This window comes from Vanessa atalanta, chromosome 16 (assembly GCF_905147765.1).
Source record: "Vanessa atalanta chromosome 16, ilVanAtal1.2, whole genome shotgun sequence".
NCBI classification, from domain to species: domain Eukaryota; kingdom Metazoa; phylum Arthropoda; class Insecta; order Lepidoptera; family Nymphalidae; genus Vanessa; species Vanessa atalanta.
The window spans coordinates 8,019,611-8,080,558 of NC_061886.1; the positions used below are offsets into that span (position 1 = coordinate 8,019,611).

The 60,948-nt window shown below is 31.6% G+C and overlaps 2 protein-coding genes across 3 annotated transcripts; both read left to right on the forward strand.

Annotated features, from left to right (window-relative positions):
* Positions 1-958: 958 nt before the first annotated feature.
* On the forward strand, positions 959-45,615 carry LOC125069754 (protein lozenge-like). Of its 2 annotated transcripts, none has more exons than XM_047679321.1 (6): positions 959-1,987; positions 11,882-12,121; positions 19,736-19,849; positions 24,670-24,849; positions 44,078-44,209; positions 44,837-45,615. In XM_047679321.1, the coding sequence occupies exons 1-6, from the start codon at positions 1,876-1,878 to the stop codon at positions 45,358-45,360; spliced, it is 1,302 nt and encodes a 433-aa protein (XP_047535277.1). In that variant the 5' UTR covers positions 959-1,875; the 3' UTR covers positions 45,361-45,615. The 2 variants fall into 2 exon arrangements, with proteins under 2 accessions (XP_047535277.1, XP_047535278.1); XM_047679322.1 differs by having other exon boundaries at positions 24,679-24,849.
* Positions 45,616-51,349: 5,734 nt separating this feature from the next.
* Positions 51,350-58,024, forward strand: LOC125069995 (pre-mRNA-splicing regulator female-lethal(2)D). Its single transcript, XM_047679654.1, has 5 exons — positions 51,350-51,506; positions 51,630-51,857; positions 55,652-55,776; positions 56,021-56,348; positions 56,959-58,024. Exons 2-5 carry the CDS (start codon positions 51,665-51,667, stop codon positions 57,216-57,218), a joined length of 906 nt encoding a protein of 301 aa, XP_047535610.1. The 5' UTR covers positions 51,350-51,506; positions 51,630-51,664; the 3' UTR covers positions 57,219-58,024.
* Positions 58,025-60,948: the final 2,924 nt, after the last annotated feature.

A 60,948-nucleotide genomic window follows, 5' to 3' on the forward strand; every position in this document is an offset into this window, starting at 1 on the left:
TAAAAAAATAAGCCTTAAAAAGATAAATACTCCAACACAATACGTATAACTAACTATTTTTATAATGATAAGGTTGCTGATTATCTTGTATCCTGTTCAATAATCATTGTCACCCATCCTGAGATGTGACTGTATGTTTCACGTTCAAGATATTTATGCTCCCATGCAACAAGTGCTTGTGCAATTTTTCCCGCGACGCGTCTTGCGGGCGCGGGTGGGGCGGGCCGCCACGCCCAGCCGAACGCCCACCCGTCTTGAGTACTCCCCACGGAAAATCTCAAATCGAATACAGCTCATCTTAACGACATTCAACTAATTTTACTCCTTTTGAATACAACTACAATTACAAAATGCTTATAATGACCAAATAACAAACACAACATTCCTACAGACAGCTAAGTTGCTGTGTAACATAATCATTAGGTACTTACTACTTTGTTGTCAGTAATGAAGTTTCATTAAACAGGACTTTGTTAACGTTAATTTAATGATGCATTTTGCGCTAATGCGGTTAATGCTTGATGAAGCAATTAATGATTCAAAATGCATGACTTACGCAATTCAGTCGGCTGCCTCTTCACCTCGACTCTTTAATAAACTGAACTTGTATTCATCTCGCTGAAACTTTATTCAATTAGAAGACTAGAGCTAATCTATATAGACGTCTCTCTCAGCATTGACCGCAGTTAACGCTCAACGAGAGCGAGATATGAAGCACTGCTTCAGAATGAAAAACATCATTATATTTCCCTTTCAACAATGGAACTAAACAAAAATATTTGATAGCATAAAACTTACGCGCTTCTCGCTCGCACTAATGAACAATAGCAGAAGTACGAGCGAGAGGTGAGCGGCGCATATTTTCCCGGCAAATGAAGCGTGGCCAGACCGCAGATTGACCGCAGAGAATGGAGGCAGCGAGTGACAGAATGGCGGCGGCTCAGTAGTAGAGAGTCGCGCGAGCGGTGAACACGCGTGCAGCCTCCGACACACGACGCGTGACTCATCGCCTCGCGGTACGTACGCGGTAAATACCTGTGACCGGCGCGGGACTTACGCTTGACTCTGTTTGCAAAAAATATAACGCTCGATTAGGAAACCGGCGCTGACGCAAAGCGCGGGGAAATATCTTGAATAATTAAAGCCACTCAGCTGATATTGACAGAGCGTGCGTATCCGTACGAGAAGATATTACGCGCGCTTCTTAGAACATAGTAGGTAGATCGGGTTCAGTGATAGAAAATATTTAGGATAGATCCGTGCTGAGCTTCTTGATTCGTGACTCACATAAAATGACGAAAGTTAAGTTGAAACAAACTTCAAGGTCTGCCCTGATTCCCGCTAGTGTACGTAAATAGTTAAGGAAAAATTATGTTAATGTCCGTGATTGTTTACATCGTTTCGTTGAATACTCTATCGAACGTGAGTGAACTTGTTTGTTAAATTTGCTTAATTAACTATACAATACTGATAAATAGGCAACTAATTTAACGTAAATCAAAGATCTCTTTATAATACAATTTACGAACAATAACAATACTCATTATTTTAAGCAAGCAAAACCCGTCAGTGTACATAAGTGACAGTTCAATAAATAATAAAAAGGAAAAAAAATTGGATCGTCGCCAAAAATTCTTTGAAGGTTTTGAATGTGACAATAAATTACTCATCGTCGTAAAGGTCATGCGCAGGCGCAGTGAAAGTGTAAGAATAGAATAAAATATTGAAATCACAATATCATCACCTCAATAAATTTAAATAACCGATATTTCCTAAATACGGTGGTTAAAAAACAAAGAGGCGGTTCGATTCCTGTAGAACTTTGCCAATAAAAAGAGTAAAGGCGAGGGCGAGGGTGTGATGCTGCATTGAAGGATGCACTTGCCGTACGAGTCCAGGGGCCGTCGGCGCCGCGAGATGGCCGAGCTCGAGCCCTGGTGGCTCCAGTCCATCATCGACGAAACGCTCGGCGAACATCCTGACCTCGGTAAAAACAATTTCACATCTTATATTGCTTAATAAACAAACATACTATAATATCATAAGTCATAACAATTTCCTAATAATTACGTAAGTATACATATATCCAAAGGCACAGAACGTTGAAATTATAATTGACAACTCATGGCGTTGTTTTTTATTTATTTATTTTAGTTGAGCATCAATACTTTTTGCTGTTTTGTTGTTGTAATTCAGTGTTGATTGAATGAGGATATCAATGTGCTTGAACTATTACTACGCTTTTTTTAATACGAAGCTTACGTTTTTTTTGTATGCTCTTGTAACCTTTGTACTCTTTTTCTACAACTAAACACATTAGGCCTTATATACATTGTTTTATTTAGAGCCTTATATTTCTGATAGAAATTAGGGGTTTTTTATCACAAAACATTAATGTTTCGTATTGGTGTTCTCCAGTATGGTCATTAAGTTACTTTAAGACCACAAATATCAATGGGATTGGATTGGATGGAAGCCTTTTCTTTCTCATCTATTCTCTTTACGGCTATTTTTTTTCTATATAACGTGTACAAGGAAAAAGTTTTTATGTAATGTAACACTTTTACTTATTAGTTTGACCGAATCGTTTGTTTTAATGACGCCTTCCACGCGTGTTTGACCTGAATATTTATAACTTCGTTAAAACCAATGACGTATTCGAGATTGAAAATTTGTATACGTAATTATTTTAAACCTTCATACTGTTTAACTAAAATTCGTAATAATTTACCATTTATTACTAAAAGCAAATAAAGCAAATAATATACAAAAACCTGTTAAAAAATTGAACAAAATCATCTTTTTTGTTTTGTTTTTTTTGGAAACAATTTTTGTTATTAGCTTTAATATTTATTTTATCACATTATTGTGTATTACTAGACAAATTTTCCAGGGTAATTTTCAAGTACTGTCGTGTCGAATTAGGAAAAAACCCACAATAAGGGGATTTTACATTTTTTATTTAAATGGTAATAACATTATTTTTTACTTAATTGTGTTCTATAAATAGTCAAATAAATACGATATAAATAATTGTAAAAATATAATCTTGTCGATTTTTAAATTTTAGGTCCGTGTTCGATCCGATACCAATCGTAACTTCATAAAACGATCAATCATACTTAGTAGTTAACATTAATTATTTCTAACGTTTCATTTAGTAAGTGAATTGAAATTTAAATTGATGTTTTAGATAATATTGCTTCTTACAAAAGACATCAACGCATATCTTTATATGAAACGATCTTAGCACGTAAATTCGTTCAAGTGGCCTATTATCACTCAAATTACATTTATTCTATTTTGAAAAAAAAAAAAAAACAATAATAATATATAAAATTTTTAAAGGTGATTGTTATTTGTTTGCTCCATAATTATTACTATCTCTTTGGTCTTGTGACTTATAAATCTATGAATCCCGAGGTCCTTTAATAATTTTTAGTAAATTCTGGATAATGTTTTCAAGTCTAAGTCTTGTGTAATTTTCCTTGAAATATTGATATTCCTATATATCTATTTATATCATTAGATTTTACTCAAACTTCTCTTGTTATATAGAAACTGCTACAATCTTCAAATCTCGTGTAATCACATTAACAAAGCACATTACAATTAGCGACAATTTGTCGAGGAAAGGACGAAAGGCACTCATGATAATGAGGCCGTTGGACGAGGGCTAATGAGGTCAGGCTGTTTGAACTAGTGCCTCCATATATGCTCTAAAAAACTTACAATACCTGTAACTAATTTATGTAATTTTACTAATCGTTTTATACAAAATCCGAAAAATTTGGTTCACGGTTCTTTTATTTAAAATTGTATTATGAACAACTTAAATAAATAAACTTCTGTCGTATGTATACGTTCGATTTGTCATAAATAGTCTTTATCCCAGTGGCAGTGGCAGTATGGCAGTGTGTTCCGGTAATACCCACTCCTTATATATTCTACTGCCAAACAGCAATACTTAGTCAATACTAGGTAGGTACACATCAATATGTGTTCCCTTCTGAAGGGCAAGTTAGGCAGTGTCATAATATCTTAGTTCCCACGGTTGGTGCTTCATTGGCGGTGTAAGAAATAGTTAAAATTTCACAGGGTTCCAAAGTTTTTAGACAGTGGTGACCACTTATCATAAGGCGGCCAATTTACTCGTCCCGTTTGAACCCGCAATCATCGGTTTCGCGCGCGTTCTAACCTCTGGGCAATCTCGGCTTTTAAAACAAAAAAAAAATCCAATCTAATTATTAAATTTTAAAAATATTCCTAATTCTATCCTACTGTTTTTGAATAAAATATTTTAAATTAAAGCCTCTTTTTATTCACTTCGATATAAATATTAATCTTCACAGAGATTGATTTCGGTTTAACTGCCGATGCTGTCGTGGTGTTGTTCTTGACGTTTCTTTTTGGCGTATTATGATCTAAGGTTAATATCGTAATTCACGATGTGATTATAAAGTCTATACTATTTTTTTATAAATACGAAATAACTCTGTTACGCTTTCTCGGCTAAACGAATTTTATGAAATTTAAACCACTAGAAAGGACATAGAAAACTATTTTATACTTCAAAAGTACGACCCCAAAGACGCGTGTGATACCGGAAACTAGAAACTAGTGTATTTATATAAATCAAATCATACTCAATTTAACTTCTTTTAATTTCAGGTCATTTCTAGTTTCGGTATATATTATATATTAATGATCTCCCTTTTTATATCAAAGATACTTATGATATTGTATTGCTTGACTAATTATGAAAAATTTTAACAAATCATTTAAATTTAATTTATCACGTTTTTACGTAACGTTTACTCATGTAAAACCAATATCTTAAATTCAGATAAAATAGATTAATGTCACCTATATAGGGTACATAGATACCTGCACTATTTTAGGGGTCACTTAGACTGAAAACTTTTGAGGAAACTTCATGTAACGCCCCTAAGAGGAAGACGCTCCGTAAGTTACGCGGTTAGAAAAGGTACTTATTGGTATTGATACTGCTCGATTAGTATAATTTTGTTTATTATCGTAGTATTATGTCTATGTTTTTCAAGCGATATTACTTTAAAGTAATGCTATATATACCTATACATTTATTTTTTACATATATTGAAACTAATTTCATTCTACAAAATAGATAATCCTGTTCTTATTATGACCTTGGAAGTCGAAATTCCAATATTTCCTACAATATAGATTATTCTAACAGTCAAAGTCAAAATCTTTATTCAATATTTACCTATTTTACATATTGACTTATTGAATTGAAAATCATTTCGGAAATACACAAATTAGATCTGAAAAGAAACGGCGAAAGAAACTTAGCAGGATTTTATTCATTTTTCAACATTTCTAGGTACAATTTATATATTCATAGTCGTATTTGAAACGGCATGCAAGCTAACGTTGGTTTTGGTCCCTGAAATCAAATAGTACAAGAAAATGTAGTCGAAAGACACAAAGCCTATATATGTTGGATAAAATTCTGCCGTATATATTCAAAATAAGCTCGGAAAGACATTGCTCAGTAGTGAGATATTTTCTTCTCCAGCTCCTCTGCTGAGTAATGTATTTTTCTTTGATGTCAACATTTAAAATAAGTACAGTAGAAATAGTAAAGCTCTTGCTTTTTATCTTTTTTTATAAGTTGTCATCGAAGTTTTGAATTAACTAGTGCACTCGCCATGGATAAGTCTATAAAATAGAACATTTTTGGAATATGAATATCTGTAAAAAATCCAGTAGAAATCCGATAAAGAAATACATAAGCGACCTCGATAGTGCATTGATTAAAGACGGGATTATGAAGTTTCAATTGACTTCATAAATATGTTCAGAATAATTCAGTTTTTAAAGCGAGAGAAACATAAATACCGAGTGAGACAAAACATACATTTGAAAATTTAAATACTCTATGAAGGGTATTTATATTCCTGTTTTTAAATCATCTTCATTAAACAATGTTAGTTTAAAGTTTTAAACCAAATATTCTAAGCAATCAAAGCGAATAACGATATTTTAAGTTTATTCGTATGATTTGTTTGCGTTAATGTGAATAAACAAAAAAAAATGTTTTATATTTTAATTCCAAAGTTCAAAGTCAGTTTAAATTTAGTTAAATATAGTTAAATTTATATTTTGTTATTTAAAAATATTTTTAAACCTATTTTAATTGTTTACAACTTGAGTAAGTAATTATGTCGCTTATTTACGGTAGAATCTATTTTTAGAATAGATAGTTGATAGATTTATATTTATTATAATATCAGGTTATTTTTAAGAGACTACTTTAATAAAGTAATTTTTGATTTATTTATTGTACGTGTAGTGTTGTAATTGATAGAAGAAATACGTCGTTAATTCATAACATTTGTTAAACAAATAGTCGATGTTAAGAAAACTTACAATTCCAGGTTAAAATAATAAACATTATGTTGACATGAATATATTATATGTTAATACGGGAAAAATACGAAAAATAAATAAAAAGTGAACTTTACTCAAACTCGAATTTCATTATCGAAATCTATTGACTTACGCGTATTACTCGTACGACCGAATACTCAACTGTCACACAAATATTTAAGTTCGTATATATGATATAACTTTATATGTCCATATGTTCATAGCACTAGAGTTACAAAAATAAAATTTTCGAAAAAAAAATTCCGCCATTTTATTGATAAAAATAAAATTATTTAATGTAAACAGGCAGACGAAGCTATTTCCCATTTGATAGGGCTTTGTGCAAGCTCGTCTTTGTATGTACCTCTCGCTCATCAGATATTCTACCGCTCAACAACAGTAATCCGTATTGTTGTGTTCCGGTTAATATTTCTTACAGCGCCATTGTCTATGAGCGGTGGTGACCACTTGCCATCATGGTGGCCCATATGCTCGTCTGCCAACCTATACTTTAAAAAAAGTTTTTGCAACTATATTTACATTTTTATTGCTAGGAGAATTCTGTAGTGCCAATTAAAGTATTTTATTTTACTATTCCACGCTTGAAATAAAATAACCACAACGAAAACCAGCTTAGAGCGTGACAGGTATGCATATAGAGTTCCGTTTTAGAATTATAATTCCGTTGCCAAACCGGCAATCCACAATCACAAAAAAAAAACATTCATTTATTTTACTATCGAAATTAAGTTACTTATATTTTTAATATTATTTTAAAAAATATCACATTTTTGAAGTATTTAGGCCATTTAATGGTAGTTTACCAGCTCCTCCCACGATCAACTGGTAGCAACAATGAGATCTATTGATAATGTTACAAAAAGCTGCCGCTGATGTTGTTCGCTGTTGTTGTGCAGGATTTACCAATCTACCAATATTATCAGACAAAATGACATCACACGCGGTCGGAGATGTATGCATGTTTAATGCACGTTGACAATGGTTTGAGCCTTTCGACTTGCGGAACTGCTAGTGATATTGCATTGCCATATTAGTTTTTCATTGATTCACTCACCTCTTAAACTTTTACATCTACAATAAAAGGTGGTATAAAGTAGATCGCTGTCCAGAAAAACTTTAGACTTTCTTTCCAGAAAACGAGAAGGGGAATATATGCCATTATAGTGCGCCACGCCAGTTTGGTGAATATACATACAATACATTTGTATGAACTTCTTGGACATATATAGGACTTCTAAATATTATCATCACAAATAGGTGAGATCTAAGAGATAAAAAAATAGTCGTTTCTTCATTCGTCACAAAACCTTAATCTTGGAAAATGTGTATTCTCTCCGAAGAAGTAGAAGTATTTATATCGTGAAGGCGCAAATTATGTTAAAATACAATTATATATTCTGAGCGCTTATTTTAGTACACAGATAGTAATCAAATCAACGTAGATCAATTTGCCGCTTTCCCTACAAAATTGAAGATTCAGTAGTGAAGAAGCAACTATAGCCCTTTATCAAGCGTCAACCGCAGTAACGCTTGCGGCCTATAATTTGTACATAGCCTGGGCTTCCGTAAATAGAGAAACCACAGTTAAACTATTAATGTTTTTTCATGCCCGATACCGCTACTTTGGTTTTTAAGAAATTCGATGGTACGTAGTGTTAAACCGCATACCAAAACGGCTTCAGTTGTTATGTAATTTTTTAATTGCGCATTCGGGCATCAGGAAGACCATTTAAGAATAAGGTTTTTTTAAGTATTGATTTTTTGTGTTGATTAAATGGCCTCAATAAACTAAATTTTGGCCACACAGCAAGCCGAAAGGATTGGATGGGTATAAGTCGCATTACCTACAGTTTTACGTATTTTTTGAGGCAACTGCCTATACGGATTGCTATTAAATAATTATTTTGTGGGAAAAACTAATAGCTTTTGATTGCTTGCGTGAATTCTGGATTTCATGATTCGTATAAACCACTAAACCAACAAAGTAGTGGTAAAAATTATAATAAAGACAAAGAACGTATACCGCACACGTGACGGGATAAATACTTAAAATATTTTCATGTAATTTATAATACATATATAATTAGTACAAAGGTGTAAAAAATATTAAGATTATACTTAAATTTGTCCGAAACATTTGTCGATTTGGGCGTATTAACTCCCATCACAGCTCACCGAGAACCATAGATAAAGAGAATCATTGAAGAAAAGTAACTTCCAAATCATATACGGCTACCGCAGCTTCTGGTGTTGGAAAACAAAAAATACCCAGGGCAGTACCCACATTTATACAATTTACATTATAAGTTGCTATCAGTGATTATCTTTATGCTTTAATCTTAGTATATTTTACAATTAAATGATACACGACCTCTATCATATTACAGACATCACTAAATGGTGACTCCATTATTTCATTAAATGTGTAAACTTTTTGGATAGATATCAATCGAATCCTTCTATATAGTATTGAACACGACATCTTCATATGTATTGGTACACAGGCAAAGTCGCGGAGACAACAAATCTATTATGTTTATCCTTAGCGTTCCATAGCTGTCAATTTATTACGAATGTGACCTGACGATACGAGGTGCAATGAGCTATATAAATTAAATACACATGATTTTCCTCGTTTAATCTCATTTTTATGGTATTTCCAATTAAATATATTCCATGTGTATAGATACTCCATAACAATTTAGATTATTCGGTTTATTCCCCATACGTGACTCTTTTCGTTAAACGTATAAAGATATGAATCAACTAATTACTATTTTTTAAAATGCTATGAGTAAGCAATAAGAGCAGACTATCATTTATAGTTTATATAAGTTCCTATAAGTGATTATGATGGTTTTCACAAAGTTTAAGGGAAGTTGAGGGAGTGTTGGAAGCTCGCTGGGCGTGGGAAAAAAATGTGGTTACGGAATATCCAAAAATTATCGGAATCATCTCAGTAGAACAACTGTTTTACCTGACAATAGATAGAGAGGCTTTTAAAATACAGCCAACTTTCAGGACTGAAGAGGCACTTAATAAAAAATCAAATAAGAAGATTTGTTACAAAATCATTTTACTAGGGTAAAGTAATTGTAAATGTCCCACAGTTGGACTAAGGGCACCTCTCCTATAGACTGGTTGGACCTTATTCTACCACATTGCTCTGATGTTTATCTGCTTCATTACGATGTGTTCCTACAGTATCTAACACGAGATAATTTTAAATATAAATAAGGTATGAAAATTCCGTTTACGAATTTGAACTGGTTTTGGAGTTTATAAATAAATTAATATTGGACAACATCACATACATTACTCTGATCCCAATATAAGTAGCTAAAGCACTTGTGTTATGGAAAATCAGAAGTAACGATGGTACCACATACAGCCAGACCCAAGACAACATAGTTTGATCGAAACTTCGATTAAGATTGACTTGTTCATTTAGTCACTTCGCCTTTCTTCCACCAGATTATAAGACAGACATCCCATTGTCAATGTTATTACAGAACAGTGACAGATCCCTTTATTTATTACCATGCTGTCTAGTAAACCATACTATATTGTATGCATACTTGCTTGGATAAATAACAAACATCCAAATATTGATCGTAAAACGTTTTTACCAGGAACCTTTAATAAGTTCACTAGAAGTACAATAAATTATATTTATCAATTAATGGGTACGTATTAAATCTTCATTCTCTTTCCTCCTAATGACGATTTAAACCAAATGTACATATATCATATATAATTAATAACAGTCTCAGTACAGTCACGTCAACGAACGACGTTACAAACTATTTAAACAGTATATTTTGTGAGATATCAATACCAATATTATTTCCAAAAAAAAAATGCTGAATGTATTACATTATACCTACGCTTTTAATAAACACAAATTAATAAAAACCAATACATTCTAAATAGGACCACCTTAAAGTTATACTGAATCAAATACTGCATTTTCCTATATTACCTAATGCTGGAGCATATTCATTGAGTTTCTCTGTAAATCTGGATTGTAGCACTACCGGAATGTTTCGTCGTTTAAAAAAACTACTTCGTGAAGCTTCCGACCCTCTTTGATCTAATTTCTCCATTTGACTGAACAAAACCCAGCCACCGCAACCATGGTTATTAAACTCTTCTATTTTCCAAAGTCCAGATCTCGGATCGGTTCCAGGATATGTTTATATAATAGTAACAAACCTGTAAAATTCCCACTGCTGAGCTAAGACCTCCTCTCCCTTTGAAAAAAAGGTTAGGAGCATATTCCACCACGCTGTTCCAGCTGGTGGATTCACATGTGCCAGAATTTCTTTGATATTAGACACTCACGATAATTTCCTTCACCGCCGAGAACGAGACGAATTGTAAACACAAATCAATGCTTGGGTTTGAACCCACAATCATCGGTTAAGATGTACGCGTTCTAACCAATAGGCCATCTTGACTCAGAATTTGTATGAAAATAATATTTGTATTGTGTATAATTTAGACTAGTTTTCGCACGCGGTTTCGTTCGCGTTTCAAAGATTGGTCGTCAGATGCACAAAAAATTGCCTATAACATTCCTTGGAGTTCATATTGCTTCATACGTAATTTCATCAAATTCGGTTCAGCGGTATGGCATTGAAAAGCCAAAAGACAGGCAGAGTTACAGAGGCACATATAATCCACATACAGTAGGCAAACGAGGTTAACAAGCAAGTGACGTCATCATAAACCCGACCAATCAGGAGCCTTTTATGTCACGTGACAAGGTTTACAATAACACATTTTTATTTATGGATTTTTTATAAAATTAATTATTATTTTCAACTTATGATAACAAAAAATCATTTTTAAACTCATAATATATACTGATTACAATAATTGTAACTTTATTTGTCGCATTGTCAAATAGCCTATTGTAGATATATTCGTATGAAGCAGAAAAGCAGAAATGGAAAACCAAACAACGATCAGCTGGGAATTCTTTTGTGCACATGGTCATGGAAAAAATATTTAGGTTCAATTAGCTTTCAATGTCAACACAGACAGGCTAGATGTTATTATAAATAAATCAAATAAATATATTGTTTGTAGATATTACAGTAAACCGATAACTAAAGTATTTGTTAACTAATGTTACCTGAGGAAATATCATAGGACTGTAATATTTTCAGACGCATGCTGTGAAACAATAATTACATTTAATTAACCTCTATTTTTTCTTACTTTTACGAAATATTTAGCGTGCCAAGCTTATATGCATCGTGTGAATGATACCTTGTTTAAATTGATTATCATTTTCCTGTATACTTCACCTATCAGATTTAATATATAAGTGTTTCTCATATTTCCAATGCCGTCTATCTTTAGCTGTATATCTGAAAGACTAAAACATATATATTCATTTGAGATATCAATATTAATAATAGCTTAATATTGTTCTCAGTACGGACCGGCAGTCCAGACTACATGTGTTCCATGCTGCCGCAGCACTGGCGGTCGAACAAGACGTTGCCAGGTGGCTTCAAGGTAGTGGCCCTGGGTGACGTGCTAGACGGCACACAGGTCACGGTGCGGGCGGGAAACGACGAGAACTGCTCCGCGGAACTGAGAAACAACACAGCTGTGATGAAGAACAGGGTTGCCAAGTTTAATGATCTTCGATTTGTCGGGAGGAGTGGGAGAGGTATATATTAATGATTTTATTTTTATTTTCATTTACATTTATGAAATTTGTTAATACAATTAGTGACTAAGGACCACATTTTTTATAAGTAATATATTTACTTATTTACCTAATCGCAGTATTATTACCTAAAACAAATACAATAATAAAAAAAAATATTATATAAATTTTTATTATTATATATTCTATCGCTAAATAGCAGTACCCCCGTATTGTTGTGTTCCAATTTGACGGGTGTGTGAGCCAGTGTAACTACAGGCACAAGGGACATAAAATCTTAGTTCCCTAGGTTGGTGCCGCGTTGGCAATGTAAGAAATGGTTAATATTTCTTATAGCGCCATTGTCTATGGGTGGTGGGGACCACTTAACATCAGGTATTTTATTTGCTCGTCCGCCTACCTATATAATAAAAAAATACAAGGTACAATTATAAATAAGTAACAAGTTTCCGCCAGCGGCTTTGCCCAAGTGTTAGGAAGGGATAAGGCGGAGCACACTACACTACTTTTCTGTAACCCTAAAAAATTATATGTAAAATTTCATTGTGATCAGTTGAGTAATTAAGACGTGAAAGTGTAACAAACCAACAAACTCACTTATGCATTTATAATATTAGTTGGTGTATAAGTCAATTTGTCAATGAATATCGAAGTTCCATCCGATGGACATTGGAATTGTACAAGTAGAACCGGACAATAAAATCCATAAGCCTGTTATTAGGCAGTAGTAGCAAATCATGGCGTTCTAGCCGCTGACCAAAGGTTGACAGCAAAGCCAGGGCAGACAAACATTTCTATTTCATAATCTTGTTATAATAAACAGATAATAAACACCATATTTCTTATAAGTGTTTATAGATCTAAAACAACAATTGCTAAATTGCTACGTCGTTCCAAAATTTTGTATAGCTTATAGTAGACAACGTCAAAATTGTCGATAAAAGTGTTAATTATTTTTAATTGATTTTATAATTTTTTTCCTTACTGAACAAAAACAAAACATAATCAATGTCACTGTTAAAAGTACATAAAATTAAAAATATAAACAATTGAATTATATTGATTTGTATGTTTGAATTCTTCATTAGAATAATCTTATAATCTGTTGTAAAGTGACACGTGACACATTTCTGGCAACCCTAACGGCGGCCATCGCTAGATTAACCAATTATTATCCTCTACTGTATTAGTTAAGCTTGTCCGTAATAACGTTTCCACACTAAATTTGGAAATGTGTGTTACATTGCATTGAATACTTTTAATAATATTTATTCAGAAGAAAAAGTTTAAAGCTAAATACACGGTTAAACGATGTTGCGTTTAAAGTTTATCATTAGAGTCTAAATGCGATAAACAAAATAACTGTTTTGCGGTGAGGAACTGAACTAAGCGTTATATATTAAATTTTGAAAATGCAAGCTCGTATTTTTGACATTTCTGGCATCGCTTTGTATACCAAAGCGATGCCTCGATAAAATTGACTTTAATTTGATACATAAAGAGAGATATTCAATATTGCGTACCTCTGACACATCCCAGAACTTTCTCCATCACAGATCAGGACCTCGAATTTTAATTTCCAAACCGCAGGCAGTAAACGACGTTCGCGCTTTACTGTTCCATTGTATTGCGCGCGCGCATCGCAGCCATTACCCACATGGGCTTGTAAGTTGTAAAATCTCAGAGATTTTCTTAACGTTTCTGACTGGTCAGTACTATACATAAGGTTATATTTCATGTCTGTCCTTGCACACTTGGATACATAAGACTTCATATATATCGTATTTCAGACATGTCGCTTACAATTATTAATATAACGTGATATTTGAAACTTTAGTTGTTTTAATAATTCGCTAGCTTTCTATGTCTGGAACGAACATTTTCCTTTTCACAAATTGTGCCGACGCAGATATTATTTGTTTCATAGATAATCTCATTTTTTTTTAAACAAAGAGAAATATATTCGTTAGCCAACTTCTGTGTTTATATTTTGAAATACTTTTGAAATCAGTTAGAAATACATTTCATCCTGTTACTAACGACTATATAAATTTGTTTTAATGAAACGATTACGCAATTAATTTGATTTGCATAATTATTAATATAGTTGGCTCATTATTCCCACCTCTATATTGCTACTTTAGTATCGTCGATGAATTTATCGTCGTGCTACGGAAAGTCAAAAACGGGCTCATTTGTTTTGTTTTAATAACAATCTTTTAAAGTATAGGATATTGATTTACGATATTAATAAAGGAAAACTCAAAAATACTAATAAAAACCATTTTAAAGAAAAATTTTTAGTATAACTTTAGTGACGCGCTATAGAAATAAAAAAGATATATTAAATTTTAATTAGGCTTCAAACTTTTGGAAATGTGAGACACAGTGAGTTGTATTTGACCTTTAAATAAATGTTTTTCATTACGATATTCTCCAAAAACTTTCTCACGAACGAGTATTAGTTCAATCATTAAAAAGTATGTCAAGTAAATAAAATACAAGAAATCTTTCATTATCGCCTCAAAATGGAATAAAGTCCCATTTGTTGCCATCTTTTCATCGTCAATGCGTTGCCAAAATCAGGAACTGAGATTTTTTGTTCCTTGTCTTTGTAATTACTCTGGGTTATTAATACTTCAAACCAGAACACAACAATAATAAGGATTAGCTATTTGACTTGTCTTGTCTTGTACCATCTGGTACTAAACATATCCAGCAAATACAAAACTCTTCCAACGAGGATTTTTTTTGGTTTAGGTTTTATTCCTATTTTCCATGAATGTCTCTCACTAATCATATTCTCAGTTTCAGGAAAGGAAAGTCAGAATATGCGCTCTATTGAAAAAAATCTTATTGATTTGGATATCAAAGTACTTTTTTGTTGATTTTAGTGCATCATAAGATGCATTTTTTGTAAACTTTATCTGGTTGGGTAGGAACGTAAGTCGACACCAGTAGTGAAGTGGCATGGTTGTGACATAACATCACAACAGCACTAATGCGACGTGATGCGATCAGACAGGCGGGCACTGGTGTGCACTAATTTTGGATATCGATATTGTTGTTGTTAATATCGATCTAGAACAAAAAAAATATCGATATGTGAACGGTCTTTTAAATTCGTCAGTTTCGAAGCTGTAATTCATCACATTCCCTTTATAGTTCTTTTTCTGAATATTTATCATAATAATTAAATAAATATATATTTTTTTTTAATTCATTTTTATATTATAATTTTCATAAAAATCTTAGGTTCGACCGACAAAAGTTAATTTTAAATTTATTACTTTTTAATGTCTACTCTTGTACAATGGACATTAAAAAGTTTTATTAAAAGCTCTCTATGTTTAATTATTATTATTTTTTTATTGAGGTCGACATGTAATCTCTACCGACATAACTTAGATCGAACGTCATATTAAATAATCATCGAGACATTTGAAAGCAAATCAAAAACGATTGCGCAAATTCTGTCAAAAAAATCGTTCCTCAATCTCGTCATCAACCTGAACACATAATTAGGAACGAGCGGTCGGCACGTAAACGTCGTGACCAGAGTGTGACCAAATCATTTTGTATAGCGGTCATCATCATACAACTTTATCTTTTCTTTTTATTCGTGCACTCATAGTCAATTTGATGACGAACGGGCGGGATTAATGAACCTTTCCTAGACTATTTGTTGTATTTGTCAGCAATGTTTTATGTTATTGCCATACAAGATTTTCATATTCTTTATCGTTCATATTTTATATTTAGATATTGCGCTAGTACGTATGTACGTAAGGTATTATACAATTTGAAGATGATCTTTTTCTGGAATCGTGTCATACTCGACTACATAAGCATTGGTAAGCGACTCATCTTCTCTCACAAATGTCATTTAGGATTTACGCTCGATCGTAAATCAAGATGGCTGCCATTCCCTCCCTACCCTCACTCTACGGCCCACCTGCGCCCGCGCACAATAATTGAATATTTCACGCAGCTCTCTCAACACCTCCAGGAGACGACCGTTCAAATACAATGTTATATTTTATAGCTTCGCGCGTATTGTGTTAGGTCCTAAACTGTTGATGAGTGATCACGCGAAATGCATTAAGTTTAATAGCGATTTTAAATGCAATATTTCACATCGTTCACGACACGCCTTTGGAGTTTAGCGTCCAATGTTTTATGGTGATTTGTTTTCGTATTGAAATGTGCCGTCGCCTTCGACTCTAATGTTGCTTTGTTACGAGAAAGCGACATCGATATTGAGATCTCACGCAAGCGGAAAATATAAAATGTCAAACTCGGAGCTTTATCCAGGTCACGAGATTGAGTTTAATCTTCCATTATTAATAACTTGTTACGTAAACCATTCCAGAATCGAGCATACACAATAATATAATAATAAGTCACTTCTTTGCAGAAGTTACGACTTAAAAAAAAAAATTTGGTCATTCAAAAGCTTAACGCTTATATAATTAAAAATCATCTTCGCTGTTCAGAAAGGCAATTGTATCAAAATCTTGGTTACTATTACACAGAAAATAATGTTGAATGACTTTTTTGAATCTGTAGTGTTATATTCTGATTCTGTTCTTTTTGAGCTGAGCTTGAACGGTTTCAACATAACCCAATAATTTGCAAATGTTGTAAATACTGGATCTTCTATTAATTAGACATATTTATTGTGTACTCGATAGAATAGATATTTCGAAACAACAGTAAGGCATGACGAAGACGATACAGAAGTAAAAGACATCAAGAATCAAATATATGTAGATTTCATCGGATTGCATATATTGTAAAATTTTAATAATCAATTCTATACGTAATTATAAATAAATAGATTGAAATATATGTCACGAATAGCATTATTATAATTACAAGTCTTAACTCGCGTCGTATATCAGGAAATGGTTTGCACATGTATCGTTATCGGTGGAAACCGCAATGAAATTTAACAAATCGATGTAGTTATCAGCTATCTATTGTTTGTCTGTAGGTATGATGATGATATTTTGTTTTAAAAATACTATTTTAAAAAATACGATACCAAATAATATATCAAAGTAATTTATATTCAACTATAATATTGAAGATAATTTTGAATATATTTAAGCGGTACTTACAACGTTTTATTATAGAGATAGATTTATATTGTGTTAATTTCACTCTGACAATAAGAGATTCAGAATTAATAATTTTCTGGAGTAAATTGACGTAACTCACGTATGAAGCTAACGCTGAGCTGACCATTATATCTCTCTCTGGCAATGTCTTCTCGTAACATTATGGCAAAGCAACTTATAAATTCACATAAAACGTCTACATCTTTAGACCAACTAGTATCTATAGACTGTTTTCTATACCCGAAAGTCATCTGGAAAAGATAGTGTTTGAGTTTTATTTTATTTTCACTTAAACTGTTTGTTCTTTGTGCGAAATAAAGCGTATTAATCATTATTGTTATCTGATTTTATGCAATTTATTTATAGTATTACTAAGTTTTAAAACTTCTCGTGAGATTCAGATCTTAAGATCCTTAAGATGTAGTATTACTGTAGTAATAAAATAAAGCAGTCTTACATGAAATAAGATCTACAATGTACTATGAACACCTTTTGTGTCTTATCCATGTGAATAAAAAATCTTCAAGATTACCTTTAAGAAATATGTAAAAATTTGATGGTTTTATACGCGTTAAGATGAGAAATTTTGTTAATTAATAGAGATTTCTGCAATAGCACATCCTGAATGTAACTTTCCATGACAGAGAAATACAGTATTATTAATATCGTGGTATTTTATCTCCGATTCATTATTCGCAAAACTCAAGTACATAAAAACTCATTTTAAACACAGCTTCATGTACAAACAAAGAACAAATCGAATGTTTAAATAAATCAAGTATGAAACGTCAAACAGTTATATTAAGTTTTTAACTCGCTTACTTGCAATTATGATTATATGATGTAAAATATGATTCGATAATTTAAAAAAAAAATAACAAAAAAAAATAATAGAAATTAACAAAATTCATATTGATATTCCTTATTAAACGCGTTTCTAATCTGAAAAGGAATACATAAATAGCAGGAGTGGCTACGGCCGATCAATCATTTATACTAAATCGAGTGCGCTACACGCGAATTATCTGCATTAGACATGTTAATCCACTCATTTTAACTGTAATTTTATTCCGTATTTATCGGTGCATTCATTACTGGCGACCGCAAATCGGGCGCCCAAAAAGCTCGCTATTTTCCATCGGCTGATCATAGGGTTGACGCTTCCAAGATATATAGATAACCCACCACTCGACTGGACGAAGTAAATATCATCTTTATGTATATCTACATAAGATATATGTTATATATTTACAATCACCTATTGTTAAAATGTCTACCATCAAGCCCTTACCTGTAAAATTACACTATACCATATACATAACGTGGATGTTTAGCTTTCGTCTAATTTGTGTGCAAATTGTTGTTTCAAATTCGAAACTTATTTCTTGACTAAATATTGAAACAAACTTTCCGTAAAAAAATGCCTAGTCCCGCGTTTATATGTTGCTATAGAATATGCTCATAAAAATGGAGTAAGTACACGTTTCTCTTGAGGCCAGTGACCCAACCGCAACTTTACTTATGATGCAAATGGGCAACGATGACCACTTACAATCAGAAAAAAAACCGTATATTATTTTGCCCTCCTATTTATATACCAAATAATAAACCAATATAGTTGTATGTGCTAAACAGAGTGAGGAACTAAATGCTCTTTTGATTTTAATTTTATTAAAAATTTTATTAAGTAAATATACTAGTATAACAATACTGTTTCCTATTTTTGATGTTATTTTGATTTTTATTATGATTAGCAGTATAAGCAATATAATAACATTTCGAGTGTATTATTTTTTTTGTGTATTTTTTAGACATTATATCTAAAATCAATTTTTATTCAAATCGATGACAACCCTAGCCATTTTGCAATAGTTCGGGATGTGCAACACACGTGAGGGTGTCATTCAACAATATTTAACATACATCAACCTATTTTGAATTTGTTACTGGCTTGCCTAAATAGTGACATTGTTAATTTAATGTACATTTAAATTAGATAATTTCAATGTCTCGCTAATATCTCGGTAAATAAAATTCGAATACCAAAAACCTCAAAATTTATTATATATTAATTTATTTATTAATTTTATTTACCGATTTTTTTACGTTCTATTTTATTTTAATAGTACTTATCTCATTTAATAAATATAATTTGAGGAATGATATATTTATGTAAATACACATTTTTTTATCTGTGAGGGTATTTTTCTACATATTCGAAACAAAGTCCCATTAAATGTAAATTTTAATAGTAAAGTTCTTATTTTACATTAGTTGAAGTCTCTTAATTGTCAGTTTATTATTATTTAGTTAAAAAATTTACTGTCATTTTAATTATAATATCAGTTTTCCGCCAATTTCCATATTATATTTAACGTTGAGGTTGTCAGTACTTGTTTTTACAATTGATTATTTATAATGTAGAGAATGTAAGTTCACATATTGGGGCGTGTATAAATTTTAATAAGTGTTATTTTTTTCTTTGTTACAGGAAAAAGTTTTTCTTTAACAATAACAGTATCAACGACGCCACCTCAAGTAGCGACATACCAAAAAGCAATCAAAGTGACAGTTGACGGCCCGAGGGAGCCCCGATCTAAAACAAGTGAGTTTCAAACTATGTTTACAAAGAAACGAAATGTACTAAACTATGTCTATTATTATCAACCAAAATCAAAATATTCTTTATTCGAGTAGACTCAAAAAGCACTTTTGAATCGTCAAGTTAAAGTGTTGAATTAAATGTAAACTTGTATGTAATTATATAATATATATCTTGTAGATGTATTTTAATAATTAGCCTTTTAATTAGAACTAGTCAAAGGAAAAAAAAAACATTTGACTTAACTACGACATTTTTTTTACATTTCACTATTCAAACTGTTGTTATTTAATAATATTTTCTCTAACCTTCTACATAACTATTACGCCTTTTAAACAAGTCATTGCACTATGATATGCCTTACAGTATAATGTATGTATAATTATATATCTATAAGTATAATTCTTATAGTTTAAGTAAATTATAAGACAGTTTCGTTGAAGTTTCGGATGTTTTAGAAAGTTATTGGATCTAAAAGTTTGTTAAACGTATCCAAGCGTTGAAGCGAGGCCTTGAGTAATCGCTAGAATCGCATGAATATTACTATTCACTATGATCTAATATTTCTTCAATTATATCATCAAAAAGTCGCTATGTTTGTCTAAAATCAATAAAAAAAAACATAGTTTCCCTACTATTACATACGTACGTATGTAATGTACCCTGTTTTACTCAATTGTATTTTAATAATAAGTGGCGTAAATATTAATTAACTAATCATTTAATCGCATAAATTATTAAACGATCATCGTTCGTATTTAACATAAAACTAAATTAAACATAAATCGATGAACATGTCATTGCCCGGAGCAAAATTTGTTATTATTCGATGCCCTGTTACAAAAACCGCACGAGAGACGTAAACAATTAAAATATTTTATGGACAGTTCTATTATTATCGTACATAATTTTCATACGCGATACAGTGGTTGCGGCGTTGCTATCTACGAGTTGATAACAGTTTTCTTCCCACGGGACCTGGTATGGTGATATATCGTTGGGTCATTCGGCGAAGGACACTCAGGAATTAATAATAGTATTGACATCGTTTATTTTTTTTATTTCGTAGCGATTGCGATTTAGATTTCATTATTACGACTTTATTAATAATTTATTATGTATTATACTATTAACGAAAAAAGCTACTTACGATTTATTTAAAAGGAGGAGTTTTTATGTTACATTTCCTATAAACTTCCCAAATACATTACCCAAAGTAATCTCAAATACGAATCTCTAATAATTTATAAGTACTTAAATATGTATATGTAACTCGTATAGAACATAATATACCTTATAACTTATTTCCAATTTAGTGTTATGAAATAAAATAATAATAAGATGTTAATGAAAATTATAATACATGCCTTCCGCTATCGCAATCCACGCAGTCACGCGAAACTAAGGACTTGTTTAAAAGGCTCGAACTATCGAAATTGGCTGTCGGGCGAAAAAAAAGCACGTTACGCCATATGGAGTAGCAGAGCCGGCGGCAAACAATAGTGAAATTATACCAGTAATAAGTTGCACGCACGCAACGCAACTGCTCCGGATCACCTTTGTACTCACGAAAAACGAATGGTCGAGACAAACTTCAATAACATCTTACATATCCGATAATAATACACAGGTTATTGAATAAGTAATATTTGCTAAAGGCACAGTAATCGATATGAGATATTTGACCTTTAATAGAATTAATTAAATAATGGTAATGTCGGTAATCTGTACACTCAACAAAAAAAATTGAACAATTTCTTTAAAGACACAAAAACTAGCAAGGCAATATGGCTGCTATCATTGGCCATATTCGATTTCAAGTGACGTCATACAAAGTATGTAATTTATATAGAATAGTGTTCTCACTTGTATACATTTTTAAAATTAAAAAAGAACGATATCTCAAAACTAACTTTCAGCTGTTATTTTATCCTAACTGGAACACCAAAGATCGCTAATAATCGAAACGTGTTCACAGCCAATACACGCAGACGTTGAGACAAAATTTTTAGCAGTTATAGATCAACAAACAAAGGGAGAATTTTATACAAATTAAATTAATATAATATAAATGGATACGTTACTATCCTTTGTACCAACGGAGTCGGTAATAATAACTGACAATCGTCAATAGCAGTCGCTTACTTAAGTCGTTGCCAGTTTATGTTGAACTCGTAAAAATGTGTCTTTATATTACTTTGAATCTGAATAAAATTAGTGTTAACCCATTAGTCATGATAAATGATTAAGATTTTGCCGTACATGAATTATTAAATAATTATCTACGAATTCTTCATAATCGTTAAATTGCCGTAGGAATGTTACATTTTCAATGATTAACACAAAAAAAATGCAGAGACCGGGCTCCAATTCCGTTTAGTAACTATAAAACTAACACATAGTCTCCTTAATGACCTGGGGAAATATGAGAAAATCTCGAGGACGAAGAAAAAACCAAGTACTTCATTGCGGAACTATGTATTGGAAATACCAAAACCTTCACTAATCATTCATTCATTTTAGGTTATATACTTGTACTGACAAGTCAAATTGCCGTCCGCACATTACCGGCCTTGACTTATATGATCGTAAAGTGTTTGGGATTTATCATTTTTTGTCTCTAAAAATAATATGTTTATTTAACGTTATAACTATTATTTATCGGTAGAATATGTGCGTCATTTTGTTGATGTGAACTGGGTATCGTTATTGAGTTTCTTGATTATTTCCTGAACTAGAAATCTCTTTTTTTTTACGGGATGTGATGATGATAAATAGAAGATTCAAAGTGTTAGAGCTTTTTGCATTCGTCACGTTAGCAAGCGATTCCGTGACGCCAACCGAAGAGACGAAAAAGGTACTAGTGGTTTTTTAGTGGATATTCCGATGTACTAGGGCGTGCTAAGCGGTCTCGGCGCCGATGTTACCTGTACCATTATGAGGAGAAAATGCGTAACGCATACCCCTACTATCCAATATTCAACCGTCAGCAGCAGCAATAATTAGTATTTTTATGCTACGTTGATTGAACAAGTATAAAACAAACAAGCACAAGGGTCATAACATCTTACTTCTCAAAGTGGCGCATTAACGATATAGGAGAAATTAATATTTCTTTCAGTGGTAGTCTTTGTGCGCTGGTGACCACTGATGGTAAGTAGTCCCATGTTCAGGTCTGCTTATCTATTTTAAATAAAGAAGACAAGCTTTCACTGTACTTCGTTTATTTAAACGTTAACAGTGGTATTACATAATGTGTATACAAAACACAGCTGAGTTAATCACAAGGCTCCGTTACCGATTATATCCCATGAATAATAATTTATGTTCTTAAAGATTAGATCATTTATTGCTTTAGTTTTTGAAATACAATCAATTATAAAAAAAAGATTAATATTTTCGTGTATATAGTACGTAATGTGAACTAAAAGCTAACAATGTGTAAAAACTCAGGCCGATTCCAAACTCTTCTAGGTTTTTCTGAGTGTGTATGTAATGTACTTGAGATTTCACGTCTTTATATGTTTTAAAAAAAAATCTTTATAGTCTTATTTCTTAATAAGATTATTTACATTTGTTTTAATCTATTTACTATTTACAACAAATTATTGTATTTACCAATTTCAATCGAATAAGTTAAATGTCACTTTTTTTTAAATTAATATTTTTCTGCCCGAAACAACTATGGTAGTCAAAGTCACCCTCGCTTGCTTTAAATACTAAACATCGCGCGTGATTAAACTGGGAAAGGAAAATCCTGCTTACAGAACTGATATCCGAAACAAAGAGTTGAGGACAAAAGAGGTACTTAGCGTGTAAGCCTCAAACTCCGCTGGACAAGAAAGGAAGATCTCGCACAAGGGACTTAAAAGTTTGCGTTAATAGACTTAATTTGTAGATGCCCCGATGTAAGCGGCTTCGGACTGACCCTCTTTAATTGTGATGTCCTTTCGTCTAGCTTATTATCGACAGTCGATGTAGCTATGCTAAATTATACTCAAATAAAATAAATAATGATACTAATTGTTTTATACATTTAAAGACTTTAAGTGATAATTTATTTTCTATCAATGATTAATTATCGGATGATTTTAAAATGTCTTTATTTTCATCCTCAAATAATAAATACTTATGATTTATCGTACTTATTTGTATTCCACTGGTTTGCCAAATTCAGAAAATTAAAACGGTTACAAAAATATCGACTAAGAATTAATATTATGGGCACCCAAGAAAATCGCTAACTTTTTGTGTTGTAATAATTAACCCCACATTTGTTTGAATCGATTTCACAGTATAATTGCGGCATATTTCGTTACATTGTGTAAACTCATAAACTAATTATGTGCACATTTTTTTAATCTACGGGGATCGATATAATTGCGTCGGTGCCTTTCAAATAGCGGCGCTAGGGATTTCGGCGTGCAACCTGTCATTTTTTGGTTTAGAAAAAAACAACTTTTGTTCCTAATAAGGTGACTGACACATGGCTATTTATTTCGAACCCAGGAAATGTAATTTTAACTTTTTTTTTGGTTCGGAAGTCGACTTTCGTTGTGAGGCCAAAATTTTTGCCGAAATTTAAAGAAATTAGAAATTTATACGAAGTTATCTTATGAATATTCTTTATACTATAAATATTATGATATTTATACTATACATATTATAAATATTATGATAGCTATACATCTCTATTTATTAAGAATAAAAGTTATAGCAATACATCTACCTAATTAATACCAAATTACTATGTAGGTACATAATTCTATAAAATAAGTATTTTGATTAGCAGTTACAATTTCCTTTTTCATTAAATATGTCAGTTATTCTAGGTACGAATGCATCGACTCATCAAATCCGGACGATCGGTTTCCAACGACCCTTCATCTCCGGATCATCCATGGCTCTCCGCGAGATGGAATACAAATCATCTGCGAGGTCGCTGCGGTCACTATCACACGAGGAACGAGAGTACAAAACAAATGCTAACTTGCCAACTGAAGGTAGGATATCGAGAATATTTAAATTAAAAATAAATACATTCGCGTAGGCACAAATCGCACTCAAGCTCCGCAGGACTTTGAAACATATCAATTATTCGTTTCAATATTAATTATACGTTGCAGGTTCTTTAATTTCAATAATTTATGTGCTTAAATTAATAAGACATATGAAATGTATCAAGTACCCAAATAAAGACAAATAAAATATACTTTATTAATATAGGAAAGCAATTTTAAATCGACACGCCACGAGCATGGCCAATAGTAGATACTACCGAGGAGACCTGATAAAAAACTCTTACTAGTAGACTAACTATGTAATCCTAATTGCAATATATAATTCCGAGCATTCAGATTCAGAAAAAATAACATAAAATGTATACTAAGTTATTAATTTTATAACGAACTCAAAATATTGAAATTGATTAAATAAGTTCAAGATAAAATCGCTGTCAAAGTCGTTCCGTAACAATTATGACATGTGTTTTAACTTCTTACGGATAAACGCAACTACAATATTTTCTTGGTAAAACTTATCGTTGTACTAAAACTAATTTCAACGTAATTATGTTCTAAATAACTATGCAAGTGTCCCGAGCCGCTAAATGTATTAACATCAGCGCTTATTGCATTCACAATCACAACCCTAACTGACTGCCGCCTTATTTACCGAGCGACGAGCCGTGGAGAAACTAGAATCTTCTAGAACTGACAACGAAAAATTAACTCAAAGTTGATTTATATTCGCGTTTGATAAATTACGTTATATTTAATACTTATTGCGGATATAATAAAAAAAACTTCTCATTCCTACTCCATGAGATTATTATTTCGTATTTGACTGATTTAATATACGACCTTTCGACTATTTTCTCGACCTTTTGGTCGATTGAATACTTCTTAACCGACAATTTTCTATTCAAATTTCAAACGAACTTTATAAATAACCCCTGTCGCGTGTCCGTCCTACTAAATTCCACATAAATCGGATTATTATTTTTAGTGAGCATCAGGAAGAACAAAGCAACAAAACTTAGCTGTTTATAATATTAGTATGATAATATACGACAGGCTGTATCGAACTACAATCTCAATAACGAAACTTGATACAGTGTATCGTTTTCACGTAAGAGTGGCTTATACAAATGAATAGTTACAATGTTTCACGTTTATTGAACAATTTTATAAGTTTTGTCTTTATTCCTTATTGTCTAATGTTTAATTGCAAAGCATGTCATTTGAAAATTTAATGGATTAGATTTTAAAAGGTCGTATGTTCATTCTTTATGTTCTTACAAATAATTTAGATACAAATAATCATAGAAATTTCAGGTATTACCTACTATAAAATAAGGTAGTGAGTTCAAACGAAATTCCTTTTTTAATTCATCTCGTACATGTTTGTGAAGGAAACATCTTGAGGTAAATTTTTCCATATATTTATCTAACAAACGCGCTTCGAAACAGCGTGGTGGAATAATCTCCAAACTTTCTTAAAAGCCCAGCTATGCTATTTTCTATTTTCTCGATTTGCTGTTACTAAGATTTTTGTTTTTAGCTCAGACGTGAATAAGTGGTCTTTGTTATGTTATCCATGTACCTGTCTTAGCTCTTGAAATTGAATTTTAGATTTTCGTAAAGAACTTTAATTTGTCTCCTGAAAACTAAACCATTAGATAAATAGAATATAAGCACATAATACGAAGAAATTATTGTTTTAATAGATAAAATATTCAAGTCAAATATTACTTTATACTCTTAATTTTTCTTGTCGTGTCTATTCATTTTTAAGTCTCGTTTATATTCTCTGGGGCGTTTACAAGGCAATCCCAGCAGCAGCTTTCATCAGCACGCGGCAATCTGCGCGCGCGCACCTAATGACGGCCATTACGCACATTATTAGCCTCTCCGGTTCATGTCAACTGGTGTTTTTTGATTAGGCAATTTGTATTAGTAAAAGAAATTATTTTTATTTTGACATCTATTTTAATAGGTACCGTTCATTTTATACTATCAACTATGTATGATAGAATACAAAAATAACACCAAAAGTAAGTATGTAACCGTATATACAATCGTAGTTATTGTATATATTTATTATCTTTGTAATAATATTATTACTTATTATAATAAATATAATTGTAATACGTATAACAAACAAATTACAAACGTTAATTCTTTTTTTTAAATGCATATAAAATTATGCAAAAATCGATTCAATAATTTTAAAGACCTATTTTTAAATTATTGTATACATTTGATCAATTACAATAGTTCATACGGCAAAGTGATTCGACAAAGTCTACTATAATTTAAAAAGTTATTATCTATAATTCAAGGTTAGCCCAGTAGCTAGTTCAGTTTCTTGGCAATAACACGCATTTATAATAATCTATTTCCTACCAATATACGAAATAAATTATTGCTATATTTAAACCGTAATATTTCAATTCGAAATCGAAATATGTGATTTTTATAGCATATCATATCGTTTTAAAATTCGACCAAATAAAGTAATTACAAGAATATTAAACCACTGATACTTATATAGCATTACACATTAATAATACATGATTTGTTTCATTATACGTAAAGTCAAAATGATGGATAATTTCTGAGTTACGTTTTGTATACAGATAACATTTAATTTTAAATAATATAAAATTACCACAAAAAAAAGAAACAAAATTAATGATATATCAATAAAAGATTCATATAATTGCTAGATAATAAAATAAAAAAATATATATTGAAAAAAAGTTTAAATGAGTTATTTTCGTTTAAACTAAAAGAGAATGACGTACGTGAGATAGCCCATAAATGTTCATTCTACCGGTCTACTGCTTAATACCATCTCCCACTAATACAGTAGTCAGAAGAATCGATACGTGCGTATTATATTCCAATGATCAAGTCGGGGTCTGCAATCGGAACCGTCCAATTACAAACTGATGGAACACCTTGCTGTGTCCAGGGTAATCGGCGCCGATGTACGACCAGATAAACAATCGTAATATCGTACCAATCATAATAACTATGAAACTAGAATGTTATGTTTGCTGGTTTAGATTATTTCGCTATATTTATGAATATTGGCGCAACGTGTTAAAAGATATCACGTCTCTGTTTAAAACTTCGTTATAAAAGTTGAATCATTATTTAATCATAGGATATTTATCATTATGTAATGGTCGACTTTTTAAATATATAATAAAAGTTTTCAACTCTACAGTATTTTTTTCTCACGGAAATATTTTTCGTTTCATAAATCGTCTGATGTTGTGTATATTAAGTCAATGGCCTCGGGATGGCCAACCGGAGAAAATAATAACAATAACTTCAAATGCGATCCAGAGAAAAAACAGACGCCGGCACAATGTCATTACGGCAGCGTAACATCGCTCACAGAACTAGGAAACCATTAGACGTGCATAGATTTAGAATTATTTTATTATTTTAGTATTTTAGAAAGAAACATAAATGATACCAGAATTAAATAAAATAATATATATTGAGATATACAAGAAAAACAAAGCTTCTGCCTTGCAGGTTAATCCTTTTTCTTATTATAAGTATTAATATTGCGGTTTCAATATATAATAAAATATTTAAATTTTGGTATACTATAAGATATTTCAAAATTAATCGTATTTAATTTTGACCTTTAAAACGGTAACTCGTGTAAACTAAATTGTAATTTTATGAAAAGCACTCTCTAAAATTATAACAACTTAATATCTACGAATGCTACCAGTAGTCAATATCGAAAATAATTTAAGCGTTTATTCCAATACTAATTTCACGCATAATATCAATAAATAAAATATTAAAAGAAAGTCTATTTTGGAAACATTCAATTCAGTGAACAAAGTAAAATTACATCGCACCTCATTTCCGGTACAATATTTTCGATTTGATTGATCAATTTCGATGATCAATATCTCGGGTGCTATGATTGACTACCGAGCGGCTTCGTAACAAAGATCGTTACAATGCGTCTGTTTCCTCTATTTCATACTACAACACTCGCTAAGTGCCGACGGTTAGACAATTTTGTTGAAAAAAACCGAACCGACCGAGCTTTGTATTACAGAACGTTGAACAATCGGTTACCGATGGTAACGTCGCTTGCGCGTATTTCTGCGGTTACACTTACTCAAATAAAGTCAATCTTGGAGCGAGCGAGGGTCCGTGTGAAAATTTGATAACGAAACTATAGATCGATGGGGCTGCAGAAATCGAGGGGCAATAGCTGCGGTTTCAATCCGTGTGCTACTGTGGGATGTAATGGCGGGCGTGGGCACGAATTAGCCTTCGCACGGCGCTGTAGCACGCGCCCAGCTACATCATATTCGTAACATAGAATCTATCAGCACGCGCCGATAGACATACTAACAATACACTTTTATAGATAATTTGTATGAAGGAAATATTGATTTTAATCAAAGGATTAGTCTTTTCTTTATATTATATAAATATAGAAATTATTTTTACCAAAGTATTATTTAAAAAAAAAACGTAAGTGAAAGAGAAATATGCCTGAAGACGCATCTTGGGAGCATTAAAACGATTAAAATGGAAACTGGGCGGGGCGCTGCGGGCAACATTAACTTCTCTAGCCACAAACCACAGCTCCTGGACAAACTGGACAGACGGACATACATTATCTTTTGCTTACATCACTTTTATAATTTGACATTGAACTAAAATAAAATAAATTAACCATATAATTAGCATCATGAACAAAGATTAACTAATCTTATAGAGTGTGACAAGCGTTAGAGGGACCTTTGTGAGCAGTTGGATAACTTCATTCAACTTTTATAACTTCATTCAATTTTTATTAGTTAAACATGTCCCAGAGTGGGTTCCACTCGCTCACCAGGTATTCTACCCAATGGTCATTATATTCTAAACATACTTAACACTTTTACTGTATTTTGGTAGCACGATAAATGACCCAGTGTAATACATAGAACGGAAATAACATCTTCATACACTTCTTAACATCCAATTTTTGACAGTATATACATTGGCTTATTTACCTTTCTTATAATATCAATGTGTTATCGCTGAGCTGTATTAGCAAATGTTTTTAAAATAATTCTCTACGTAATAAGTAGTTATGTTTTCCACATGTTGTATATAACAACTATACGAATATTATAAAACAAAAATAACTCTGTCTGTCTTTCTGTCAACCACTAGACCGAAATTGATAAAATTTGCTATGAAGCAAGCTTGAACTCCAAGAAACTTTTTTATGCCTAACACTTGAGACTAAGCCCTAAAACGCGAGCAAAGAATCGGGCGACAACTAGTTAGTTCATAAAATAAAGGGAAGTAAAACAAACGGCACACTTTTATAATTTTACCGGTTTCTATTTTGGTAGTCATTACGACAGGAAAACTGTCTCGCCGTGTTAACAGTCCTTAGTATATTATTCAGTTTATTAAGCCTTTCCCCCAACTCGTTACAATCAGCCACTATTTTCCGTCGCCATCTTCCCGCGCTTGCAATAAATTCGTAAATACGCGGTCAAATGAATCAACCGCAACACTTCGAAAGGAAAACTATCTTCATAGTTTAGCATAGGATCCACCATGTCACGGATAATTGACAGAGAGTAATTTATTCGCAACCGTCAAAACTTCTAGAATATTTTTTAAATATATTAACTGATAATTAATAAAGTGTGTGTACTTAAAGATGAAAGAGTATCTGATAATGCAAAGTGTGTGTGGTATGGATTATAAGAATTTAGAATATTTATACAATAAGAATCAAATCGTAAGTTATGAATCTGAAGTTAATTGACAAGATATAAAAAATAATTATTTTATTATAACAAATATCGTTGTCCAAAATATCTATAATTAAGTGTTTCATATTGGCTTTCACTTCAAGTCAGTATTTTATTCAAAAAACTGTATTTCTAATAAAAATATACAGAGGATGCTTGTACAGAATATGTAAAGATAATTATAATTTATAATAATGTTATAAAAAGTACGGAAAAAAAGGTTAATCATATAAAGGTAATATTTACTTGAAGATCATAGGCAGCTCGTGTCTTGGTAGTTTATAGAAGTCTGAAACCGCAGACCGAACTATTTGAGTCTACATATCATCTCACAGCATAGCTTTCGTTATTCCAACTAGCTCAACCAATTAAAATCTAGAATTCTTACTATTTCTACGGCCTTATATTTTCTTATTGTGCTATGGGTATTTTTTTATTTATACTACAAACTTGTAAAAAGTAAAGTGATTCTTTAGTATCTTATGGAAATTTAAGATATTTAAGAAAATGTTTCAGTTCTTTGTACGACACCAGTAATTTCAAAATAAATGCATCTTCAAAATGTCCCTTGAATGGATTCAGGTAAGTAATATTATCATACCCCTTTCGAGATCAGAGCCATTCTACATTCACGAGGAAGCCAAAAGAAAGAACCAGTTGAATATAAAAAATATTAGTTATAAAACCAACTTAACTTCAAAAATAACCACTTGAAGGGCTTCCATTTGTTACTCCTATTTCTTTAACATAAAATTTTTACTAATCTTTGCCATGTATTTATTTTTACGATTGCCTTCACGTATCTCGAATGGTAATATTAAAGTAGTCTACTCCATCTTCGAGGGTCGAGGTTGAAGCTCAGCGTAATGTCTCGCATTTGCGGTTGCTGCCGGCAGGATACGAGCGTGTAGCGTAATGAGCAACACATAACGAAACCTTACAAATAATTCAACCCACGAAAAAAACACACCGAATCACGTACACCTATCCTTCAAAGGAAAAAGCGTATCGGATAGCACCGTGTAAACTCTTTTCTCTTTCAACCGTCAACGAGTAAGCGAGATGCAAATTTCATAATCGCCCCCGACATTGTCTGATACAATTTTGAGGTGTTCATCGTACTCAATACAATCAATTATTGTTCTACGTGTTGCTCGGCTACCTTCTGTCGGTAGTGTGTTTATGAAAAAAGAATCGTTAAAATTATTCGCCACAATTTGTCTTACAACTCCAAACGCAATTTCGTTACTAATCACTTAGTAAATGCGGTATGCATTTACATACAAAGCAGTTGATTCATGAAGAGGTCGTAAAAAGACATTGAAAATTTAGTCCTAAATAGGTGCACTGGTGTTTGGTGACGCGACACTAATTTGATTATCCTTGTGAAAGAGCATGAGCGCTGGTCTGCACAGAAATGTTGATGAGAAGCTCGTTCGTGGCCATAGAGTCACTGTACATTTTCTACTGGTATTTCACCGCAATCTTATTTAATTACTTTTAAGTAATACGTAATTTTTTTCTAAGGGAGGTTTGTTAATTTAACAATTATGTGTTTTCTTCTTTAGACTGTTAACATAAACTATAAATCAGTGTTAATGTTTAATAAACACTAACAACATTACACAATGTATATAAGTAAAGTACGGTCGATATGATATAATTATTTTTTAAATATATATATATATTTTACTCAATTTCAATTTTTAAACAAATCATTTATTTATCTAAATTATTCTAATTTACAAGGATGTACACGCAGAGTGTTATTATATATGTATGTATGTACCTAAAAATGCGCAATGTAGCAATGAATCTAAACAAGTAATAAATCTTATTATAATGCTATAGTTTGCTAAAGAACAGCATCATTACTGGTAGGTATGTGCCGACTGCCGAGATGTGATAGGTAACGCTAGCCCGCGGGTCTCGTGTTCAGGGTATAGTGTTACGCGAGCGACCGGCTGTATCAACGGTCGTCAATCGGCCAGATCCATTCCCTGTAACAATACCTTCGGTGTGGTTACAACACGAGCGAGAATATAAGAGCCAGTTATAGCGGAAGCGATTAAACCAATATCTATTCAAAGTATAAATTATCGATATTAATCAATAGAAGTTCTACTATTATTGTGTAAAATTAAACTACTTTCTTTTTATTTGTTCATTGAGAGTTTGAATTAGTAACGTGTTTTTTTTGTGTATCTAGGTATAGGTATTTACCTACACATACGTTTATTCGAACCAGGCAATTGTGTTTTAACATTCTTATGTTAATTAAGAAATCAAATAACTCATAATCGCAATGTTTGCACTTGATTGAAGTAGGCATTCTTATGTTATTTCATTGCATAACAAGTTTGTCTACAAAAAAAAAAAAGTAATAAGAAAAATAAAATCTACAATTGTAGCTTTTTGTAAATATGCTGGTTGCAAACAAAGAGACAGAGACACGTCAAACTATTAAACTCGTACGTAATATTATAAAGACAACAACACGTCTCTTAGGATTTAATAACAAAAAAAACCTTGTCAAATATATTCCCGCCTCAAACATGTTTCTTGGCCACTCATTCTCTACAACTTACATTACCCGCAGTGAACGTGTCTTAGAACTGGACGCACTGAACCGCGCAATATTACCGTTTGTGCTTTGTAAATCCTTACTTATGTATTTACTCGATCATTAGCCATGACATCTGTCATTATACGCTAATTAATTAGTAGTAGATCAATGCAGCTGAATTCTACAAAACTCACTCTCTCTATCAAAACATAGTCCTAGTTGAATAGAATCAAATGTCAATGTCGTAAAATTGTTTCTACAACTATCGATGTAAATATAACTGATAATATTTGCGAAATATTTCCATTCAAATAATATGTATCTAAATATAAATAGGTAAAGATAAAATAATTAAGAACAAATCGCGTTTGTTAACCGATTTTTTATTGTAGCTTACTTGTAGTTTACTTAAGTAACAAATTTTGTAGTAGGTATATGCAGGCCAAGAAAGTATATACACATTTTAATGGAATATAAATTTACATTAACTATCGTGTAGTCAGTAGCTATTGTATTCTATTTGAAAATCGAATTTTGATCAGGCAATTAAAAGAGTCTCGTATTCAAATAATGCAACACCGTTTTCGTTGTGATGTTAATGTCTTAATAACAATATTTATATACAAGAAGTACAGTATAAAAAGATGTTATGAATTAGAATAGTGCAGGCATATTTCGCCTTTTATTACAAGCTTATTTAACTTCCAATATTAATTAGTTAGTTTGTTTAGGTCAAATCTTGCAAGCTGAATTCGCACAACTTCCTGTTACTACGGAGTTGAAATTTTTCATGTTGGTTTAGTTCCGACAACAATGACAAACATGACTGTATAGCAAAATAACTATATTGAATATACTCTTTAAATAGTTTTTATCATGAAATATCGAAAAAAAGCGAAGGATTATTGTGATTGGGAATTTAAAATAAAAATCGAGCCTTCATCGAGAGCCGTCAAGCACAGGATGTATCGAATTACGCCGCGTTACGATGTAAATGATCAGTAACAAAAACTTAACAAAACAACGAGTGAATCTCGGCGGGCGAGGGGTGAGAAATATTCTTATGGGAGTTTCATGTGATTTATAAAGCTTCAGGGAAGTATGCGCGGCTATTGGCATTACTCTTTTGTTTTTACTCATAATGTATCATATCACTGACGTACAAAAATATCATGAGCATTTAATATGTGCTATCTGACTTTATGCTTCAATTTAAAATATCGTAATTGAGTATAATTTTATTTTTGAGTAAAAACTATCCAACCGAATCAATAAGAGCCGAGATGGTCCAGTGGTTAGACTGCGTGCATCTTAACCGATGATTTCGGGTTCAAACCCAGGCATGCACCACTGAATTTTCATGTGCTTAATTTGTGTTTATAATTCATCTCGTGCTCTCGTGCGTGAAGGAAAACATTGTGAGGAAACCTGCATGAGTCTAATTTCAACGAAATTCTGCCACATGTTTATTCCACCAACCTGCATTGGAGCAGCGTGTTGGAATATGCTCCAAACTTTCTCCTCAAAGGAAGAGTAGGCCCAGGCTGCTAATGTAATGTAATGTAAAATGTAGCCGACTCAATATGACATCAAATAGAAAAAAAACAGTTCTCGGATCGACTTGACTTGATTATAAAATCATAGCGTAGGTTGAGCACAAGGACGATATAGCCTAAAATGGCGCTCTCGTACTACGCAATGACCAAGTAATTTTTCCGTGAACTAATTTATCTAATGTGTTATTCGTATAATTATTTCGTACCTTGAGAATCTGAGTCAATGAGTCTACTCAATTCTACGTTTACCGATGAACATATAACAAGATTAACGAAGTACTTAAGTACGAAGTAAAATAACTTTATTGTATGTTTATTTCTTAATAAAAATATAGAGACATTGGGTATTCTTTTAATGTAGAGAAACTGATAAATTATTATTTACTTTAATATACCTCTATATCCAGTAATATCTTCGAAGAATATTTGTTAGTGGATAGTAGTTTCAAGTTTGTAAGCTTTACGTTGGCTTCTTTGCAAGTAATATTGCTCACGATTGAGATTTTGCATATTAATATGCTTGATAAATTCTATAAATAGTATGTTTGCAGTCAAGGAGATTAACGATGTTTGCTTTATTGTATTTAACTCTTAGTAATAAAAAAATGTGGACGATACGCTTGGCAAATTTCGACAATTAAAATTCGACATTAAAGCTTATTGAAAGAATTTATTTTATTATAATAGTTTATAACAACCTATTAAGTACATACTACCCACAAGGAAGTACATAGCGGTGACGGAAAGCTGTCATGCCGTTTGCCGTCACGGCCTACGAGTCAGCCTTACCCCCAAAGGGCACCAATAGGTCCACATGGTTTCATTTTGATAGCTGCATTAACTTGCATATAATTTTATCAGTCATATATCAAAGGTAATTTAGGTCAATATTAGTAATTTACCACAAAGTTTGCATGAAATGTGTGTAACAAGAACTGATCAAAGGAAGCTAATTACCGCCGCCCTAATCAACGCCCTTGATTGCTTCATGTGTTTGCGTTCGACGCGACGCGCCTGACGACCTATTGTAATTTTGCTCATAAATAACTATTTGACTACTAAACAACAATGCTTCAGCGGAACACCAGTTTGATAATTCGATCGTACATTATACGTATGGCCTGGATTTGGGAACATTTATGTTACGATCTGTATATACTTAATATAGAAAACCTTACAATATCATCATCAAATTCTGCAAGGGAGCCGGCATTTAAAACATGCGTGTACTGCATGTTCATGTACCTTTGCTATTCTAAACAAAAAAGAAAAAACGTTGACACGATATGATAACAAGAGAAAAACGACTCTACAAACAAACTATATTCATGACTACATTTATTAACTTGTTTTCACTGAGTAGTTGTCCTCTGTAGTCACATAAATGTTTTAAGTTTTTCGACTTATTTGATAACATTGTATTGAATTATATTTTCTAAGAGATTTCAAAAACAAAAAAGTTTTTCATAAGCATTTTTTTATTTAGCACGCTATTCACAAGATGTTTGATGTTAGCATATTATAAAAATATAAATAATTAAGACAGAACATACCAGATATTAAGGTTAACATAGTTTTGTAAGAATCTTTTACACTTGGAATTTTGAAAAATTGGACAAATATATCCCGCTTTATAGAACCCTAATGTCATTAGGAGAACCCTAATATAATTTAAATAGCTTTGAAATTTACATATCATTTTTTTTAGATACTTCTACTAAAACTTATCGTAAGTTAATAAATCTGAATTTTGATATTAAAAAATAATACGATACATTTACCTAAACTAATTATTAACTGGAATAATATACCTACATAATTTTATAATAATACAAAAGGCCGTATTACTGCCTCATAACGAATGTGACGGTAACTTTGTACTATGCCTACAGTGTGATCAGCAAAGTTACGAATATTAATTTTTCATAATGGAGTGTTTTCGAAAGTATCGTATTTATTGTAAATGAATTTCATTTAATCGTTTCCATTCGGTGCAATTTCGTTAAACAGCTCCGTTGGATGTTTTGACAGTTCCACGCGTTGAGGGTGTTAATGTGACATTACCTACAGGGTGGGGTCCGAGGGGAGGCGGTAATTATCCCACGTCAGCGGCAGGCCTAGGCTCCCTGTCCGTGCCTATGACTGTATGTTAACAGCTAGCTGCTTTCATAACTACCAAGTACCAACTGAAGTAATTATCCCCACGGCAGGATTTCATAATCTATAAAAATACCACGAAATTCGACCGATCCGGTTAAATGAAGCTATTATTATTATTGTAACTGGATAAAATTTTTCAATCGGCAGCACAAATTAATTAGTGACATATATATAAAACATAATTTGCCAATATTGCGGGTAGATGCACATTATATAATGTAGGTACACAAAGAGCCGCGGTTTTTCTCTATCACGAACTACATTATTTTACATGACGTTTTATCGGGAACCGCAACCCGAATGCGCCGAGCGCTTTTATTTAGACACCTAATTAAATATTTATTAAGTGCATATCTCATTTATACATTAACCCGATTTTAATTTCATGTCCGAGCGCACAAAATTAGGAACAGTGGATAGTTGAACCGCAAAATGAAGTGGGTTGTTCGGCTTCGGAGCGAGCTGCGAGCACGACTGCATTCGACGCTCGTGAAAATCATTATCGAATACTTTTCATAAACGCTAATACATTTTCAATTACGGCTCAAGCTGAACTGTATTTAAGTTGGTCGGTTCGATTAAGCTTTATATAAATACTAAACTACACGGCTTATAAAATGTTTGTCGAAATTAAACATCTTATATTTATGTACATATATAAGATTGTTTGCACACTACACGTATACACGTCTACACGTATGTGTACACTTTATTATGTTATATGTTTACACTTCTTTTATTTCAATTTTTCAACCTTACGGAATACAATGCTTGTCTTTTCATAATACATTCAAAATTAAATTGATTATTTTAATTAATGTTTTAATATAGGAACCAGAATAGCTTTTCTGTAAGAACAATTTCGAATCTTACCGCAGGACGCGATGATGAAATATCAGACGTTGACTATATAATAATAGTCATAACATTTTAAGGCTACACGAAAAACAATCGTATCGCTGTTTAAAGTTTAATATTTCACGGTATATTATAACCGTTACAATTACCATTTTTTCGTCACCTATTTATTATTGAATTTCAAAAATTTTACATGGACGTTGTGCTTATAATACATCAGAAAATAACACGTTTTTAGATTGTTTCTACTCGTGGGAAGAAGGACTAAAAACTTGGAAGACGGGTTGAATAATGCTGTTACTACTCTCCTCTGCTGTTTAGATAGCACCTTTTAAGAGGCGAGTAGCCCAAGGAATTGACTCTCGATCATTACTACCATGCATATATCTCCGCAAAGTATCTTTGATTCGAGGATGCCTTTCCGTCTCCCACCTAGTAACTTCAAGTGCATTTTATGAAAATTGTTTATGACAATTGACACTGTTGGAACCACTAAATTTTTTTTCATACCACCCATTATTTCCTTCACGTCCATCACTTGTATAATCTCTTAAAATGTTGTCTATGACTATGAGAAAAATTATAAATAAGGTTTTTATTGAGCGGCGTCCCTTTCCAATGATAATAATGAGAGTGGAGTTATGCACAAACATTCACACTTTAATGCCGTCAATCATCACCTTAAGACGGCAAAGCCAGCCTATTTTTCTTAACAGTGATAACATGTCGTTCCTTAAATACTCAGGGTACAGACTTAAACGTACCTTCAAACATATGGTGTGAGTAATTGTCAGGGACAATATATGATATCAACAACTCGACAGCCTTGGAGTAAGAGACTTGTAAATTTTGTGGATTTTGGTGGCACAGCGTATATCTTCGCATGCCTAAGCAAGTCTGATAGCAGTAATGGCAAAATTGACAGGCCGAAGTTTGTGATCCTAGGCGATTTAACGCCCAGTTCAATGAATGGTTAGGATCACATACCACGGACCAAGCTGAGACGACCACGCAAACCTATGCCCTTAAATTGTGAAGAAATTTACTCACTCACAGAAGCATACAGAACAGTTGTTAAGATTTAAAAGTGAAAAACAATGGTATGTAACAAAAAATATATTATAAAATGTCTTTAATATGATATGCATAACATTATAGTTATGTATAAATATTAAATTTAACAGGGTTACTATTCAGGGTTAGCTTACTATATACCAGATATCCGTCTCTGGCCTCTTGGAGCCATTGTTTGGGACCAATGTACGAACATTCCCAGTCTCCTATTGTGCTGCCCAGTCGATCTCAGCCATCTCGCCGCCGTGTGACAATATGAGTCAGCAGATTGAGGTGGACTGAGAGAATTCCAGTGGTGTTTTTCGAAACAAAAAAATTATATTTTGTGCAAGAGCTTCAATCTCTAAGCACAAACAATCGTGCCTGGGTTGCGCGATTTATAGTGAAAGACCCAAACCAAACAACTTGAAGAATAAATACGAAGCACATTACCAGAGCAAGTCTTAAGACTATTTACATGATTTGTGGGAGTCATTAGGTTTTCCATTTGAAGGTCGTGATTTCGGGCTAAAATTAGCTGCGGACACTTTTGCAAGCTCTCCTTGCCGCCGCGCGAGCGAACCATCTCGATCGCGCATAAGCGCAAAAGAATAAGACTCATGTGAACTCTCTTCGCGTTAAACTTTTTTTTTTCGACAACCCCTTCCCACCCCTTCATGGAAAGCGCTGTGCATAGAGTTTTTTTATTCCTTGCAGTTTGCGAAATCATCTTTCGGAGGTTTATACAGATTCCTTCAAGGTCGACAACGCTTTAGCGACACATGTTGCAGGTGTCCATGGGCGACAGTGATCACTTATCATCAAGTCGACCTCCAACTCATTTGACACGTAAAACTATATAAAAAAATGTGTCTTCTGTATAAAACACATTAAACGCATTATGTATATTACAATTATATTATTATTATTATTATTATATTACGTATAACTTATCATATAAATACAAGTATTTATATTAAACCCAATAAATTATAGTAAACCGTCTCGTAACCTGTGACTCATAAATAATATGAAGAGATAATATTGTGACGACGTATTATATTATTATTAGTCACATAGTAGTTAAAGCGTCAATGACATAAAATTGGAACAGATTTTTATAAACGACGCTTACGTACTTCACACACCTCAATGAATTCGAACACCATGTATAAATATGTATGTTTTTTTTTTTATGGCATTGGTTGGCGGACGAGCATATGATGGTACATACATATGATGCCACCTGATGGTAAGTGGTCACCAACGCCCATAGACAAAGGCGCTGTAAGAAATATTAACCATTCCTTACATCACCTATGCGCCACCAACCTTGAGAACTAAGATGTTATGTCCCTTGTGCCTGTGATTACGCTGGCTCACTCAAAGTGAGCTATATATAGATATATGTTTAAATATATGTATTATTTTTATTTTATACCATTGTTAAATAAAGTTATCTGCTTTTTAAGTAAGTGGAGCAATATTAAAATACAATTTAGAAATATTTTTATCCGTTTTTTTATTCGACTAATGTCAATTTTCTAACGTTATTAAATGTAAATTATTGAAAACAATTGAGGATCATAAATGTTTCCTATGACAATATTGCTAATTTTATTTTTGCTCATGCTCATGAACTTTTTTTAAAACATAAATTTATTTATAAAGTTCGAAATACCATACAAAATTTAGGACGATAATTTTAACTATAAACGAATGAAAAATGAATATCACAAGTAAAATTATGAAAAAGAATTCCGTTTTATAATTACACATTTTATTTTACTATCTTTCACATATAATATTTTTAAAGATCCAGCGTTAAAAAAGAACGAGTTGAATGCCAATGTTAACAACACTCTTCAAATCCTAATATTGAATGACTTCAATGCCTTTTTAATTTTCTTAGATCATGTTAATATTCTTCGTTAATGCGTAAATGAATACTGGATTTTTCCTTTTTTATATCAAAAGAAACGCATGTCCTACAACTGACTACTATCAAACATTCAGTTTTACTAGAACGGAGGATTCATTAAAACACGGGAAATACCAGAACCTTTCGTTTGCGTCATTCGGTAAGGTAAAGACAAGTTTATTATAATTATTTAAATTAATACTTTAAATTGAATTACTCCTTACATATCGCAAAACGATTACATTCAAACGATCTTAGATATAAACTATTATATGCGTTATAACGCGAACAAAAGAATCGTTTCAATTAAATATGACTTTATTTACGCCCAACATCGAACAATTAACCGAAAAACTATGGAGTAGTATACCGCGAATTGCAAAAAAAAAACGAAGAATGTTTGTATTAAACCTCACTATAAGAATATCTTTATTGAACAGGTGTTTTTCTAAGAAATTGTTGGCCATATACATATGCCAATATTGACATTGTATTTATATATGAATCTACTAATAGTTCTGAGATTTTGTTTACGAAAAGTTTCGTTTACGTAGAATTCGAGCATGAATTAGTTTAGTACCTACTTCAAGATTTCGTGTATTTACGACAAAAAAAAATGTGTAATTACTTAATGTATATGCTACCACCGTACCTAATTAAAGTTAATTTATTTATTTCCGCGTTATGATAGACAGGCGGTAATGATAAAAAATATTTCGTATACTAATTATAAATCGCTCACTTGTAAAATTCAGCAATGCTTCAATACTTCTGTTCAATACTAGATATTTAACTTGTATCGTGTGTAGTGTATCAAAATAGATGGCATAAAACATCTGAAATTAGGACGAATTGATTACAAGATCAATCGAATTTCTAGAGTTTTGTACAAAAAAAATATAGCGTCGTTTTGCTAAGTTAACTCAACGCAAACTTTAAACATTAAATTTAAATATTACAGACGTTCCAGACAGATCCCTAGCCCAATGTACAACATCAGTAGTTATTGAGAAAGAGTTTATAACACTAGCTGTATAAAAATATTATATACAACTTCCAATAACACTTGCAATAAAATCTATCGTATAAAAACCTTTTTCATGACAATAAAACAATACATAAATATCTGACATTTAAACTTTTGTGTCAAATGGTATCCGAATACTATTAATTTCAAACAAATATACAACATAGTTTTTTATATAAAAGATATACGAGACTAAGGATCCTAATTGTAATTTAATTAGCACGTGCTCCGAAGCAAACACAAATATATTTTTCCCATTGTCGTTTGAAACTGGAGAAATACAAACAATACTGCAACCATTCCTAATGAACTAGGTACCTATTATATATTTTACTTGCTATTTCACTTTAAAGCTTAAGACAGATGAGGTCGAACAACATACGGACAGATTATTAATATTTCTAACTATAAATATGTTTTGTAAGTTGCGCGGTGTTAGGCATAAAAATAAGCCTATGTCATTCCATGGAGTGCAAGCTTGCTTTATAAAAAAATCATCAATTTTGATACAATGTTTAGGTCGTAAAAGATCAACAGACAGACAACCAAAGTTGTTATCGAATTTATAATATTAGTGATAGATTTATGCTTTAATTTTTTTTCATACCAACAATATTGATAAATTAATTATGAATATATTGCTATTTCTCTTATTTACCTACTATAGCCAGTGAAGGTTTGTTATATCGTTTACTAGCTGACCCTGCGGCTTTACACGCGTGAAATTTATAAAATTTTACTTATAGCACACAAACCACCTATTTTACGCCCACGAGGGCCTGGGTCCTTCCCTAGTACTTTACTATTAAAAATCGTACTTTTTTAAAATAAATATTTGTTTAATATATTCTTAATCGAAGGGCGCGTATACGTGTCACACCTCGCGTGGCCCTCGAATATACATACAAAGCTGACGAACAAAACTATAAGAATTAACATAATGATTTGTTTTATCAGCAATGAGTCAATCGTTCGTTGTACAGCGTTAATAACGTAAACTGTTCACGTAGGCTGTTTTGTGGGCATGTATCAATCAAATGCAAATACTGAAATACTGACAGCTTAAGTTTACCCATTACATTTAGATTTTTTCGTTATAATCCCTAGATACTAGAGTTTAAATATTTTAAAAGTATTGTATCATTTGTGCAAACTTCATTGATTAATATCTAATAATCTTAATTTGTTTAATTGGAAACTCCAGTTGAAATTCTTATACAATACTTGAAAATATAATACATTTTATTAGTATTACTTAACAAGACACTGGAAAACTATAAATTATTGAATTATATTGGTTTTAAGTTCGATTTTTGTAGACAGGAATAATGTTAGAAATAACATTACTGGTCCAGGCTTAATGCCCAATTCTCGCAGGGGCCAAAAGGCTTGGTAATTTAAATAACGGCGCAATACATCAGGTCATCGAGGGACCTTGGTATAAGGAAAGGAGACCCTTGGAGACCACATATAATTTATTCATTCAAACATTTTTGACATTTATTAAGTTTATATACTTACCTATTATTGTTTTATAAGTAATGGGATATGCAAAAAAATGCCTAAGGTCGAAATGAGCTAAGACTGTCCTGGTCTACTTATAACAAAAATGTACAAACTAAAAGTGCTTTCACATCATTTGTAGTCACTCTGAGCAGTCTTAAGTTTCGTTGATATATTGCACCGTATGAATCAGCCGGCAATCCCAACACGAACGATCACAAGTTCCGCGCGCGTGACCTCCATGATTAACACCTGTCATTGACAATGGGCGATTGATTTAATAATCGACCGACATTATCAACTTGGTCACTTGTCATTAACACACTTATTTTAATACCTAATTGTATTCCCGTTATATAAACTACTTATTATGCGACAGAAATGGCTAATTAACATGTAGGTGCAAGTATACCATTACTTAAAATAACAATAAATATTACTTACTTATCTTAAAAATACACTTCTGTTCAACAAGATAAATGAAAGGGCTAATAAAATTTCCGGTATTTATTACTTCTATTACGTAGGTAAACTTCTACAATTACGCTTTAGGTATAAGGTCGTGGAGGTTTGTGCTGCAAAACCAAGCCATTCTGCAACTGTTTGCAAATTATCAGTATGGAAGATTCCATAGCTTGTGATAATGCTAACATTGGTATTGACAAAAATAATATGTATAACTCATGTGGTACTTCTAAACACAATGCAGAGTAATATATGTTGTGATCATCAATAATTATTGCATGTTTTGTAATCAAAATACGTTTTCTTGCTTTCCAGAGAACACTGGAAACATTCTCGGAGCAAGTGAGTGGAACACGGGATACCCTTCATCAGCCTCTGTATACCCGTCCTACGGACCCCTTCAACCCGCCTACTACAAACCAGACCCGACGATACACATACCTGCAGGTAGCTATAGAAAAACAAAACGAACAGTAACGCAATTGAAACATTATCAAATAATTTCTTCTCGGAAATGTTGACTATACCGCTAAATTTAACTTTTCTGAGAAAAATATTCTATGAAAAAGTCACAGTTTGTCTATTAGTTCCCCACTTGTGTCGTCAAGCAAATAAAAAGTATCAAGCATAACATATTCATTCCTTTTTATATCAAAACCTTTTTTATTATTCCAAAGAATTAGTACCTACCTACCTACATAGTAACGTATTTTTGCGAACGTCATAAAGGCCTCATGAGAGAAAAAAACATGGCACTTAAATATTATGTTTTTAATTTGATCACGTCGCGTCGTCAAGTGATTGAAATCATTAGACGTCAATTACAGTATTGCTTTTTTTAACGTTATAAAATTATATTTATTAATACACTGGATTAATGGATTACCTATACTTCAATAAGATTAACAATTATAAAAGAATACAATGAACAACTTCGTTATATTAATATTTCAAGTAGGTAAATTAAAATTACGTAAATAAATCTAAAGATCTTTTGAAGGACCAATTACTTTTATATTACTACTATTATCAGAATTAATGTATTTTAACTTTTTATGCTTGTTTTAATTACAGTCCTTCCTGAAATACCCCTCGGTCATACGACTGACTACAGCGGCTTCCAGTCTGGCTCAACGGGCTTCGTAAAAGGGAGCCCTAGCGGCGCTAGTGGCACCCTCACCGACCTTAACACTCCTGCAATGACTACGCAAAGATACGACCCAAATTATTACAATTCTTGGCCGGCGAACAGCTACAATTACCAATACAACAACATCAATAATAACCCCGCCTGCCTACAATCTCATACTCCTTACATAAATCCAAATCCACAAATGATCCTACCGAATTTAACGTACTCAACTGTTAATCAGAATCAAATACACGTCCACTTGCACAGTTCATCAGATAAATACAACCTCGAACAATACATGCCAAGTGAAATTAAAATTAATGATATAGATGGCGGCATTTCTATTACAACTGATTTACCCGGTGTGGGCGAACCGAGCGGTCTAGTGCAAACTTGTGAATCCGCCGACGATGTGAAAAATGGACTTTATGGAGCGGGAAGTCAAGAAGTTTGGAGACCCTATTGACAGTTCGCTACACCTCTCTATGATAGTAATCAACATTCCATTGTACATATTGTGATATAGTTATGTGAAATAAACTCGTTATAGTTGATAATTGTATAGAAATAATTTAGAAATCAATTAATGTAAAACATTAATTAGATAATAAGTGTTAATAAATGTATTCAAGTAAGATAAATTAACATTCCAAGTTACTTCGTTTTTTATTGTAATTTAATTTGATGATTTTAAATTAAAAAATAATAAAATACCAACTACTTCTTGAGACCAAATATTTATGTGTATATTTTTTTAATCGTTTCTACGTCCTATTCCTTCACACCAATCCACAAAATTCAAAATAAGTTTAAATTAAAGGAGAAAACTGTCTACAGAACCAACTTTTGTTTGAATTACTGATTTATTTTTATAATAAAGATTTAGTACAAACATCTGCTCTTATTTTATATTTATACATATAATGAGAGGTATATAAGGAGATTAACAGTTTTCCTTTTCAGTAATTTTGTTTTTAATGTCAATTTCTGTTTAAGTAACTATATATAAATTTTAGGTTTGCAAATTAATTTTATGCTAGTGATTAAAAAAAATCATTCGCCTGCAGCTTCGTTCGTTTAGTGGTCATCAGGTGTTAGAATTGAAAAGTAGTATATGTCCTTATTTGCAGTTCAAACTTCCTTGTTATAAATTTTCAGCAAATTCGCTTTGGCCGTGAAATTGCAAAAGATGGACAGACAGGTTTACTTTTGCATTGATAATATTAGTATAGATAAATAATAACGATAAGGATAGAAACGATAAGTATATAGAACTATGTAAAATTATTATTATTATTTTCGTTGCGAAAAATAAAAAGATTAGGTACTTGGGTACTGCAGATATAGATGTCACGAGTTCACCCCTGATCAGGCCAATAAAAGTATAGCCAATTCCAATGGAAGTAGGAATAAAGATTATTGATTGAAACCTTAGAATCGTATTTCATACGATTTGTTAATAACTCAACTTTATTGTGCCCCACTAAGAGTTTATGAGTAATACATTTTTATTTATAATATAACACTTAACTATTTATTTCCACCTTAATTTTACTTTCAAAATTGCGATAACATCGACGTTCAAAACGCCAATTCTTTCTCAAACTCATAGTTAAAATCAAAGATTTAGCACGTTTGACTTGCAAAGTTAGTGTCCAATATAAACAAACGCACAACTGTATGATATGATATAATATCATACTATATCGAAGCAGGGTTTTTAACAATCACTTTTTAATCGACATTTTACAGAATTATATAAAATATAAAATTTCACTGTTGGTTCGAAATGAAGATTCTACCTAGGATAAAGGACAAATAACTTGGTAGTCACTATTTTCCATCAGATTTAGACATAGACATTTATTATACTACTTAATTGATTTATATTCCTAATGTTTAGTTACAAAGTTATGTCAATCATTGCAATTAAATTTATACATATCCGTAATCAGTGCCTTGTCGGCACAACCAAAAGCCATTAAAATACGAATTGAATTGTATACATATCCTGCTAAAAGTTATTAAGTATGTAGGTACAAAGCCTGTGCTTTTTAATTTTGTAATGAATGATATGCCTTATTTGTTATGTATGTATATGTTTTTGATGAACGATTTAAATCGAATTCGTTTTTTTTTTCATTTTGGCTTTTATTTGTGCTGACAGGCCACCGATTATTTCGCCAATGTCGAGATTACAGGCCTAATTTAATTTTAAAGACTTAAATCTTTTAAGTTACGTTCCATTACACAAAATTAGAAGTACCAGATACCCTTCTTGGATGAATAAAAACATAGAAAAACGAATAAAAGAAAAATGTAAGGTTCTAAAACGGTTTAAAAAATATAATAATCCAATAGATGAAATAGAGTTAAGATTACTTAGTGATCGCTGTGACAAAATTACACGTGATGCCTACAATAAACATAATATTAACATTGAAAAGCAAATTCAGAAAAACCCGAAAGCATTTTGGATATTCCTAAAGAATAAGCGTAATAATTCTAATTCATATCCAACTACTATGAGTAATGGACTTATAACATCTACTAAAGGGGCCGAAATATGTAACATGTTCTCATCTTATTTTGCCTCGGTATATAATAATACTGATGACGGCTGCAAATTAGATTCCACCTTCTATTTACGTAACATTCTTAATTTAGGTTGTAGTGAAATCCTAACAACAATAGAAATAAGTCAGTATAATATTTTACAAAAATTAAAATACCTAGATACCACAAAAGGACCGGGACCGGATAATATACCATCGATATTTATAAAAAGATGTGCAAATTTCTTAAGTCTACCACTATACATAATATATAATGCCTCACTACGTACTGGGATTTTTCCAACTATATGGAAACAAGCAAAAGTTGTACCAATATTCAAAAATGGAGATGAAAAAGATATACGTAACTATAGGCCTATATCTATTCTTTCAATTTTCCCAAAAATCTTTGAATCTTTAGTTTGCCCATTAATTCAATCACATTTCAATCAATTCATCTCCGAACACCAACACGGTTTTTCACCAGGCAGATCTACCGCCACTAACCTAATGAATTTTACTTCATCATTATCAGAAGCTATTGACTCTCAGAGGCAAGTAGACACTATTTACACCGATTTTAAGAAGGCATTTGACAAGGTACCACATAGAATTCTAGCTGATAAGTTGTTTTTATATGGATATGCAGGATCAGTGCTGCACTGGATTTCATCGTACTTGAGCGACCGATCTTTTTGTGTTGTTGTAAATGGTTTTTGCTCCTCATCAAATATGATCACCTCAGGTATCCCTCAAGGATCACATATTGGTCCAATTTTGTTTAATATTTTTATCAACGACATTGTATTCTGTTTTGAAAACTCCACGCCATACTTATATGCCGATGATTTAAAAATCACTCGAACAATATTTTCACCGAGTGATGCGATTTTACTTCAGAGTGATTTGAATAACCTTATAAACTGGTGTGAATCTAATGGCATGCAGCTCAATCATGAGAAATGCGTACACATCAAGTTTACTCGTAAGATTAACATCATATCAACACAATATAACATGCAAGGTACTACACTTAAAGAGGTTGATCTTATAAGAGATTTGGGCGTTATATTAGATAAAAAATTAACTTTTACTAATCATTTGGATAATGTAATACAAAAAGCTTTAAAAATGTTAGGATTTATCATAAGACAAGGTCGAAATTTTAAAGAAGCTAAAACAAAAATAACGCTTTACAATAGTCTTGTTCGTAGTCACCTGGAGTATTGCAGCGTTGTCTGGCGTCCACATTATGCTGCCCATTACTTAAGACTGGAGCGCGTTCAAAAACGCTTTTTATGGCATTTATCATATTCCGGTAAAATTCATAAAACGATAACCTCATATCAGGATAGATTAAACTATTTTAAAATGATGAGCCTTGACAAAAGAAGAGACTTACTCGATCTTTTGTTCTTATACAAACTATTAAGAAATCATTTGGACTGCCCTAGTTTACTCAGTAAAATAAATTTCAGAGTGCCTAACAGATATCCGAGACACATTATTACTCCTCTTGTGCCTCCACGCACCAGAACAGTTTTCGGCGCCAATTCTAGCCTTCCCCGTTTATGCAAACTCTATAATGGATTGAGTCATTTAATTGATATTAACTTAAATTCGCCTAATACCTTTCGGAAGTTAATTATAAACAACCTAATCAGCCAATTACAATGAATTTAGTTGTGTCAATTGAATTATTTTAGTCGTTTAATTTTTTGCAATGTTTTAGTCTGTATTTTAAGTATTCTCGTTTTGAATGTTTTTAATTATTATTTATTAATGTCACTTTGTATTTTCAATTGATTAATCTTATATTATATAACTTTTATCATAACTGTTTTGCATCAGAAACCGCATTATGATTGTATCCATTTTTAGAATATTTATGAACTTATTTTAACTTTATTTATAATTTAATATATAATGTAAATTGCTATTCATTATTTTTAGATTTATATTTATCAAACAATACTTAAAAGAAAGAATTATGTATGCATGCAGTGTTTGCTTTTAACTGATTTTACACAGTTTATGCATGTTTTTAATTTTATATGTAACGTTATTTAAATATACATTTGTGTAAAAATCGCTAGCGAACCTATAAATAAATAAATAAATAAATAAATAAATTAAAGACATAACAGTAATTAGACTCTTTGTTGACCCATAATCTAAGACAACACAATAATAAATAATAAGATAAACATAAATTATTCTTAAGATATGTAAGAACAATCACAAAAATATTTATAACTTAATTTTATTACGTTAAGGTATTTACATTACAATTTACAAAGTGGAGTAAACACAAACATTTAGTATTAGTAGGGCGAGGAATTTTAGGAGGGACAACGTCACATATGGAATGGAGGAGTTTGCGCCAAGAAAACAGTATATGGGATAAGGAACCTTCGTCTAGGCCACATTCAGAATTAATTAATGTACGATGAACGATGTTGGTTAACCTGATAAAAGTTACAAAAAGTAATTTACATTTAATAAATAGAAAATACGCTAAGAACAGTATTTAAAATTAAATACAAAGTGCTTTGCTCAAAAAGCATTTAATCTCAAAATAGAAAAAGGTATTTATTATTTAAATTTTAAATACAACTTTAAATATCACACAGGCACATTACCGGGGAGAACACACGCAAGTTTATAAAAAGTAATTACCTTATATATTAATTAGATGAACCCTAAAACATTTGTCAATAGCAAATATAACAAATTAAAATAAAATTTTCAGACCTCTATTGGATGTAGGTAGTTCTTTTTAACATAAATTCACGATATGATATTAATAAAATATACAAGGAAAACAACGTACCTAAATAACAATAAATAATGTAATATATTTGATCTATTACGAAAAATAGAATATACAGACGGAGACGCGGGCGATAACAGCCAATTGCTGACCGAGGGAGCCAACAATACGTTAAGGTGGATCCACATGCTTGGCAAATAACGACAAACAGCGAAATCGAACATGTAGATTGTAGATGGGTGTTTGTCCGTTTTCTGTGCAAATTATCATTTTAATACCTATTTTTGTTTGTTTGGCAAGTATTCGGTGTTTACAGCATGATTGCCGCAAACTCCACCTTCAAGCCTGTGGAGCCGTATTTGTGTTGGGTATTGTTGTCGGTGTTTGGCATTGTTGGGTGCTTGCGACAAACACATGAGAATGTGGAGCCGCCTCAAGGCCAAACAATCACGGGCTACTTAGTTCAAAATATTAAAAACAAAAACCTTTCGTTAATTAATTGGTATCAATATTTATTATTTATATACTTAATTAATAGACATGAGACCGATATATCAAACAAAAATCGTTTCGTATCGATTAATCAAACTGCAAAACCGATTTCAAAAATAAACTTAGCCACCAAAACGATTCTGAATCGGCAAATCCGATGCCAGTAAAAATTAGCTTTTTCATTATAATAAAATAATAATAACGAACAAAGAAAACGCTGCTGATCGCATCATATAGAAACCTCTGCAGTTTTTTTGATGTGCCTTTTTAATTTAAATGTTATTAAGAAAATATTATAAATGTTCAATGAAAAAAATATTATATAAAGTTGCATAGGAAATTTAAACTTCTAGTACTAGTTCTCTTATTTTTAGCTAATTAATAATTATATGTAGTTTTTATCATATTAATTATAGTATTAATTTATCGTGAAAATAAGATGCTTCAAAACAAACTAATGAATGTAAAAACAGAAAAAAAAAATAGTATAAATAATATTTACGAGGGCATTAAAACGAGCTCTCATACGTTGGTGGAGAGAAATCATTTTTTTAATGATGTAGATAATATTAAATGGTGTTGCCTGCTGTATTGTTGACCTGTTAGTTGTTACTTGTTAGTTGTTTGGTAGTGACAACACCAGTGCAATCTGACTACGTGATAAGATGGCGTCTGTTAAATAGGAATAGCTTACATTCTAAAAAATATATCTATAGTGATCGTTAAAGTGTATTTATTTACCTAATAAGTATAGTTTTATATTGTTTTATTGTATAACAACACATTAAACATGTAAGTATTGCGTATTTCTTGTTATTTATGTGCTAGCTGCGTCATTGTTGCAGGTCTCTGAAAACGGCGGGTGACAGCAAACAAATGATATACCTCGATTTAATCGTGACTATTTATTTTCAGTTGAAAGAGCCTCTTAACATATTAGTGAGAAGGCAATGTCCGAAGAGTCGGAACGTCACGGGGAGTCGGCGAGTGACGGCGTCTCCGGCAGCGGCGTCACAAACGTGGCGCGCGTGTTGTTGACCTCGCTCCAGCTCGACACCGCTACCGCGGAGTCACTGCGTGCCTCGTGGAGAACCCAGGACTTGTACATTGATCACCTCGAAACATTGAACAAACAGTTGGAAGGTATTTACGAAAACGTTACATCGGCTTGGTAGTGGTCACGGTCGGCGATCTCCGACCCGCGTGCTGATTACGTGCAAACACTCTTTAGTTACTCTATATCGACAATGCTTTAACTAAAATTAGTGATACTGTTATGATAAAATGTTCAATAAAATGATGCTGTGAAATTGAAATGTTAGTAATAAAATTTGTGGTACGGGGTGTATTTAGGTGTTTAATTATGATGAATAAAGAAGAATGGTGTAATGCTGTGTAAGAGCGGTGCCAGTGGAAGTGATCTGTGGAAGTGCTTACATCATGTCAAGGCAGCAAGTAAAGTGAATCTCCAATTTGTCTTGGAGCTGTGTTAAAGTTCAGTGTAAAAAATATAACTAATAATGACAGAGTCACGAGGTGATGCCAGTACATCGTCATTTTGTCAACATAAAAAAGTAAATATGCCTATTTCTTACTTATGCTGTTATAAACATAAAAAAGTCTTTATACATGCTTTCCTATGTTAATGCTTCACTGTGTAGTTAAATGGCACATGTGATAAAGTTATGTGAAAGAATGTATTAATAACATTACAGTGGAATCCTTTTATAATGACTCATTATTATAACAACTGTAATCACAAAACAAATTTTTTATCACAAACATTTTGTAAAAGTAACTAATAAAACTACAGTTTAAGTATATGATATAAATTTATTTCAAAGAATTGTAACTAATAATGTATCTACCGAACCTCAATTGTAAATGCATTTGAAATAAAATAATTGTTTTTTACTTTAATCTTAATTCAAACTTTTTTGTTATAACAAATATTGAAAAATTATTTGTTAAAAATGTATTTACCTTTTTCAAATTAAGTGCCATGTATTATTATTTATTGGTTTCTTTTTTTAGATCACAGAAAAACTGAATTATATGCAATCAGCATTATAATTAGTAGTTTCTACTTTCCGATCAAGAATATTTAATAAAAAAAAAGTAACATTCTCAAGTAAATGGCATTAACTCTGAAATGAAAATTTATAAACAAAGTTTATTAATACTGTATGAAGTAATATTTGTATTTGGATTTTTAAATCAGTATTTCCTATTTACTATAGTAATATGTTGTTACTAAAAAAAAAAGTCATTATAAATGAACTCCACTGTATCATAATACATATATATATTTTTTTATTATTATCTGCTAATTACTCTAGCCTATTCCAACTATAGGAGTAAAGATAGATAAAAGACTGGCATTGAATTGAGGCCATACCATTGGTAGAGATCTCAAATAATGTCATATTAATTATTTAAAAAAAAAGTAAAATTGAATTGGATATAAGTATACTCTATTCCAACCATAACAGGAGAAAAACAACATTTAACAGCAAATTGATGCAATATCACTGTTGAGCACTTGATTAATCTATGTTATTCATTATGGATTTGTGGCTAGGCTATGGGTTTTCAATTCCGTTTACTACTACTACTACTATTATGCCTTCAAAATTAAATTGAGCATGTAATCTCGACCACACTGATCCATCTTTATCGTGTCTTTTCCATCGCATGTGACATTGGCGAAAAAAATCTGTCCTTTTGGCACAAATAAATGCCAAAAAAAATGGATTTGAGACAAAATGGCATTTAGAATATTGACGAAACTGTTATTGGAATTTTGGAAGTAAAATTAAAGTGGAAATAAATAGTTAAGTGTAATAATGTTGTATTATAAATAAAGTAATGTTAATCATAAACTCTTAGTGTACAAAATACCTAAGATATTAGCAAATTGCATGAAATATGTAAATATAAGGTTTGTTTATCTTTTTTACTACTTCTATTGGAATAGGCTATAATTGTATTATAAATAATGATATACATTTTACAAACTGTTTGTAGTGTAAAATATATATCTAAGATTTGTTTATCTTTACTCCTTCACCAGATGGAATAGGGTCTAAGTATTAACAGTGGTGTATGAGCAATGTTGAAAAATATTTTTATTTAATTTTATGCTTTTTTAATCATATTGCATGGTATATCTACAACTAATCATTTAGCTTCATACATGAGTTTATATTATTTATAAATACCAATTTGGCTTATTCTGGATCAAAGTTAAAAGCTCAAAGTTAAAATAGCAAGTAATTTACATTTTCTTATAGTTCTTTACCAAATGTGATATATTTTGATGTTCAGAAGACTTGGCATTTCATGAATGGTATAAACTTCATTTGTCTAGCTATAATATTCGGCTGCTAATTGAATACAGTGCAAATATTATTATAGCTTTTATTATTTAAAACATTAACTTTTTATTACCATTGCTAGCTGATTTTGTTATTTGTTTTAATTTTTTAATCTTTCTTTGCAATAATAAAAACAATGGTAACAAAATCTTTATTGTACTAAATATAATATAAATATTTTCCTCAAATGTGTGTTAATGCATTCAATGCTTTAAACAAGAGAAAATGATTGTATACAAAATATTTTCTAATCGACATATAGCCTATATCTAGGCCATTATGAGGTCTCCTGATTTTTTTTTTATTATGTTACTATTTCTTATGTGTTGGTGTAAGAAGGATAACAATACATGAAATTCAAAAAAATAGCTTAGAGAACTTTGTACTATAGATTCAGCACATATTTATGATTTATGATGCATTCTCTGTTGCTTAATTAGTGAACTAACACAGGTTCAAATTGTATACATGATCAATTTTATTTCTAATGACTCCTTAACCCCATGATGCACTATCATAGTTGATCCAAACAGTGATAACTGTGATTGAATGTGTTTGTCAAAACACACACAGCCATTATTCTTCAAAATTATATTGATTTGAAAATACCCTTATATCTAATTTTTTTACTAATTTGAACATACATTATATTTTATTGTACCTCTGATGTTAAATATTTGCAGTTTGAAGTTATTTTACATTTAGAAATATGCAAACTATTTAAAATATTCATAGTGTCATATGATTGTTTTGTCAAAAATAACAGGCAATAATAGAAGATATTCTATGTAATAATGAAATTAGGACTTCTAGTGATATTAGGGCACTACTCTCCTCATTAGTGTGCATCTGAACTATACTCTGAATCATGTTTGAACACAATACAAAGTATTTTAGAAAACATGCACAACATATACATATATTTGATGTAACAATTAGGCTTGCAACGAATATTCGGTTACTATTCGGCCTATTCGGCTGATTTTATTATATTCGGCCGAATACCGAATATCTACATATTATTCGGCTGAATACCGAATTATTAAGTAATATATTTTGTATTAGGGAGTTAATTGGTAAAATGAAAAAAATACCAATTCTTTACATATATTCATCTTTTCATTTCTCTTATAATCATCTACACTTTCCATCAGGTGAGATGGAAGACAAACGCCTAATATTCGGTCAGGGGGCTATTTGTTGCAAGCCTAGTAACAATATTATAGCCTAATTAATAAAAATTTGTTTCAAACTAAATTTAAAGTCTAAATAATTGAATATTTATTAACTAGTTATAAAATAAGGGATATAACCAAATATTTCAAATAATGTATATTTTTTGTTATTAATTCTTAGTTAAGGTATTGTCGATTAAAACAATTATTGTATATTAGAATATAAGAGAAATACTGTTGATTTTATAGACATTTGTCAGAATGATATCATTATAAATTATAATGAAAATCATGGCCAGGATATTTCATTATTCTACAATTATATGAGGTTTGAACAACATATTTGGACATCATAAAAATAATAATTGTTAATTTATCTGTGTAGGAAGCTTGGAAAAGGCGAAAGAGGTAGAAGATAGGATTAAACAACAGTATGCTGAATCACAACATAGAGAAAAAATTCTTGTCAGAAGGCTTGCAGCTAAAGAACAAGAAATACAAGACTATGTAGTAAGTTGGATGTTTTGTTATATAAGTAGAGATATTATTGTTTATCAAGAGTGGTCTTAAAATAGATTGTACGATAACAACTGTTATAAGTACTCACAACTATTGAGTTATGTTTACAATTCTGTATGTACTGTAAATTAATTTTAAGATGCATATTAAATTAAACTTTATGCTGTATAATTACTAATATTAACTTGTATTGATTAGTAAAATCGGTTTACATATTTTTTTATTTGCATTTCAGAGTCAAATTACTGAATTAAAATCATCACATGCAAGTCTCAACGGTAGACCATCACTCTTAGACCCAGCTGTAAATATGCTCATATTGAGATTAAAGCAGGAGTTAACATCAACAAAAGCAAGACTTGAGGAAACACAAAACGAACTGTCAGCGTGGAAGTTCACACCTGACTCAAATACAGGAAAAAAGCTTATGGCAAAATGCAGGTTACTACATCAAGAGAATGAGGACTTAGGACGAATGACTTCAAGTGGTCGGATAGCAAAGTTAGAGGGTGATCTAGCATTACAAAAGAGTTTTAGTGAGGAAGTTAAGAAATCACAATCAGGTTTGTTACTTAATATCGACATTTAATAAAGTAATCAAAAAGTAAAATAATTAGTTTCATGAATAAAAAAACTTTACTGTTGGTTCTATTTTTCATAAATTCCTTTTTTTTTCCCAAATGTCTCTTATACAATATTAAATTTTGCTTCCTCCTAACCATTGCATGTACATATATCTACACTTCTACAGCCTAATTTGAAGTTGTTTTAAATGTTGAGAAACCATAATTTTCCCTTTATTGTGTTTTATTATATAGGTTTTACTATTTACATTATTAAATTTATAACAAAATACCTGTACATAGGTTACGATTTTTAAATTTTTCAGATCTTGTTACTTTGGGCAGTGAATGAGATGATTTATATCTCATTGCACTACCAATGTCTACAGTGGTGGTGACCACATTATGGTACCATATGCCGCATATGCTTGCCTGTCTTCCTATATTTAATATTAAAAAAATACTATAGTTTTGGTTATACAAGCTTGTCTTATAGCAGCATTTTAAAACGTTTTTGACTTTCACTCAATAAATTGACTAGTGTGTGTGTGTTTTAAATTTATTTTCACTATTTCAAACAACATTACGAAATTTGTTTTTATCATTTCAGAGTTGGACGAGTTCCTACAGGAATTAGATGAAGACGTAGAGGGCATGCAGAGTACAGTGCTATTCTTGCAACAGGAGTTACGTGCGACACACGCCACTGTGAATGGCAATAGGCCGTCGACACCCGCTGACAAACGGACTTATTCGGGCAGTGAGTGTAGCGACACGCCAGTTGGCAAGCGGAGACGGGCCTCGGTCCTGTCCCTGGACTACAACGAGGACGAGGAACCGCTCACAGTGACCAACGGTGAGGCTGAATAGCCCAGGACGCGAGTGTTCTACAGAACACGCTTCTTAAATATGAACTAGTGAAATTTTGTGAACCATTATCGTTATCTGTTTAGCCACTTCGGCCCGTATTTCGTTGACTCGAAATTCTTTTTTAATGAATCCTTATGTGAGTGATTATCGGCAATGTCAATAATATAAAAAACGCTATTTCGGTGTCACTCATTACGAACATACAGAATGCTTCTGTATTAGGACATATTGAAGTGTATTCTATAAAACCTATGTACTTTGTTAGAAGAAAAAATTATATAGACGAATCTGTGTCATTCCCATTGACAATGAATTGGTGATGATTGTGTCAAAGGTGAAAATGAGATAAAAACATTTGGGTTTAAAACTATAGTTTGCGTTTTATGCACAAGAGTGGACCATGTGATCAGATTTAATAGTGAATCGTTTTTGACATTGTTTTATACTTATGATGAATATTAAGACAAACACTCAGTTGACAATTTTATAATTTATTTATGTAAAGTGCATTACTTAATTGTGATATATTAGAGAAATCCAATGATATATATATGAGGAATAATATTGTGTTTTGTTGCCAAGTTTCATTGTTTTATGGCATTTGTTTTTTTTATGTGCCACAGTTGATGAAATGACAATGAAGTCGAGTCCATGATGTGTAAGAAATAACGTCAACACCAGCCTAATATATTATTAAATGCCACATTTTTATTGAATTTGTGATTTTCTACATAAAATGTTTCTATTTTCAAATTACAATTAATGTATATATAGAGCTATGTTAATAAACATATTACAGGCATCTATTTATTTGTATCATTTGTGAATTCTTGTTGTGAAAAGAAAGAAAACAATCCCGAAAAATATAAAACAAAATTCCAGCTAAATGTGGACTATGTATTGTAATTTAATATTTTTTTATTATAGAAGTATTCACAGAATAATATTAACAATGTAGAACTTCAGACAAAGTCCAAAATAATACTAACAAGAACAAAAAATAATTATTATTGATTTACTACATTATTTGTAAAGATCTTATAATAGATTTTTCCAGGCTCAAGCGTACAATTGTAATGGAAGGTTCATATTGGTGTAATGTGCTGGTCTGATAAATTAAATCAAATGCTTATTATATCTTGAAGTGCATATTTTTTATAGTCGTCAGTCAACAAACTGGAACTAAACATTTGAATCAAATTTATTGATAATTAAATTATTTTTTTTAGAAGTGTTTACATGCGTGTTCCTAGGCATACATATTATATCCTCTAAATAACTGCCAGGCAAGTTTTTTCAATTATTTGACGAAACTTAGAGTTGATAACAAGAACTACATAATCTACTATGAAGACTGTTACAGCTACTTCTACTGGTAAATTGCCCCATGTGGGGCAATATTAACATTGTATATAGTAGTTTAGGTAGGCAATTCATTTTATTAGATAAAATTCTCTTGTATTAATTAAAAATACATGAGAGTATTGATGAGATAAAAATATAATATAATAATAGTAAATAATAGCTTTATTTAGTATCTATAAATTATTTTTCTCAGTATGCCACGACTTGTTATTTTTTTATTTGGTCTAGAGAATAAAGCTATTTTAATTATCTCTTAATTCTAACTTATTGTCTAACTCAAGAGAATATCTAAATTATTAATTACAAAATATTTTCAATTTTACTTGAGTTCCTTTGTTATTAATTTCGTTATTTTTTGGTATTAACAACTTTAGTCTGAATCTTCGTAATATTTTAATATAGTTGCCCGACTTTGGTAAGTAGTGATTAAATTATTAATAACCAATTCAAACAATCATAACACATCATATTTAAGGTTTTGCAGGTCCTTTAAAAATACCTGTGTTTTTGTGCTTAACCCAGAAATTAAGTGTGATAAAACTTCGTGATTTTGTCGAATAATTTATCAAATTAATTAGCACATTGTTATCATTCTCAAGAGGCACATGTCAACTAGATAGGATATACGAATGTGCTCAATTTGAACTCTAACTAGAAAAGTTCCGTCAAGACCTAAATTCTCTAAAAATCCTTCTAAAATGAGCTGTAACTGAGAAGTTCTCGACACAAATTGTCACATGAGATGAGCATCTACCACATTGCAAGCTAGCCACTAGATCAACGAGTCACATGTTTGCCAATGCCAATCTTATTGGAGTGAAGGCAACGCAATAGCAAGTAGAGATAATTTGATACTTAATAAAAAAAATTTGTATCAGTCATCCAGTCCGTCAAGTTCACTCTCATCTGCGGTGATTAACGGTATTCAAAAAATGAATAACATAGCAGACGATTCTGCGTCGATTGGCCAGTTTCATACCGATACGTGCAGTAGTTTTCACATGATTGACGTATAAGGAAAAAAGTCATTATTTTAATCTAAAAACCACAAATATGACAACAATTATTCGAATTATGTAAATAATGTAATGTAGGCAAACTTAAACGAAATGTACAAATTGAATCGTGAAATAGTGAATTTCAATACAATTTCCTAATAATGAGCACTAATTTAATAAGTCCAGAATTTATGATCAATGTTAATAAATCACAAAAAAGCGTATCCTCTGCAATATTATAAAATACAGGAAAACTTATTTTTACTAACGGGTTATCAAATGAGGAACTATATTAATTAATAAAATACATGTCATCTTGTCTATATAATATTATACAGTCAATCTTTTATTTGTCATACTAACGTGTTTAATCCATTTAACCAAACGACCGGTTGCCACATGCCCACTGCGGATGATGACCCTTCAAATCTAACCCGCACAACTGGTATATGTTTATCAATATATATACAACATTGACACATTTTATGGTGAATTGACTCGAGAGTTTAACCCTTCGAGCAATGACCTCGCTTTAGGCGGAAATAATAATTAGCATTTTATTACCAACAACAAATAAAACACATTAATTGCACAAAAAACTTATTTTATTAAGGCTTTGAAGGCACCCAGTTTAGGTTGAAATCGGTGGATCGATTTGACTTATCTAATACATATTTAATATTCACTAAAAATATATGACTAGACACAATAATTTCTTATTATTAGAGACATTATTCTTAAACTCCACAAGAGTGAAGTATTAAGAATAAGTATATATTATTTCAAGTATTATTATATAATAATCACAGTTTATATCGAACAACACTTTAATGTTACGAAATATTTACTAGATATAACCTTAAGAAGCCTCTGCCCGGTTTCTGAGATACTTATTTTCTTTCTTGAGATAGAAAAAGTCAGAAAAAAACCTAAATAAAGTAACTTCCATAATTTCTTTGCACTTACATTTATTGTCACCCCGTGGCCCATATCAAGTTTTAATTAAGTCATTTTACCGTACTTATATAAATTATTAGTAAAAAAAATATATAAAAAAACCGAAGAATTATTATATATGAGAAGCTCTTTAAAGTAAGATTCGAAATTATATGTACTTACATATAAACAAAATATGCTTTCGAAATATCCTCGAATGAATTAATTAAATTGAGATAACTAAGGATATCACTTTGATAAGAACATTAACACCACTTGCGAAAAAACTAATCATTTGCAACGTTTTCTTTTTGTAAATATTTGATAGTGATGTCGTTAGTGCCATTTTTTAAGATAAATATATAAAATTGTCTAAATAGTACCTTTATAAACAATATCAGTAAACAGATAACGCAATTTTTTCCCAATTA

Bases quoted from the DNA above. Each gene is read 5' to 3' on its own strand.
- LOC125069754 (XM_047679321.1), top strand. From the start codon at position 1,876: ATGCACTTGCCGTACGAGTCCAGGGGCCGTCGGCGCCGCGAGATGGCC. The intron at 19,850-24,669 runs GTGAGTTTCAAA...TAAATATGTCAG, and splicing joins GGAGCCCCGATCTAAAACAA to TTATTCTAGGTACGAATGCA. The intron at 44,210-44,836 runs GTAGCTATAGAA...TTTTAATTACAG, and splicing joins GACGATACACATACCTGCAG to TCCTTCCTGAAATACCCCTC.
- LOC125069995 (XM_047679654.1), top strand. From the start codon at position 51,665: ATGTCCGAAGAGTCGGAACGTCACGGGGAGTCGGCGAGTGACGGCGTC. The intron at 55,777-56,020 runs GTAAGTTGGATG...TTTGCATTTCAG, and splicing joins AAGAAATACAAGACTATGTA to AGTCAAATTACTGAATTAAA. The intron at 56,349-56,958 runs GTTTGTTACTTA...TTATCATTTCAG, and splicing joins AGTTAAGAAATCACAATCAG to AGTTGGACGAGTTCCTACAG.